This window comes from Lissotriton vulgaris, unplaced genomic scaffold (assembly GCF_964263255.1).
Source record: "Lissotriton vulgaris unplaced genomic scaffold, aLisVul1.2 SCAFFOLD_2761, whole genome shotgun sequence".
NCBI lineage: Eukaryota > Metazoa > Chordata > Amphibia > Caudata > Salamandridae > Lissotriton > Lissotriton vulgaris.
In genome coordinates, this window is record NW_028250062.1 from 1 (window position 1) to 58,441 (window position 58,441).

The 58,441-nt window shown below is 44.0% G+C and overlaps 1 protein-coding gene across 2 annotated transcripts; it reads left to right on the plus strand.

Moving 5' to 3' along the window:
* Positions 1-4,038: 4,038 nt before the first annotated feature.
* LOC147663383 (sterile alpha motif domain-containing protein 9-like) lies at positions 4,039-46,067 on the plus strand. 2 transcript variants are annotated; one of them, XM_086950480.1, is made up of 3 exons: positions 4,063-4,176; positions 17,675-17,722; positions 17,809-29,454. In XM_086950480.1, exons 2-3 carry the CDS (start codon positions 17,719-17,721, stop codon positions 22,593-22,595), a joined length of 4,791 nt encoding a protein of 1,596 aa, XP_086806606.1. In that variant the 5' UTR covers positions 4,063-4,176; positions 17,675-17,718; the 3' UTR covers positions 22,596-29,454. The 2 variants fall into 2 exon arrangements, 1 of the variants encoding a protein (XP_086806606.1); XR_015305344.1 differs by lacking the exons at positions 17,675-17,722; positions 17,809-29,454 and adding an exon at positions 45,638-46,067 and having other exon boundaries at positions 4,039-4,176.
* The last annotated feature ends 12,374 nt before the right edge of the window (positions 46,068-58,441 follow it).

Here is a 58,441-nt window from a genome sequence, read left to right on the forward strand (position 1 = left end):
AAAGGCAGGTTTATAATTAGTCTCTTGCCCAGCCTGTTTTATCGTGCTGTATTTTTCACAAAAAGAAAATGATACTTTATATGTATAAACTGTAATGTTATACTCATGTATGTCCTTTTTGAAAACAATTGGATTGTTTATGATAACTATGCAGCACAGTGTATCTTCATCGGACTGATTCAACTACAAATTGCAGATGCCCCTTCAGAACTCAGATAAAATGGCACCCCTCTGACCCCTATCCCGACCCTACCTGTCATTTGAGCCATACTGAACGACGCCTGTGTATACACCTGCTTTCCTGCCAGATTTGAGCTTGCTCAACTTACAAATCATGATTCAGCACTTAAGCTTGTCATCCCGTTCTTAATATTGTTAGGATTACGGGACTAGACCATTTACGTTTACAGTTACTTAGAGAAACACGCCCTATGCATACTCTTTAGTGCCCCTTTTCTTGATTTCATGCTTTTCATGGCAGATCATATAATAGAATGACCACGCGCAAAATACATACTCCTGAGAGCTATTTTTCGGGGCCTCTTGCTTGCTGCATACCTGCAGAATTTGGAGTAACCTATATCAGTTATTTCCGATTTATTGTGCGACTATTTGTAACATTTTCTAGCATGACACCCAAGATACAGGGCACGCCGCTTGCCTGTTCTTATTTTCGGGTCTTATGCCATGTATTATGCACTAATGTACCCATTACAATATGGCCGCCATATCACTGTATACACACACACAGTATTTAGAGTGGAAGCCCTAGGCTCGAGAATTGACATCTTATGTACTCAACTTGATCTATAATATACACAAGGACAAACAAACGTCCCGTCACTTTGGTTAGGACCAGAGCGTACGCTCGGCGGTCTTTAATAAAGTTCCCAACAACGATTGAGTTCGGCTTAATATAAGCGTTCTTAATACGATGGAAGTGTTAAAACATACACATAGTACATTGTCATTAATTAGAGAGGGGACACGCTAGCTCTATAGACGTCAGACCATTGGGAACAGGGGTACCAATATGTCACTTAAACGTTCCAAGATGGCCGCCCGATTTTCTTAATACATCATCACGTGTATTCTCGGTCCCTAGGCTCCATACTTGATATCCGATTTATTTTTATTATTTTATAATATAAACAAAGACAAATAAACGTCTCAAAGCTCGATTTAGGACCACAGCGCAGGTTCGGCGGCCGTAATGTTTCTCTATCACACGATTAAGTTCATTTTTATACAAGCGGTCGAATTTTTACTTAAATGTGCAAGACAGATAATTAACATATTTTCATTGTTTAGGGAGGGGTAACGCTATCTCCACCGGCGTCAGGCCACTTGAAACAGGGGTGCCAATATGTCCCTTAGACATTCAAAGATGGCCGCCCGAATCACTAAAGATAGCATCGCGTTATACCTCTGTCCCCCGGTACAGCGCTGATTTGCGCTGGCGGGAAACTCACCAGGTGTAGCCCCTTTACTGCAACTATATATGGAGCAGCAATGGCTCACATCATTTGCAACACGACGTCGCCACGGGTGTTCTTCCGGGTTGAGGGCTGTGGATGAGTGCCGGCCGATATACTAAGAACGGTGAGTACTTTAGCCTGCCAACAGTTAGTGCAATATTGCCATCATACTAGACTCCCTTTCTCCCATAGGATCAGACTGGGGATAGAGGTGTTTTGCTTTGTTAGAGTGATAATATTTCAAAATATCCTTTGGTTAAATCCCCTTGGGATGCCTTTTTAAGTATAAAACATCTTTAATAGCAGAACCTACATACCAAATCTAGCTGGGGGCATATGTATCCTGGACCACATACCGAAGACAATAGATATAGAAATGACATTCTCAATAAATTGACCAATATATAGAATTCTCTAGTATTATAACTTTAAGACACCTGGGAAAGTAAACCCTTAGAGTTCAGGACCTATCATTTACTGTTTCCTATTATATTTATAATCTTCTATTGGAAACTAGTTAAGAAGACTACATATCCACAAAAGTGTTTTGAGTCAAACTTCCTTACTGAGAAGTACTCTATCTATCCTTTCTTCTAACAGGCCTACCGGGACACGGTGCCCACTCCCTCTCCCAATGGACGAATAGGACCCCCAGTCCCAAACCAGTTCTTTCTCAGACTCAGGTAACTGCTCTTTGGGGATTTCTACTCAATCCCTTACAGGTGTTCTTTGATACTGTTAATTGTATGTATAGCACTTACAACTTCCCAGAATAGTTGTTACTCTTGTCTCCTTGTGCTCATTTATCCTCTCTTCCCTCAGCAAACGAACTGAGTTCCCTGTATAAGCGAGGTGACATGATCCTCTACACCACCCACATATTCTACAGATACTGCTTCATCTGTTAACCTAGGAAAGCTTATAGTAAGTTGAATTTGTTTTCTTTGAACAGATAAAGTGACAGGGAGTGATTTATCCACCACAGGGCTATTATAATCAAGCTAATAATAATCTCTTGCCTATTGGTTGGTTGTCTAATACGCTGACACTATATGGTGAGGTCTATAATTCATGTCATCCACCTTTTTGCACTCCAGCCTAGAAATCAAATTTTAAATACTCAGCCTCGGAGTAATCCAATAGAGAACAGGATCACACAAGCCCGGAAGGTTGCCCCAGGACCACGCTGCTTCACAAGTTTACTTACACATGCGACGTCCAACCAATTCATAAGGTAATAGTGCTTTGACTATGGGACAATTGCTGCAGTTGAAATGTAGTGACTTACCTTGCTTGGTCCCCATATGCACTACATACTTTCTCTTGATAATACTTTTCAACTTTTGGGTTCATCTCTTCACTTGGGCTGGCTGGTTTTCATTTGCACATTTCCCCTTATATATAGAAACCAACCTATTAATTTCATTTTGGCCTCTCTGTTCTGCACTCCACTTGCCACTTTATTCACGGTCAATCACATGGGCTGCAGGCTGGGCATACAGGGTTGCCACCCCATGAAGCAAGCTGCAAGATGTATGAAGATGTTCCGATGATATAAACTTGTGATGCATGTTATCATACTCCAATTTGGATTATTGTAGAGATTTACAAGTCATCCTGAATCTCCGATCAACACTAGGAATGTAAATAATGTAGATAAACTTAGGCCATCCGGCATTTTGCCACAAAAACGATTGATAAAGGACCAAAAGCCCCAGTTCCAAATCATGTAGGAGCTTCATGTTCTTGTCAGAAATGTCTTATGTTTCTTTTAAAGAGGTTCTTATAAATGTTAAATGTTATTTTAACTGTAAGTCAGAAAAAATTGTTTTGTACATTAAGATTGATTGTATGTGTATGTCTTTTTTTACCGACAGCCCTGAAGAAGTCCCATGTTGGGACGAAACGCGTCGGCTGTTTGTGCTTTTATACTGAATTGAAAAATAAAGATTGAAAGAAGAACTCTAAATATTTCTGAGGAACTTTCTTCTTATGGTTACTTAAATATCGTTTATACCAACTGATTCATTTTTTGTGGTGCACCTTTGCTGTTGTAAATTTAGTGGTGCAGAGTAGATTAGAGTGGCTTAGTGTGGTGGAGAGTAGTGGGGTAAAGTGGTGCAGAGTAGAGTGGAGTGGGGTAATGTGGAGTATACATGGTATGATAGGTAGCGTATTGCCATTAAAGACAACACATCTTCAATTGAAATGACCATTACATTTGCACTCACATATAGTTCTACTGATAAAAGTATACAGCACACAAACGATAATGTGTGGAAATGTCATCACCCAATGTATTAACTTAATGGTCAGGACAGCTCATGTACAGGCAATTACATTTTATTGTGTGCTACAAAACAAAAACCCATCGTACAGCCTTCTTCAAGAAGACCCCCAGTAGCCAGCATGATTGTTACAGAAATCCTCTCACCTTGAAGTCGGAGAAAGAAAAGTAAACACTATGCTCCCTGGAAGACACAGCCTGTCATTTGACCTCTGTCTTTGAATGCACATCAAACGTGACAAGATAAGAACAACATTTAAAGGTTCTTTTTACAGAGAGCGAGACAGTGGAAGAATACAATAAACAAGGTTTGGGCAACAGGAGGGACGAACCCAAGCTGGACAGCCTAATGAAAATAAAGCCAGCAAATAGAAAGCCAGAAAATGTGAGTTACAAACCACAAATCCAATGGTAAGTAACAGGAGGAATGCATTCATAGGTGAACTTCCTGAATGTCCCCAAATGTCTTTAGCAAACCGGACAGTTGTGATGTCTGTTAGGCTGAGGCCTAAAAACAAGCATCAACCATCACCATGACCTGGCTGAATCCCAGCTGTCAAAACCCCATATCTTTCCCTGACTCTAAATACAGTCAGGTAGGTGTGCATTTGGTGAGGTGCAAGCACCACTGATTTGTGGGGACACCCTTGTTCTATCAGAAAACTGTAACAGCAGTCCAGAATAGCTGCTTCTTTCTTCCAGCATCTGCAAAAGCTAGTTCCATTGCATCCATAATTGCAGTGTACCATAGATACTACAGAAAATACCTTACAGTAATTTTATGCGTGGCTAAAATGCAAGTTTTAAAAACATTCTGCATGCTGTTTTATACAGATTCAAAGCATGTGGGTTTTCAAAATGTACTTTTCCTGCGTTTGTCATCTTGCTAAGAAAAACACTTTTGTGTTCTTTAGCCCTTGTCTAGAGACAGCCTTACCTGTGTTTTCTAAAACCTAGCATTAACAATACTAATACAGACGTTAGATAAGCCCATTGCTTTTCATTTTATGGCTATCTTGTCAATTTATTTGCCTGTGCCACTGATCTCCCCGCATTGCACTCCCCGTTCCCTCACTTCCGTTCGTCATCTCCGGGCTAATCCCAGTCTAGTTGTTTCGCAGACAGCCGCTGCACAGCAGGGCTGAGTGGTGGGTGGGAGGAGCTACGGGTTGAAACGGCGAGGTGGGTGGGATGTATGACGGTACACCACGTGCTTTTACAACGCGTACCGTTACAACACAGGTTTTACAAAGCAAGTCGTTACAACGACTTGAGTTGGGGGGCGCTGGATAGTGAATAGTTTAATTTACTATTCCAACTCCAGTCCCCGTGGATAGTAGGGAGGGTGTTGGATAGTAAATTAAACTATTACCTATCCTAGAGCGCCCTCCAGCGAAAGTCGTTGTAATGACTTTCGTTGTTAAACCTGCGTCGTAACGGTACTTCGTTGTAAAAGTTCCGTTGTAAAGGACGATCCCGAGTGGGTGCGAGCGTGCTGTGTCAGAGGGTCACACCAGACTTGTGGTGTGCCGAGTAGGTGATCGCTGCGTGCTTTGAATGCCGACAGTGAAACTTATACCTGTTTATATAATCGCCGAGAATTGAAGGAAATCTTTTTAACTTATTCTAAAAATCGCTTGATAAATTGTACCTGTGCCACTGATCTCCCCGCATTGCACTCCCCGTTCCCTCACTTCCGGTCCTCATCTCCGGGCGAATCCCGGTCTAGTTGTTTCGCAGACAGCCGCTGCACAGCAGGGCTGAGTGGTGGGTGGGAGGAGCTACGGGTTGAAAAGACAAGGCTGGAGCAAGCGCGCAGCGGGCGCGCCTAAGGCAAGCCCGTCTGCGCCCGTCCGCGTCCACCCGGGACCAGGGGCCAAGACCCCTGGCCCTCGCATCCAATACTCCAGGCAAACACTCCTGTCACTAAATCGGGTTACCCTGCAACTAAATCCTTCAACTGCTGTGGCACTGAGGGACTGTTAAAACCCCTGGGGAATATAACTAAAAGGAAGGGCTACTCAAGGGAAATAAAGAAAGCGCGGTTACTACAAAGCTGCAATCTTGCACTTCTTAATACGCATTCACTGCAAAAACACAACCTTGAAGTCTTTTCATTACTTCAGGAGGGTAGCATGGAAAACCTGGGGATTACGGAAACTTGGTTAGAAGAGTCCTCCATCCCTGCTCTAGTCGCATCACTTCCACCAAACTTCATGGCCATTCACAAAAATAGAAGGGGAAATGTGAAGGGAGGAGGGGTAGCCTTCCTCTACAATAGCTCCTTCAAAACTGAAATCATCTGCTCAGAAATCCTGGAGGGCGCAGATGCCCTGGGGGTTAAGTTCTGTTCCGCTACGGACTGTGTGGTCATACTTCTAGTTTACCGCCCCCCACGCACTCCACCTGGTTTCATCGAAGCTCTACTGGAATTAGTCCACGACCTCCGTTCACGCTACGAAGGATTGGTGATAATGGGAGATTTTAACTTCCACTGGGAGAATACCCCCAAGGACTGCCAGGCAAAGCAGTTAGAAGAGGCCATGATAGCACTAGACTTCAATCAAAAGGTGGTGGGCGCGACACACCAGAAAGGTCATACACTGGACCTAATTTGGTCCACGCTTCCAATGCCTAGCCCAGTCACGATCTCCCCCTGCCCATGGTCAGATCACCACCTATTGCAGGGGCAGTTGTCACTCCCAGGGCGATTGGCAAATCCACCACCTGGTTGGAAATCACTTAGAAGCTGGGACAAAATCAGAGCGGATGATCTAGTATCCACGCTAAAAGGTACTCACCTACGTACTCATCACAAAGGCGACTTAGAGTCTGTGAGTCAAAATCTATCACATAAGCTGACAAGAGCCATCGATGTAGTCGCACCCGTACGTAGGATGATAATAGTGGATAGGGGAAAACGGGCCCCATGGTTTAATGAGGCCATGAGGTCACTAAAACGGTCTCTGTGCCAGAGCGAGAGAGCCTGGCGCAAGGAGTATGACTCCAACACACGGGCCGCATACGTAAGGCCTTTCGCCGCTTACAAACAAGCTATTATACTCAGGAAGGCCGAATTCTATGAAGACCGTATTGCCACGGCCCATAACCCCCAGAAAGAAATCTTTAAGGTTCTGTCGGAGCTTAGAAAAACTAAAGAACAGATCTCCTCCTTTACCCAAGAAGATTGTAATAAATTCCAATCCTTCTTCGTAAACAAAATATCTGATCTCGTGATGGAAATCGATCACACTCCTAGTCTCAGTGGTCCCAGTAACCCTCTACCATCACCGCCATCACGGGTTGTTCATCCGTTAACAACATTAGTACCACTCACCAGGGAGTCTCTGGCAGTACTGATAGGCCGAGTGAAGTCTGGTTCGCCAGCGGACCCCTGTCCACCTAGGATCTTCAAGCTAGCATGGCCAGGGATAGAGGATGATGGACTCTCCCTTATCAATAGGTCCCTTGAAATAGGACAAGTCCCGAACGACTTTAAGGAGGCTCGCCTGATCCTGCTGTTAAAGAAACCTGGGGCTGATGACAAGGTCCTGAAAAATTTCAGGCCTATTTCACAATTGCCATTCCTGGCTAAGGTAATCGAACAACATGTTCTTCCCCAACTCTCGAGCCCCTTTGAAAACAATCATCTTCTTGAACCCAATCAGGCCGGCTTCAGGGCTCATCACAGCACCGAACTGGTCATGCTTTCGGTGCTGGATGACCTGAGACTTAGGGCAGACAAAAAAGATCCATGTGCCCTGGTGCTGCTAGACCTCTCCGCGGCATTTGATACGGTCAATCATGACCGACTATTGTCGCGGTTGAGGGACCTCGGCATCCGGGGCACTGCCCATGCCTGGCTGGCTTCTTTTCTGAATAATCGCTCGCAGAGAGTCCAACTGATGGACTTGGTGTCCAAACCAGCAGGTCTTACTTGTGGAGTACCCCAGGGCTCGGCACTCTCACCTCTCTTGTTTAACGCATACCTGCAACTCTTGGTCGCTGCGCTCAACTCGATGGAGTGCCGGGTCTACAACTACGCTGACGATACGCAGATTATCATACAAATCGATAATTCACCCACAGCTCATTTGAGACTTCAAAATATATAAAAATTTACAGTAAATTGGATGACAGCCAATTCGCTTAAGATAAACCCTGATAAAAGAGAGGTGCTGGCAATTACCACAGCAGCCAGCCCCTGGAATGATCTCCTGTGGCCAATATAACTGGGTCCTGCTCCAGAACCAGCGGTGGCGGTAAAAAGTTTGGGCATCCACATTGACGCCAAACTCTCTATGTCGAAACAAGTCTCGTCAGTGGTTGGCACCTGTACGGGCCTATTAAGGCAACTGCGGAAAATATCCCCACTTTTTACCCCGGCCACACTCAGACGGGCAGTATCTGCTATGATTCTGGCGCACCTGGACTATGGCAATTCGCTATATTCCGGCCTCCCCCAACAACAGCTGGCTAGACTTCAAATAGTCATGAATGATGCAACCAGACTAATCCTAAAACAACCAAGAAGGACGCATGCCACACCACTCCTACGGGAGCTTCACTGGCTTCCAATTAAGCAGAGAGTTAAGTTCAAGGGCCTCTGCATTACACATAAAGCCCTACATGGTCAAGCCCCTAAGTACATCAGGGAGCGGTTGATCCCTTATGTCCCAAGCAGGACACTGCGATCAGTAGAGGCCGCCCTCTTGGTGTGTCCACGCTTTAAACTATCCTCATTAGGTGGGCGAGCTTTCTCCAATGCAATTCCGACGGATTGGAACAACTTGCCGATTAGCCTGCGCAAGGAAACACGCCTGCTGCCAGAAAGGAAAATGCTTAAAACTGTACTTTTCGCGGAGGCATGGAGCATGTCCTAGTGGTCCTTTTTATTGCTCTCTCCATATAGTCAAATGTGTACCCTCTGATAAGCGCTTAGAGACCCCTGGGTGATAAGGCGCTCTATAAATTAAATAAATAATTAAAATAAATAAAATTTGCTTGCTTATTTGATGGCTTTCTTACTCTACTTCTGTCTGTCGCCTGAACATAGATTCTTTACCATTTGTTTGATTGGATGACTTGTATTCTTTTCAGAGTACTACAGGCTTAATTTGCTTTCAGCACTCCAAAGATTAGCGAATGTGTTTCTTTCTCTCTCTCCTCAGTTGCTCCCCACCCTACCTACTTATTGTTGTTCATCTGTTGAATTGACTTGCTTTCTACCGCCCGCTCCTGCGTTTATTGATTTATTGACCCCAACTTGAATCTCATGATTCGTTAAAAAACAGAACGGTCTCATGGCTACATAATAACTGTGGCTTTCTAATTACTTATGCAGACCAAATTCTAACCACCAAAAGGGTTGACTGGATAGGTACGTCTAGTAAAACATGTAGGGGTGATTGTGTCATCGTTAATTTTAAACACCCCCAACATGCGGCCACAGCTTTATTAAGGGCTGGATCCTTAATCCCCGGGGAAGACAGAATAAGTGTACGCCCTCTTGTTTTTTTTTATAGCCACCTAATTAAAAAAAACCCTCATAAACCAGGAAATAGAAATCCCCTGCCTAATCACTTTCTGGGGTTCGGGATCCCTGTTCAGAACAGATTCCAGGCACTAAGTTCTTTGAACTCCAATGACTGACTTGCTTCGACAGGGGTTAGTGTCCCGTGTCAGCCGACTATTGCCCAGGCTCCCATCACGTGTGTTTTACCATCTGACCCCGAACCCAATACGGTGGAGAACCAGAGTGAAGAAAGATGTATTGGCCCTGGAGCTTTAGGGGACAGTATGAATGAGGTATCTGAGGTATCTGTAGGTAATACTGTCCCTCTGATTGATCCCAGCGCGAAAATAGCGACCGGCATCTCTATTGTAAGCTGGAATGTTACCGGACTAAAGTCCAAACAGGACACCTTGTGTTGGAAGGATTTTATTAACGCCCATGATATTTTGTGTATCCAGGAAACTTGGTGCCAGGAAGATGTATATTTTGAGGGGTTTGTAACGTTTAACTTACAGGCAGTTAGCTCTGGATCAGGGAGAGCAAAAGGTGGTCTTATAATTTTGGTCTCGATTAGCAAAAATATTAGGACTGTGAAATACTCAAATGTGGGACCTTACGCGCAGTTATTGTGGCTCCAGAATGATCAAGGTCGACAAGTCCTCCTAATTAACTACTATAATAATATTTTTGATGATAGTAGGATATCCGTTGTTAAAAATCTAGCCAGTGCTATTGATGAATTAATGGACCAATGTAATGTCTCTTTTGATTTTATATGGCTAGGAGATTTTAATATTTCTTTATGTGAATTGACCTTTCAGAAAGCATGTGGGGTTGTTAATAAAGCTGGTGATGTGGACCTCCACTTCAGGCATAATAGCTATGGAGAAATACTGTATAAATGTATTAGTAATTATGACCTTGAAATTTTGGACTTTGCCAAAGATGCTAATGGGATGACCATCCCTACTTTTAAAAACTGGAGGACAAGTTCGGTGATAGATCATGTTGTCGTGTCTTCGACTATTACCCCCTTACGTGAAACCCCTAGGATCGAAGTTACATCTTTGAGAGACCATAACTATATTGTTCTAGAATGTGCGCTATGGAGTAAGAGTGTAGCTGTGGGCCATACCATCGCCAACGTAGAACCCCATAGACCCAATGGTGTTAGAGTCAAATGGTTTGGGGATAGAGCAGAAGAAGTAATTGGTTACATTGTTTCTGATTGTTTAACTGACATCTCATCAATCCTTGAAAACAATACTGGGTCAGAATGTGTTTTAACTGCTTTTAAAAATATTAACATATTAATTGATGCAAGGTTTACTAGACCAATTAGAGATAAAAATAGCCATGGACATGGTTGGTTTGACCATACCTGCGCCAGGCTACTAACGGAGCTAAAGTAGGTCTTGGCCATAAAACCTAGGAACACTACTTTAATAATTGAATGAAGAGGAGAATACCAATCAGCATTAAAAAAGAGGAAAAGAGAGTTACAGCAGGAAGCGAGGGAATCGCTAAATCAAGCGGCAGAGATCCACAATAATACTTTATTCTGGGCTACGGTTAATTCTCCCTTCCTGAGAGATGATAACTCCCCGGTATTGAGCTCTAATGTTCCTAGTGATTGCTGGGTAACACATTTTTCCAATATATTTGGTTCAAATAGTGGTTTAGCCACCACCCCATGTAATTGGCCCATATTACCTTTAAACTTTACCGTAGCCGAGGTCGAGACAGGAATTCGTGCAAGCAAGAGGGGAAAGGCCCAAGGACCCGACGGGGTTCCAATTGACGTTTATAAAGCAGTCCCGGAGATCTGGAGCCCCCTCCTTGCAAATGTGTTTAATGCAGCAGTTTGCACTGAAGCTCCGACAACATGGGGGGAATCAATCATTATCCCTATATTTAAAAAAGGCAATCGGACAGAAGCAAAGAATTATCGCCCTATTTCCCTTCTGGACTCCTCTGTAAAGGTTATGAGCAGAGTTATGCTAGCAAGGCTCGAGGAGTGGGTTGAAGATAAGGTAATTTTGTCCGAAAGTCAGTTTGGTTTTAGGAAAGGTAGGGGCACTCTGGACTAGGGGTGAGCGCAAAATCCGTTCCGCTCGCGGATTTTGCGAATTTTCGGTAAATTCGCGATCCGCGAACTCCCGCGAATTTACCGCGAATTCGCAAATCCGCGAGCGGCGGATTCCGGGGGCAAAAGTTGAAGCCTGGCTGGCCTGTTGTAACTATTTTACGATGGCGCCGGCAAGCTGCCAGCGCCATCCTAAAATAGTTACTAAGTTAGCTTCAACAGGAAGCTCTAATAGATAAAATAAAGCAGGTGCTCGCACCTGCTTTATTTTATCTATTAGAGCTTCCTGTTGAAGCTAATTTAGTAACTATTTTAGGATGGCGCTGGCAGCTTGCCGGCGCCATCGTAAAATATTTACAACATGCCCTTCCTGTGACTTCAGTGACTCATTCATCAGCCCAAAAACAATCGTGAGCGTCGTCGAGGCAGGTGTGCCTTCTTCCCAAATCTACCTTTGAAAATCAGCTGTGATAGAGGCCTTTGCATCCTTGACTTTCACGAGCGCAATCCTCGTGCTGTTCCTGTGGCCAGGAGCTGAAGGGACCCCTGCACCCCTCGGGGCGCCTGACTTTGGGCTTGGAAGCCCCCCCAACCACACACTCGCAGTGTGCACCGTCTTCCCGCCATTGACCCACTATGATGGACAGCTCACCCAAGGGAACCCTGCGCCCCTCGGGGCGATTGCATAGTAACACACACATGGCCGCAGAAACTAGTTGAAGCTCAAATGCAGTGACTCATTCATCAGCCCAAAAACAATTGTGAGCGTCGTCGAGGCAGGTGTGCCTTCTTCCCAAATCTACCTTCGAAAATCAGCTGTGATAGAGGCCTTTGCATCCTTGACTTTCACGAGCGCAATCCTCGTGCTGTTCCTGTGGCCAGGAGCTGAAGGGACCCCTGCACCCCTCGGGGTGCCTCGCTTTGGGCTTGGAAGCCCCCCCCCCCCCACACACTCGCAGTGTGCACCGTCTTCCCGCCATTGACCCACTATGATGGACAGCTCACCCAAGGGAACCCTGTGCCCCTCGGGGCGATTGCATAGTAACACACACATGGCCGCTGAAACTAGTTGAAGCTCAAATGCAGTGACTCATTCAGCAGGGCAAATCCGCGGATCCGCAAATCAGCAAATCCGCCGATTTTGCGGATCTACGATCCGCAAATCCGCGGATCATGGATCCGCAAAATCCGCCCATGTCTGGACCAATGTTTGAATCTTGACCTCATAATTGGGAAATATGTTGAAGCCAAAGGTAGCTCTTTATATTTATGTTTTGCCGATTTAAGCAGCGCCTTTGATATGGTTGATCAAGTAATTTTATGGCCCACTCTGCTGCAGATGGGTGCCCCTGAGGGTAATATTTTCTTCCTTGCCAGGCTGTACCAAAAACTGCAAACTTGTGTGCACTTTGGAACCAAGGGAGAATGTACCCCCACATTCAGTGTACGGCGTGGCATAAGACCAGGCTGTGTTCTAGCTCCGTTACTGTTTATTTTATTTATCAATGAGATTGATGTAATTTTAAAAGGTGTTCAAGCAGATGCTCCCAGTCATAAAGGTGTGTCATTGCCGGTGTTATTATATGCTGATGACGCCGTGCTTCTTTCTAGGACCCCCCTGGGATTGCAAAGACTGATGGATAGATTTTCACTGTTTATTAGGGACAGGAAACTACTCATCAATAAGGATAAGACTCATACCATAACATGCGGGGCTAAAAATAGGAAACATACTGATTTTTTTATTGATGGTAATAAGGTGCAATCAGTCAACTCTTTCTGTTATCTTGGAATAACCTTTTCCCATGATAGAAGGTGGTCTAATGAATTTAATAATGTCAGTAATAAAATGGCAAAAAGTGCCCATGGAATTTTCAAATTTGCGGCTAAAATAGGGGATAGACGAACACGAGATATGCTGCAAATATACTAAGCAAGATGTGCCAGTATTGCATTATATGGGGCGGCCATTTGGGGCCATAGTAGTGCCCACAAATTGCAGCTCGAGGATAATTCCTTTTTAAAAAAAACTCTTATGTCTGTCCTCCTCAGCCGCCACTGTATTGACCCATTGGGAACTAAACATTAATTATTTGAGTGATCTCTTAGCCTTAAGACCACTAATGTTATGGCGTTCGATCTGGCTCCAGGATGAAAAGACTCTAAACAGATCTATAATTGACGATAGTCTTTCACTGGACATGTATAGGAAGATCCCGTTGTAGATGTGTTGTAGATTGTTACTCACAAATCTTCAATCTTGATGTTTTGACCAATCCGAAGGCTGCATTGGATATACCGAAATCAGAAATGAAAGCAATCTTCATGGAGAACATGGCAACCAAGAGGACTTCTTCGAGTCGGTCTATGACAACAGTTTCCTTTTACAATAAATATTCTATCACCGAAGGTTTTCCACACTACCTTGTGCTGGTAGCGAGGTCCTCGCACAAATTTGTTCTAACCAGTCTCAGGTTCAGAATTGTGCATGAGTTAGTGGCATTGCCTAACATCAAGCAACACCCCAAAGGACCATGTCAGTGTGATGGTATATCGAAACAGAGCACCCTGCACTTTTTACTTTCATGTAAACTGTACCAGAATTATCGAATTCTATATTTAAAGCCTCTATTTGTCAAATATGGGGTACGTACAGTGGATGCAGCAATGAGTCTTATTTTTAACATGAAATCTGTTGACATTTGTTTTTATACCGCAACGTTCTTAATCAAATCTATCAGTGTACGTAAAAGTATGATATTTTTGCATATTGGTCTGTACTGTATCACACCTTTTTTACAAATATGTTTTAATGTTTTCTGCATATGTATTTTCAATATGTGCTTTTATGGTCAATTCTTTTGTACCGAATAAAGCTTCATGAACTGAACTGAACTGACCTGATTTATTTACTCATTTGTACAGCGCAAGCGAATCATCCCCAGTGAAGCTGGCTCAGAAGGGGTCCGCGCTGGCTTGTTGAGGGCAAGGCGGGCTGCCTTGTTCTGTACCACCTGTAGTCTGGATAGTAGATCTTCCCTTATTCCCACAAGTAATGAATTGCCGTAATCAAGTCGACTCACCATGAGTGACTGGATAAGGGTTTTTCTGGCTGAGAGAGGAATCCATGGGAAGATCTTCCTAAGCATCTTCATTGTGCCGAAGCAGGTGCCTGACAGTGTCTTCAACTGCTCCTCCATTGATAGTTTGTTATCTATCCTAATGCCGGGGTTCTTAGCCCAGTTTTTAGGGGAGTGGGCTTCTCCCAGCTCAGCAGGCCACCATTCGGGAGACCAGATTGCTTCGGCCTTCCTGAACAGCAATATCTCAGTTTTAGAGGAGTTGAGCTGTAAAAAGTTCTTCCTCATCCAGCTCGCTTTGCTAGACATGCAGTTTTTAAATTTTAATTAAGTTGACATAATGTCCTCCTCAATGGGGACAATCAACTGCGTGTCATCAGCATACAAGATGATTTCAAACCCATGGCCTCTGATGATATCAGTCAGGGGGGTCACGTACACATTAAATAGGGTGGGACTCAGGACCAATCCCTGAGGAACTCCTCTGTCCACCACTATAGTTTGTGACGCAAAATAATCCAACTGGATGCTCTGCGTGCGCCTGGATAGATACCTTTGAATCCATTTGAGAGCCATGCCCTTGACGCCAATCCCTCCCAGTCTGTCAAGCAGTATCTTGTGGGAGATGGCGTCAAAGGCTGGCGACAAATCAAGAAGGACTAGGATCACTGGGGTCCCTCTATCCAGTGTCAGCCTTATGGTGTCCGTGACCTCCAGTAGTGCAGTCTCCGTGCTAGGTGAAGCACGGAACCCAGACTGAGAAGGGTCCAGAAGGTTGTTTTGCTCCAGATAGTGGGATAGCTGTTGATTGACTAGTGATTCCATTACCTTCGAGCAGCAAGGGAGGAGCGAGATCGTTCTGTAGTTTTGTAAGTCAGTCGGGTCCGCTAGCACTTTTTTAAGCAGTGGTTTGACAAGTGCATTCTTGCACTTGCTCGGGAATATGGCAGTATCTAACGACATGTTATATACATTAGCAAGTGCATCAGCTAAGACCGGGCTGAGTGTTGACATAATCATCGGTGATGCAGGATTTAATGAAGAGCCTGATTTTACGAGGCTAAGTAAAGAGCCTGCTTGCTCATTTGTGACCTGAGAAAGGGAATCCAGCCCAAAGGAAGACTCCGTTTCATACGGCGAGTCTAAGGGCAGATGGCCTTCCACCCGGTTTCCTTCCGCCAAATCAAAAGATCGATAAATTAAATCGATCTTATGGGTTTAATATTTGGCTAGATCGTCACACAGTTCCTGAGTGGGGGTGGTGACAGATTATTGGCCTTCGGATTAGTAAATTCCTTTAAGATCTTAAATAATTCCTTAGAGGAACTTTTAGCCTCTATAATACGTACGCCCAGATGTGTTCTTCTTGCTGCGTTGCAACTATTAATGTAGGCTCTATGTGCCCTTCGGTAGAGTTGTTCATCTAACTCTGCCTTAGACTCCCTCCATTTCCTCTCCAAAGCCCTACAAGTGGACTTCTCCCTCTGGAGGGTATCCTAATACCAGGGGGCAGTACCTACACTCTCATGAATTGTTACCCTTTTAAAAGGAGCTATAACATCCAGGGCTTCTCGTATCGAACCCCCCAGCCTTGCCCAGGCTGAATCAGAGTCCTCATCCAAGTTGAATGAGGGGGCGCTATAGATTTGGCTAAAGGCGACGGAAGTTACCCTTGACCAAGGTCTACGGAGATCCTTCTGGCCTTGCGCACGTGCGGCTTGGGTAACAGACGACATCAAGAAGCTTAGTGTTGTATGATCAGTCCAGCCTAGAATTTGAGGGGGGTCGACTACTAATTCAGGTATGTTAGAGAAAACAGCATCCAACATGTGGCCTGCACTATGAGTGGGGCCAGTAACTTTTAATGACAGGTCAAGAGATTCCATCGCTGCCACTAAACTGGCAGAATCAATATTAGAGAGAATCTCTAAACAATGGTTAAAATCTCCAAATACTAGGAGCTTGTTGGTGTTCAAGGTGTGTGGAGCCAGTCTGTCTAGTAATGATGTACAAAACTCTTTCTTACTGTCGCCCGGAGGGTGATAAACTAATGCTCCCACCCACTCAATGACTTGATCACACTCTACTCGAAATATCAAGAGCTCTAGATATGGAGAAGAAACTGTATCCAGAGTCTTAATGTAATAAGGGAGTCGTGTGGCGATACCTAATCCCCCACCACGTTTACAAGGCCTGTCCACCCGGGTGACCGCATAGCCTGCCGGAAAGGCCACTGCCAGCGCCAGAGTGGCATCCTTATTCAGCCATGTTTCGGTAAAAAGACATATGTCAGGTTTAGTGTCATCCAACAGGTCCCAGATCTCAGCCACATGCTTAGAGATCGATATGGCATTCAAATATAGCCCTCGCATGAATGGTCTCTGTCTTTTTATACTCTGATCCTCTGTGCTCTGCCGTTGCTCCACCATTCCTTTTTTAAAAATAAAAAATATAATTTTTTAACACTTTTCTAGAAAGCCTTTTAGCTTAAATTTGCATATGAACCACACTTTTGCAGAAGTTTTATATTTTTGTAATTTGCCTCTCCTATATGAGTATCTGCCATCTAAGAATGGTAAATTAAAAGAAAAAATGACTGCTGTGTCATGATGTTTACATGCACATACATTATCGTGCTGAGGTCCGCATTTGCCCTTTTTTTGTTTCTTTTTGCCCATGCTGTTCTACAGAGGCAACAAGCTTTCCTTACCTTTTTCCATAATGTTACTCAACATCGAGCACCAGCAAAGCCAAATGGTCAACTCGTGCCTTTCAAAGGAATGACCTCTTGGCTTTGTCAGCACTTGTGTATTTTAGCAGTTTAGTCATGATTCCATTAGGAAAACCATGTAAACTGTAAATACCAAACATTTTAACACATTACATAATCATATTAATATTTGTTTACATTGCAAAATGGTCCAGCAATGACAGAAACACCGGCTTCCCATGTGAATGTATGTACATGCACAGCCATAGCAAATGATCTCAATGTGTATACTATCTACAATGAAAGAAAAAAAGATAACACTTTAAAATGAAAACAATGTCAACGATTGTCTCAGTTCTCTCATCCACTTAACAGCAAAATATTTACAATTCACAGCACTTTTGGCAATTAACTTAACTTGCAAGATTTATGTTACTTCACCAAAAGATAATATTGAAACATCTAGTGAATATGCAAATACCGCCTTATAGGTACTAAGAATGAATTTTATTTTTCAGGTAACTAATTTGAACATTGGACAATTGTGTAATTTCAAGAGAAAATGGGTATGTATACATAATTTCAAAATGACTTTTATTTGCAAAATGCTGTGATTGTATACTGCTAATCGTATATTTCTCTTTATTTTTAGATTTCATGAAACTTCCCTTGGACCAATGGGACGAAGGTCATGTTAGTACTTGGTTGCAGTCAATTGGAATAAAACAAGCATACATACAGAAGTTACATCAAGAAGAAGTTGATGGTCGTGTTCTGAGAAAAGTAGATGAATCTTTTCTGAGCAGAATTGGCATGAGAAAAGGACCAATCAAGCTGCTTTTTGAAGAAAGAAATAAACTTCTAGAAAATCTGCAAATCAATGTTCAGTCAGATTTCCATAAAGCACCTTCAGAAGTATTTCAAACTGAACCTCATGAGAGCCAGACGAGAAATTGGGAGAAAAAAGACTGTTCTGTTCCAAAGAATGTTTCAAAACCTATTGAATATCAAAACAATGATACCGAGGCTAGTGGATCCAAAAATATCCAAAACAGTTTTGACCTTCCTTTAGCATCACATGTAGATATTCAAAACAGGGATGAACAGTATAGGAAACAACAGGTAGAACCACAAGTGAATGACAGCGTTGGTGATAAAGTGAAAACTGCAACAAAGTCTTTAACGTTTGCCAAATTTCGACCATTTGGAAAAGATGACATTACATTTAAGTATGTGAAAAATACAGTCCTCGCTCTACCGGAAACTGGAATAATAGATTTGATTACCCCTTGCCATGAATACAAATCATTTTTGACTGCTGCTCAATTTGATACCAGAACCAAAAAGTCAAAATTTGCAAATGAGGTTTTTCGTTTTGGTTCTGCATGTATGAATGTTCGTACAAATGGCACAATACATTTTGGTGTAGTGGACAGCAAAGAACATAAGGAATTTAAGCATGGACAAATTATTGGTTTTCCAGTAAATGACAGGAGCAATTATGTTGATGCTTTGGATTTAATTGAAAATTGTTTTGCCACAGAACTGGAAGCTGTGAGGCATTGCATTCACCCTCCTAAATTCATTGAAGTGATTGAGAAAGACATGGAGGATCAACACTTTGTTATTGAGGTTGAGATCGAACCATTAATTAGCATAGTAAAAGGAAAGATTTTTCAAGTACGTCTCATTACTTTTGATGCTTCAAATAAGCTCACTTATGGCAAGCAAACTATCTACAACAGAGTCGGCGCAAATTCTGTACCTATCAAATCTGATGATCACCTTGCATTTTTCAATGGCATGCATGAAAGGGATTCAAGGCGAGAAAAGGCTGAAAAATCCAAGCATGCTGCTGACAATGATCACCCAGAAATTTTGGGCCGAAAATTGACTATCCTTTTAACTGATGGCAAGAAGTCTATGGCTGACTCATTGTGGTACATACTTGTTACAAATAAATGTACTGAGGAAGATTTGCAACATATTAACTTTTTAACACGAATGAACGTTTTCTGTGTTTTTGATTTTGATGCAAATTCCAATATGTCAGGTTTATGTAAAAAATACAAAGAACACCATGCAACAAATCTTCATTCCCTCCAAAGCTACTCTATTGAAGGTGGAGTAAGTGTAAGTGAATTCAAAAAACACATGCTCTTGTTTGACCAAACTAGCTGGATATTTTGCAATGGGAGAAATGATTATCTTGGAGATGACAAACCTTGTGATGAAAACACTTGGATAAAAACTAGGAGGAAATATCTCAAGAAAGCAGTTTCACTAATCTGTGGTGAAATACTTCCAAAGGGTTCTTTTGTTGTGTTATTTCTGTTGTTATCTCGAATCAAAAAGCCAATAATTGACACTTTTCATGAATTTTACACAGAAATGGATAACATCATTTGCATTGCAGAATCCAGAGAAAATTATGAAGAATGGGCATCTTTAGCACAGGCCTCCTGTCCTATTGAGAGACTAGGTGAGATGAGTATTGTTGGAATGAAACTTAGTCATGTAGATGCTACAATTCAAACCATGCTGCCTTCAAATGTTTTAACAAAGCATTTGCCAGTTTTCACAAAAGGATTGTGTCCACTGACAGCTGTGGAGGAAGAAAAGTTATGTTCTCTTGAAATATTATGTGTTGATGAATGCAATAATATAAAACCTGACTTCTGGAGTCCAGAAAAAGTACATGATGTAGAAAGTACTTTCTATCAAGGGGGAAAAGTAAGCTGGAACAACTTTTGGCTTGCCGACAAAAAGATATGTGGAGATGTTATTGAGCGAGAGGCATGCAAAGAAGTCCAGGATATTTTAAATGACGTTTTGCATGGAGGAAAAATTAAGCTTTCAATAGCCAGAATAAAAATATTTCATCAGCCAGGAAGTGGTGGTAGTACTGTTGCACGTCAGGTTCTCTGGAAAAACAGAAAGGAGTTAAGATGTGCAGTAGTAAAGACATCATTCTCATTCACAACAGTAAGTGAACACGCTGTTAAATTCAGAGAATATGAAGAAAAAGATAGCAGGCACTGCCTCCCAGTCCTTCTCCTTGTTGAAGACTGTGACGAAGAGTATCTAGATGATTTACGTCATGACCTAGGTGATGCAATGGCGTACAAAAATGTTAATCCTTTGAAGCCATGCTTCATTATCATGAGCTGTAAAAGGTCTAATGTGCCTGAAAAGCTTTGTAGAGCTTCTCCACTTGAAACAGTTGCAGTCACTCATAAATTAACAGATGAGGAAAAACAACAGTTTGCTAGTAAGCGTACTCAACTTGAACAGCAGTTTAACTGCAAGCCAGAATTTATCTTAACTTTTGTTTTAATGAGTCAAGAATTCAATGAACAGTATGTGAAGAACTTTGTAAAACATTTATTGCAGGGAATTGACCACTCTTCTCTAGTAACGAGTCTGATTCGGTATGTTGCACTTCTGAATTCCTATGTACAAAATTCATACATTTCATTATCACACTGTGAGGCATTTTTGGGAATTGGTGCATACACAGCAGATGAGAAAGACAGAGTAAGAACGTATAATTTTAAAAACAGTTTAAGTGAGCAAGCAAGACTAATTTTCATTGAATTGCGAGAAACTACCACCTGGCTCTCATCAATTCATATTATACACCCCCTTGTTGCTAAGCAAATTCTATATCAACTTTCAGGAAGTAGGCATCAGAGTCAAATTGCTATGGATCTTCTGCAAGAAAAGGTTCTTTTTAATCATCGATTTGGACGGGAAGAATTTATAAAGCTAATCAGAGATTTATTTCTCCGACGATACAGAAAAAGTAAAGGTGACAATGTGGACAGCTTTTTTTCTCCACTTATCGAGCATATTTGTGATACTGAAAAGAACCTTGAAGCAGCCATTACTTTGTTACAAGCAGCTTATGAATGCCTGGGGAGGGATCCATTTGTTGCTCAGCAGCTTGCCAGACTTCATTACACAAATGGAAAGTTTAAAGGTGCTCAGTACTGGGCAGAGGTTGCCAAATCCCATCTGCCGCGAGATTCATTCATATTAGACACAGAAGGTCAAGTGTACAGAAAAAAGTTTCATGCTGCCATAGAAGAAAAAGGAGAGGGGAAGGTTCTTACTGCTGATGAATCCACAGAAATCATAGAGATTGCCCTTAAAGCAATGGAATGTTTCAGGGCTTCAGAAAAGGCTGCAAAGTCAGAGGTGGACTGCATGAATAACAGTGGTTATTTTGGAGAGGTTAATGTTGGATGCAGGCTGTTGTATCTGCTTTCCTCAGTAGAGCCGTTCAACAGAAACAAAGAGAGAGAACGTAGACTAAAAGAGCACAGTGCAACAAGTGAGTTGATAGATTATCTCAATGAAGATCATATTCCAGAAGACATAAGAGAGCCATGGCACAAACTCCATGGCCGTCTGAAGGGATTGCGACAGAACATCTATAATGCCCTTGAATGGATTTCGGAAGATCTCAGTTATTTTCAGACTGATAAAAATGATGATGAAGAACAAAACAATAAAGAGGATGATGCAGTTCATGATCCGAGAAAATGGTTCATCAGGAAATCCGAAGTATGTGCAAGATTCTTCAGTTTAGACTTCCTTTCACAGAAAAAGAATATAGGATTTGAATCTCAAGCTTATCTAACACCCCTTGTCAGACGCATGAACATTTACAAATTTGGTGGTGGGGATTTCACTAGAATTCTTTCAATGCTCTCAGATTCAAAAGACAACAGATCAGTCCAAAAACTTGAACAAATCATCAGCCTGTACCTAGGAGACCCACAAAAAGACAGTCTTGATGACACTGATCTTATTAACTACATATTATGTCATATTACACTTGCTTGTCTATCATCCACATCTTCTAAACTCATACCATTTCCAAAACTAAGAGAACTTAGCAAGAGCTTTTTAAAAAAAAGAAAGATGCCTCTTCCAGCAAGTGCACATTATTTGCTTTCATTACTCTACTGGCCTGACGAAGCAGAAGACAGAGATGCAAGTCCAGAAAAAGACACAATTTTGATAACGGCCCTTCAGACACTGAAACGTCTGTATGAAATAAAAATAAAAAATGTTCCCTCCAGAAGAAAAAGAATATATACACACTTTTTTCTTGGAAATGGAAATGGATTAAACAGGGCTGTACACAAAAGCAAGATTGAAAAGTGGCTTAGCGGCCCGTTATTTGAAAGGCGATTAAAATGGCTAAATGGAGATGTATGGAAAGCAGAAACAGTTACAAAGGTTTTAAAAAGAGTAAAAGGGTGGACAGAAGATAGAAACGTGTTTGTTCATGGCCACTGCCAAAAGAACACTATTCCCATTTTGCCTTTGCATTTTGCTTCAGTGCCTCACGGAAATGAAAACGTAACATTTTATCTGGGATTTTCATTTAATGGACCTGTTGCATTTGACATACAAGTTACAAAGTAAAAATATGTTCCTAAAGTGAACAAAACGCTTAACCTTGCCCTTTATCACTGCTCTCTCTAGGCATGCTCTCTTACCTTATCACCATTGTCAATGAATTCTTTACTTAAAGCATCTTCCCCGAAACTCAAAACTGCCAGATCCTCCCTACCTTGACCCTGATGGCCTTGCCAACTATGGGCCCATTACTCACCTACCATTCATCGGCAAGTTCATTGTAAAAGCAATCTATGTTCAACTCCATGATCATGGTACCCATCCCCTGCATGACTACCAGTCTGGTCTCTGATCAAGCTGCAGCACGAAGACCATTACCTTACACATCACCGATGATGCCCTCTTAACCACAGATGAAAATGACGCTTGCTTCCTGATACTGTTGGACCTTTCAGCTTCCTTCGACACACTTGACCATCTTACTATCATACACACCCTGGATTCTAAAATAGAATTCACTGCTAATGTCCTTCACTGATTCTTCTCCTACCTTTCCAACCAACACTAGCTTGTTCATATGGACTCTCACTGATCCAAAAGATCACTATGACCTGTGGAGTCCCCCAGAGTTCAATACTGTCTCCTGTCATCTTCAACTCATAAGTGGAGCCACTTGGTGCTCTACTCACAGATAACAGCATCAAGATTCACCAATGTGTCGATGATACACAACTCTACTCAAAAGTCTCTTCTGACATCCAGTGCTTCAAACATTGCTTGCACATCATTGAGACTTGGATGTCCAGTGCCTAATTGAAGCCAGTACTTAATTTATAAAAGAACAAATGTCAGGATGCAAAGCTGCGCTCAGAAGGCCACGGCCGGCACTATCAAAGGATGGGGTGCCAAATACCAAGGCTTCATAGTCCTTATTCCACCTCCTGCCTCTTTAATTTATCACCCCATAATTCCTGCCTCTTTATCTCACTCTTGCAGGTTCTTTTTCCATCACTGCTTTCTATCATTGTCACAGTTTTTTTACTTTCTTTTTCTTCATTTTCCATCCTTTGTATTTTTCTCTTTCTTGCACTGGGTCAACGTCTGTTATGGGGAAATGAGTGCCGGTCGCCAAAAATTAGTGCCGGTGGGCCCCACTAGCAACCAGCAGCTCAAATTAGGCACTGCCTGAAACTCAACCCATCCCAAACAGAATTCCTGTTCGTTTCCATGCACAACAAACAAGAACAGTACAAACCTGGCTCATTTACATGAATCTTGATTGTTTCAAACCTCTTCTGAATTCCAAGTCACTTGGATTCACCATGGACACCAATGTCACCCTCAATGAACACATCGCCAATAACACAAACACGGCCTCGCACTAGGTATATATGCTTCATGGGGCTTCATGAGAAGCATGCATTTAACTCTCCCAGAAGAATGCTAACCCTGAATAAAAATATATATTTTTAAACAGCATGTCAGGACATTTCGGTTACTTGTTTTGCACTTGTGCTGCCCTCAGGCCATTTTTAAAGTGATGTGGAGGAAACGTAGATTAAAAAGTGTGATAGGAGAGTGAAATAAGCAAAGAAGAGAAAGAAGGATTAAACATTAGAAAGACTGAAAATGTAAAAGGGAATTAACTCATTAAAATCATTTCTGAACTTAACATGCATGAAGGTTTTCAGCACATCCTTACTCAATCTGTGAGGATTTTTGACCAAAGCTGAACAGGAAGATATCCCTGCCATGGCAAATGTCTGACTGTAAGTTTCATCGTCTCCTACCATTAGTCTGATGAATTTCGGGTAAATCACTGTGAAAGTGTAAGTTCCTCTTATATCAGTTTTTTAGTCATCCAGCTCTCCCTATGATTCTTTTCCTACCAAATATATATGAATTAGTTGGCTCCCATTTTTAATGAGGTTCTCATAACCCTTTGTCACTGCTGCCTGGAGATTGGTTTGGCGTCTATCAAACTGAACAAGCTCTTGAAAAGCTGGCACTTGACAATGAGCTGGTGGGCTTTATGGAAATTGATGTCTTGAGATGCTACTGCGTAGGAGCCAGGACAAAGGCTATATTCAATTTCCTTAAACCTATTATACCATAACCACCTGATCCGGTCACTCCACCAAGCCGGTTTTAGTGGCACTGTGCTTGACTGGTAACAATTTTTCTTGTAGGTTTTAGGCGGATTTCCGATCACCACCTAGATCTATGCCCCAACGATTGTGCAGGGACGTCCCTCAGATCTCACTCGTCTCCTATTCTCATTAATATTTACACGAGATTCCTGGTAACATAAAAATCCATGCTTTGCTCTCTCCGGATGAAACACAGCTCATATTTAGTTTTACAAAACAATACCGAGACGGTGTCCAGCCACAGAGAGACCTCCTCGCTTCATGCATGTCTGTTCCTATTCAGATGGCACATACCGGACAACTTTTCAAACCTGATTGCCAGTAAAACTAAGGTCTTGCTCACTACTACAGAGTACCCGGCATTTACCTTTAGATTGAGTTCAATATCATCTTATGCTATAAAGATGGCCTTTAAAGAGACCAGGCTTTGACCTTAGAAACATGCATGGCTTAACATTTGTGCATTGTTACTACTACCTGGAGGTGCCTAGGCGGATCATGCTTTGTTATAGTAGTCATATCTTTTTCCCGGTGGTCAATCCCCTAATTTATTCACATTTGCACTATGGGAGTAGCATCTGTTTTGCAGCTACTACAACGATAACTGAACCAATGCTGCTAGTTCAAAATTATGTGGCTACACTGATTGAAAGACTCGGTAGAAGAGATTACATCTCATCCACTTTGAGGGCTCCTTATTGGTTACCAGTCAATAGGAGAAGTATTTCTACGTACTCAGTGATTGTTACCAGTGAAATCTTTGAAACATTTACTCCACAGGGGCAGGCCCTTAGGCCTGCTAACCTTCCTCTTTTTGCCATTGCATCCATTAGATCTGCTGAAACAAATAGAAGAACATCATTCCACAGACTGTCAGAAAGCACCAGGGAACGTTGGTGAAATGTGTGCTGTTAAAGTATATTAACGTAACATAACAAGGAGGTTAAACACCTGTACACACTTCCAACCAGTGGGCCGCCTGGGACGATGCACTCTGTCATGTATTTGTTTACAGCTAATCATGTGTAGTTTGGGGAAAGGTGTGGTAACCTGTGTCAAACTTTCTGTTATTGCGTCTGGTGTTCCACAGGCCAGTTTGATATGTGTATATAATCAGATGGTTGTAATGTGATGTGTATCAAAATGTATGCTTCAGGCACTGCCCGCCCTGTTCCATCAATAAAATATGTTGTTGTAAAAAAAAAAGATGCATAGGCAATTCCATTCTCTTATTACTCACCGCCTCCTTGTAGATTTATGGAGACTATGTAACCCTTCTAGTAGAAAATATAATTTTTTTCTCTCCACCTCACGGTTCCCTTTCTAGACTTGATCATAATTTTGTTTCTAAACTGCTCTCTCAAAACCTCATCAGTTCCACTATTGAACCAATAGTGATTTCTGATCATGCATCAATTATTACAGATTTAGACTTGGTCCTAGTACATTCCAAATCTAACAGTTGGAGGTTTAATTACTTACTTTTACTTGAATCCGATTTTTTCTTCTACTTTCATTAATTTTACTGAAGAGTTTTTTTAACATTCATCTAGCCTCTAATATCTCCCCTCAACTACTATGGGATACCTTTAAAGATGCTGCTCGAAAACACATTATTGATTTTGTTTTCCAAGATGACAAAATCACTTCTTAAATAGCACCAATACCTGTTGTCAAATATTAAACATCCTATAACATCAAACTACTCCTCCTCTTCTGCTCCTCATCAAGAAAAATGTATTTATGAAAAATTGCAATTAAATCAAATCTCTACGGATAAAGCCTCTTCTGTTTTACCTTGCCGTAGTGCCCGCTACTATGCTGGTCGCAATAAAATGGGGAAACTTTTAGCCAATCATTTAAAAATATGGAAACAGTGCCTCACACTTGATTCCATAACAACTGATCAGGCACTACTGTTTTCAAGGATAATATTTTAGCTGAGTTTGTAAAGTTCTATAAATCTTTATACTCTCTGCCCCATTCATCTCAGATTGATGCTTATCTCCAAGAAGTTAAAACTCCTAATAGTATTTTTGTTGATTTTTTCTCACCTAGAATGTAATATATCTCTTTCAGGTTCCCTAATCTTTTAAAAAAAGGTAAAACTCCAGGACTGGATGGTTTCACGGTTGATTTTTTCTACATTTTTCTAACATTTTGCTTCCCAGATTGGTACATCTTTTTTTATTTTTCTTTACCTTTGTTTCCACCGGTGGTACCTTTCAGGAGGCTACTATATGTCCCATTCATAAGGATGGCAAGGACCCAGCTCTCTGTAAAAACTACAGATCGATTTCCCTAGTTAACGTGGTTTATAACATTTTCACCAAATTGTTAGCTTTATGTCTTGACCCTTTTCTGCCTTTGAAAATTGGTAAGGAGCAGGCTGGATTTGTTAAAGGCAGACTTGCATCTGATAACACTAAGCTACTCTTTAATGTACTAAATAAAGCTCCCTCTTTATTGTATTCCTTGGCGGCCATCTCATTAGATCCAGAGAAAGCATTTGACCTTATAGATTGTTTTTTTTAACTTAAATCTTTATCTTGGCATGAACTAGGTCTCCATTTAATCTCTCTTGTTTCTCTACTCTATCAATCCCCCATGGCATCTGTTTTTGTTAATAGAAAGATTTCTAGCTACTTTCCCCTGAAAAGGGGGGTTTGCCAAGGTTGTCCATTATCTCCCGTTTTATTTATATTAGCTCTGGAACCCTTTCTGTCTGGCATTCGAAGTAACACAACAATTGATGGTTTCTATAATGGAGATATACACCAGAAACTCTCTGCATATGAGGATAATATACTTCATTTCTTTCTAACCTAGATTCTTCAGTGCCTGCCTTACTTCACAAAATAGCTCAATTTTCTTTGGTCTCTGGTTACAAGATGAACTTGGATATAACTGAATTCCTTCCACTTACAATATTTTGTTTAAAACAGCTGTTTTTAGCCGTGGGTTTTCACTGGAATACAACTGAAATTAATGATGTATGTATTTAGTTTACTTCTTCCATCGAGGACTCAATATGAATACAAAGGAATGTCTCAATAAGGTTGTGAAACCCCTTTAATTATGGAATCCTCTATTTCTTTCCTTGTAGGGTCATTTGAACTCTATTAAAATGATGATTTTGCTTATTATTTTATAGAATGTATCCATGACCCCTGTCCATATCCCGGTTTCCTTTTTTAAACAATTGGGCTCAAAATGATTTACATTTCTTTGGAGCAATAGGCAGTCTACAATTACTTCCACTCACCTTCGGAAACCTAAGCAATAAGGTGGGGTTACTTTCCCAAATTTCCACTTATACCACAAAGCTTTCTGCTTAAAACAAGCATCTTGATGGATTTCTTCATTGCGTTCCAAATTTTCTCCCTTGTGGCAAGACACTGAGTGCCACTTCCTTACCCCTTTTTCTCCCATAAAAGTCTTATCCTTCTCCTCTAATACTTCTATCACAGCTTCTCCATTTTTTAAACATACTTGTAACTTACTCAAAGCTTATTATCAATCTAAAACTGTGACTCGTAACTCTTTCCTACATTCCTCTCTTTGGCATAAGGATTGTATTACTATTAATAATAAATCGTTATAATGGAAATTTTTGCAACAGAAGGGTATAACATGGGTCAAGGATTTATTTACTGAAGATGCTCCTCTTTCCTTTTCTTAATTACAACAAAAGTTTAGTTGTCCTTGTTCCTTTTTGCCTAAGTACATTCTCCTCATCAATATACCTTTGGATTTTCTAAATTTGTTACCAACTTCTTTGTAATCTTCATCTTCGCAACCCTCCCTTTGCTGTATTCTTACGTCTATTCCTAAGGCATCACTTATTTACAAGCTTTTGTATTCTTCTGCACCTTCTAGACCTTTAACAAAAGTAGAAATTCAATGTGATGTTGATTTGGGATGAACCTGGATTATCCCTTTCTGGAACAAGATATGGGATGGAATACACAGAAGTTCCAGAACAGCTTCTACTTCATAATCCTTGTTCTTTTTGTATCACAGACTGTACCTTATCCCCCCATCATAGATAATTATTTTGTAAATGCATCTTCCACATGTTGGTCATGTGACCATCCAAATATAGAGATCTCGCACATCTCTTGTTTCTTTGTTCATCTACTGCTTCTTTCTGGGAAAATGTTTGGTTTCAACTCTTTAATCTTTCATTTCAAGTCTCCCTGACACTTTTTTTGGTTGTTTTCCTGAGGACATCTCCTCAGATCTTGAAAATTCGAAGCTATTAGATCCCATGTTGGCTTTAGCATTTCAAACAATTACACTCAGTTGGAAATGTTCATCAAAGATTTCTTATAATGTTTAGTGGTATAATGTTTTTCATTATCATAAATAAGAATACTGCATTTGATTCATTGTTTTGTCCCTCTGTTAACAGTGAATTATATTGGTTACCTTTTAACTTCATTTTTAAATATTGCTGCTCATAATTATACTAATTGTATCTCGTCGTAAAACTTTAAACCGTCATGAGATGTTTATATCTCTGCAATAGTTTATAAATATTATTGTTCGTCATTTTTTGAATTTTTTGTATTGTTCTTTTTATATTACATACTGTTTTTACACATTGGTCTCCTCCTAAAAGTCCCTCCCTTTGTCTTCCCATCCTCCCCCTTTTCCCTCAAATTCCTCAGAAAATGTTTAAACAGCTTCACTTATACAAAATGTTTGTATACCTAAAACTTATGTATGAATTGTTTCTTAATGGTTGTTAGTGTACTATTTTTATTTCTAAATAAACCTGCTTTACCTTAAAAAAGACTGAATGCAAGTAAGTAAATAAGAATTAGTGTAAAAGGGTGTAAGAAAATATTCGTGAGAATGAATGAGTGAGTGATAGATAGATCGTATTATTGCACCATTAAGTATAATCATTGCAATCATATTGAGTTAACACAAGTATAAAGTGCATAATTTCCAATATTATAAAAAGATATGTGACAATTTGTCATCCTATTTTTCTAAAGATTACAAATTTGGACACCGTTTTATAAATTTTGAAGACATAAAGATTAAAACGATTGACACGGCATTGTGCGTTATAGTTCTGTATGGTTGTCAAATTCCAGCATGGCTTTTACAGCTGTCAAGAATTCCATGAAGCGCACTGCCAGTTGCACTGAGTTGCTTTTCATGCACTCTACCAGAGCTTCTTGGCATGTCTGCGCATTTAAGATACGCCAGATAGGGCGAAGCCAGTAAATTCTCAAGGTGTGCAGTTTATCTCAGATGCACAATATGTGAATGAATGTTTCCTCATCTCCCCCACATGCTCAGCACTGTGTGGCTACGATTTCTTTATATGCTTGGCCATACTCGTATTGGAATCAAGCCAAACCATAGTCTCATTAGTTGGCCATTCATTACTGGTTTCAAAGGAGAAGACAGGTAGTGTGACAGGCCCCCGCTATTATGAAGTTTTGACGCACAACTTCCATGACATAGATTTTTCAAGGTTACTGCGTGATTGTTAGACGACATTATCTTTGCTTGTTTGGTTAGGAATTTTGATGCTGTAAATATCGGTATAGGAGCTGACCATATTTCGCGAGCTTCAAGTACTTTCACGTAGTGTGTTAAAACTTCATGTCAGTCTCTGGGCTTAACCACCTTCCCCTCCCCCAACACACCCCTAGCGCGTAACCAGGAGTTTCCACCGTTCCTATCCCCTGCCCCTTTCCTCGCCTGGGCTGCTGGTGAATGCAGAGTCATACAGCAGCTTTTCGAAGCAGGACAATCCAAATCCTTTGAGCAATATAGGACGGACTTCCATCTACCTAGAACAACACGCCTAAAATATTTTCACATTCATCACTGGCTTCACACCCCTGCTTACACGGAAGGCGCAACACGGCAACTTACCCTGTTTGAAACTTTAGTCCGATTGTTTGATGGCTCCCGAGGGCTGATTTCAAGACCTATAAAGTTCTCCAACACGCACATATAGGGCCTCCCCATACTTACCAATGCAGTTTGGCAGACAGACCTCGAGAAAGACATTCCCCCTGACCAATGGTAACAGCTATTGCGAGATATTCCACGCATTTTTAAGAGCATTATGCAGCAGGAATCGGCATACAATATTATGACACGCTTGTATTATACCCCTCTTTGACTCCAAAAGATGTTCCCGGGCTTCGCACCCCTATGCTGGCGCTGTCAGGCTTCCCAGGGCTCCTTTTTGCATATATGGTGGTTTTACCCATCTTATCACCATCTTCTGGAAAGAGATCCTGAGCCACATTAAGGAGGGGTCGGGCTTCCCTCTGCTGAATTACCCGGGGATAACGATCATAGGGCTCCGCCCGAGGGCACTTAAAGCTATGACACCTCAGGACTGGCGCCTGATCTTCCACATGCTCACAGCAGCGAAACAAGTTATTGCGCTCCATTGGAAGAAGGCCTACACCCCGCCCTCCACGGTAGGGCTTACTCGTCTGTGGCATGTCATGGCAATGGAGCTTCTTTCCCGCAAACTAGCCCACACTGATGCTAAATTTGAGCGTACATGGTAGCCCTTGGTCTCACACCTCTCTAAACTGGTGCAGGCCCGATCAGTTCCACCCCACTTGAGGGCTTCGGTTCCCGGAGGGCTGCGAGAAGGACAATATGGAGAACTTCTTAACCCGGTGGCTGGAGAGCTGGCTCCCGCCATATTCCCTCTCACGCTGTTTTGTGATTGAAAGGGCGCATAGAGCACTTATGCAAAAGCCGCCAGTCGGATCTCGCCCCAGGCCAGTGATAGCCAGGCTACTAAATTATCACAATCGGGACGCTATCCTGCGGCAGGCGCGGGCGAAGGAGTCTCTCATGTGCGAGAACCAGAAAATCCTGATTTTTCCTGACTACACCAGGCTAGTGCAGCAACAGAGACAGTCCTTTACAGCGGTCAAGGCACGCCTGCGTGATCTCAAGCTCCCATATGCCTTGCTGTATCCGGCCCGCCTGCGGGTGGTCTACCAGTCCCGCACACTGTTCTTCGACACCCCAGAGAAGGTGTTCCACTGGACGGACGAGACAGTAAAAGTAAGGGCGCATACTCCGCCGGGCCGAGACTCAGATTCCTCGTCCAGTGGTGTACCAACGCAGAACCCCCGACGGTCTCGGAGCAAGAGCAACTGGAGATCCAGATCTAGGAGACGATCTGCCTCCGGGGGGGCGGTGAATGGGAAGGCGGCTGCCCCCGATCCCCCAACAGCAGTTCCTTGAACGGTGGACCTATATGTGATGGAACGTGTGCGCAATTATACATCAGTGTGGACCACTTGGAAGGGGGTCTGTATGCTGTGTGCTCCTGAGGCTACAAGGAGCGACCATCTGTGACACTTGAACTAGAGTGATAATGTTGATGTGGGGCACATGTGCGGGGGGGTTGTATTAACCCCTTTGTTGCTTCGAACGTTCTGCGCCAGTGCTGAACGTTCGAAGAAACGGGTACGGTCGCGTCGGCCAACGGACGTGCGCAGCACTGGCAAGGTAGTGCTCGCGACGACCGTTTGCCGACGGCAGCACTAAAGGGGTTAAGAGCTGGCGCATTCCCCAAGTTCAAAACAGTTAATTTCTTTGGGGGGGGGGTAGTTGGGTACGGTTGAGGGGATGGGTAGTGTTCTGGGGATCCATTGGGGTGGAGGGTCGTCGACCTCGAGTTGGGGGTGGAGACTGCTACACCGCGACAGGTACTTCATTGTTTTTTGAGGTATGGGGGGGAGGGGGTAAGGGTCATGGTCTCACACCTCTCTAAACTGGTGCAGGCCCGATCAGTTCCACCCCACTTGAGGGCTTCGGTTCCCGGAGGGCTGCGAGAAGGACAATATGGAGAACTTCTTAACCCGGTGGCTGGAGAGCTGGCTCCCGCCATATTCCCTCTCACGCTGTTTTGTGATTGAAAGGGCGCATAGAGCACTTATGCAAAAGCCGCCAGTCGGATCTCGCCCCAGGCCAGTGATAGCCAGGCTACTAAATTATCACAATCGGGACGCTATCCTGCGGCAGGCGCGGGCGAAGGAGTCTCTCATGTGCGAGAACCAGAAAATCCTGATTTTTCCTGACTACACCAGGCTAGTGCAGCAACAGAGACAGTCCTTTACAGCGGTCAAGGCACGCCTGCGTGATCTCAAGCTCCCATATGCCTTGCTGTATCCGGCCCGCCTGCGGGTGGTCTACCAGTCCCGCACACTGTTCTTCGACACCCCAGAGAAGGTGTTCCACTGGACGGACGAGACAGTAAAAGTAAGGGCGCATACTCCGCCGGGCCGAGACTCAGATTCCTCGTCCAGTGGTGTACCAACGCAGAACCCCCGACGGTCTCGGAGCAAGAGCAACTGGAGATCCAGATCTTGGAGACGATCTGCCTCCGGGGGGGCGGTGAATGGGAAGGCGGCTGCCCCCGATCCCCCAACAGCAGTTCCTTGAACGGTGGACCTATATGTGATGGAACGTGTGCGCAATTATACATCAGTGTGGACCACTTGGAAGGGGGTCTGTATGCTGTGTGCTCCTGAGGCTACAAGGAGCGACCATCTGCGACACTTGAACTAGAGTGATAATGTTGATGTGGGGCACATGTGCGGGGGGGTTGTATTAACCCCTTTGTTGCTTCGAACGTTCTGCGCCAGTGCTGAACGTTCGAAGAAACGGGTACGGTCGCGTCGGCCAACGGACGTGCGCAGCACTGGCAAGGTAGTGCTCGCGACGACCGTTTGCCGACGGCAGCACTAAAGGGGTTAAGAGCTGGCGCATTCCCCAAGTTCAAAACAGTTAATTTCTTTGGGGGGGGGGTAGTTGGGTACGGTTGAGGGGATGGGTAGTGTTCTGGGGATCCATTGGGGTGGAGGGTCGTCGACCTCGAGTTGGGGGTGGAGACTGCTACACCGCGACAGGTACTTCATTGTTTTTTGAGGTATGGGGGGGAGGGGGTAAGGGTCATGGGGGAATGTTTGATGTTGAAGTGGGGGGGGATGCACGGTCCTAGGGATGTCACAGTGGTGGTTGAGTGTGTGTATACATGGCGCGCACGGTGGATTGTTGATACGAGAGGTTGTTGATGTCGAGCCCGGATAATGGGGCCGCTGGGCCCAGTGGCACACTTCGTGTCCTCAGTTGGAATGTGAGGGGAGTATTGGACAAGATTACGCGGGGGCGGTCTTGAAGGAGGCCAAGCGAGCGGGGCGGATGTGGTAATGCTACAGGAGACTCATATTTTAGGTAACAAAATCCTTAGCCTCCAACGCTATGGTTATACCTAGGTCTTTCATGCTGGCTTTGCTAGGGGCTCCAGAGGAGTGGCCATTCTTATACATTGTAGGGTTCCATACGTTCATACCGCTCAATGGGTGGATGTGCAGGGTCGATACATATTTGTCCAGGGTACCCTTGGGGAGGAGACGGTTGTGTTTGGTTGTGTCTACGCCCCGCCCCCGTTACAGTGGTCCCTGGTGGAAAAGATAATAGCAGTGTGGGCAGATATCCCAGATGTCCTAGCAGTGGTGGGTGGTGACTGGAATGATGTAGTGGACAGTGCTCGAGATAGGTACAGGCCTGGGGGGGACGGTGGCAGCCGGTGGTACCAAGCTGGGTGATATGATCAGGAACTTGGGCTGGGTGGACACTTGGAGACACATCCATGGTTCAAGGCGTGGATATACCTTCCTTTCTGCAGTCCATAAATCCTTCTCTAGACTGGACTATATATTTGTCCCTACGGCGACTCAGGGCAGGGTAGAGTCCGAGGATATACTGCCGCGTGGGCTGTCGGATCATTCCCCAATGACCGTTACTATTCGCCTGGACCAGCGGCGACAGCCTTTTCGGTGGCGTCTCTCCGTATGGCACCTGCAACTGGTAGACTATCAAATACACATGAGGGAGGCCATTGCTCATTATATGGCGGAGAATGTGGGGACGGTGGCGGACCAGACGACTTTATGGGAGGCCATGAAGCCCACATTGCGGGGCATAGACATCGCTTGGTGTGCGACGGCTAAGAGGAAGCGTAGGGAAGACCTAGATCGGGCCGAGGCTGAGATTAGGGACTTGGAGAGGCGCAGCGGTCTGGAGGGTGGAGGCCAGACTGTGGGGCAGTTGTTGTTTGCTCAGCAGTCTTACGTCTCGTTATTATTATTAGATGAGGCACGACAAATGTGGATGGCGACCCGCAGTCGTATATACCAATGGGGGATAAATCAGGGATGATGCTCCATAGACTGTGTCAGGGCCTGACTCAGGCTCGGACCCTCCCGAGGGTTGTAGATAGATCTGGATTCCTGATCACCAAACCTAGAGCGCTGGCGGAGAGCTTTGCAACATACTATGCTGATCTATATGCCCCAAGTGAGTGCATCTCCGCGGATTTGGTTGACAAATTTATAGCCGATCTGCCGCCGCGAGCAGTCTTGGATGAGGCTCGGGACCGCCTCGATCTTCCGCTGACGGAGGATGAATTGGGAGCTGCTTTGAAGGAGTTAAACACTTGTAAGGCCCCAGCGGCTTTCCCAGCGAATTTTTTAAGAAATTCCACCTACAACTTGGGGCCCGCTATAGAGCGGTGGTGGAGGAGGCTAGGGAGCGCGGTAGCCTACCCCCAGATTGGAGGCATGCTGAGGTTGTGGTATTTCACAAACCTGGTGCCTCCGGAGCAACATGCTTCGTATCGTCCGATCTCTCTATTGAACGTGGAGGCCAAGGTTTTGGCCAAGGCGTTGGCCAATCGGTTGCTGCCGTATATTACTGATCTCGTACACCCAGACCAGGCTGGATTCATGCCCCGTCGGGCGACGCGGCATAACATTAGGCGTGCGCATGTTGCGGTGGCGGCGATGCGCTCCACTGGGAGCGGGCGGCTCTTTTCCTGGCCGACATGGACAGGGCGTTTTAATTCGCTTAGCTGGACATATCTATTCTCGCTCCTGCCCCGACTGAATCTGGGACCCGTGTTCGTGTCCTATGTGCGGCTGCTATACACAGATCTGACGGCCTCAGTTCGCGTTGCGGGGGTGTCGTCCCCGAGTTTTGCTATAGGGAGGGGGACCAGGCCCCCTCTCACCCTACTTATTCACCTTGGCCATGGAGCCGTTAGCTGCGTGGGTCCGAATCGATGCGCAGATGCGGGGGTTTGAGTGGGAGCGCGGTCTGTCAGATAGAATCGCACTCTATGCGGATGATGTCCTGTTTTTCTTAACGGACCTTAATAGGTTGGGACCCCGCCTTATGCGTATCCTACAAATTTTCGGTGAAACGTCGGGCCTGTATGTTACCCCGCGCAAGTCTACCCTTTGGGTGCTGGGGGATGGCCTGGCAGTTGGAGACTGGGCGTCCGCCATTCAGATCGCAGTAGGTGGCATTAAATACCTTGGGGTGTTCCTGTCTGAGATCCCTGCGGTATGCTGGGAGTGCAATGTGGCACCAGTTTGGGAGCGCACCCGGGCTGATATCAAAGTATGGTCCCGCATGCCACTGACGATCTATGGTAGGTCGGCCATTTTAAAAATGGTGGCCCTGCCTAGACTGCTTTATCAGTTGCAAAATCATCCCTATCCTATCTCACCCTCGTGGTTTAAGCAAGTAGGCTCGACTCTGGGACAATTCCTATGGGCGAACGGCGCGATCCGGGTAGCACTTCGCACATGCTTCCGATCGACATATAGTGAGGGTTTGGCGACCTCTGATGTTCGCTCAAATTATCAGGCCTCGCATCTCCTCGTACTGAATGAATGGTGGTATGGAGACAGGGGGACCCGGCCTATGCGCTGGACCGGTCCCTTATGGAGCCCCACACGCTTCATACGTTGCTATTAAGTATGGGCGGAAAATCCGTTCCGCTCGCGGATTTTGCGGATTTTCGGTAAATTCGCAATCCGCGAGATTCGTGAATTTCCCGCAAAATCCGCAAATCCGCGAGCAGCGGATTTTATGGCTTGCTCGCACTGTTCGCGTGAGTTCGCGGCTTCCCAGTTCAACTTCGCGCCCCGCGAATAAGCGCTAAATTGCAGAAATACGATCTTAGCAAAACTGAAACTACTTACCAGGTTCAAAAGTTCAAGCTCATCATTAGTAGCCATTTCCTGTAGTGCTTCCTGAGGGGCCCCTCCAGAGTTCAGTTGCCTACTTGCAACTATTATGTGACCCTGCTCTGACCCTCAGAATAGTTACACATATGCCACAAAGGTCCTGAATTACAGCTAAGGGAGACAAGCAGGAGCCAGGCTGGAAGTTCAAATCCAGTGACACATTAATCAGCCCCTAATTCATTATTGTCAGTTGGGGCAGAGCAGGTGTTGTAACTAATTTTGCAACAATGAAAGCACTTAGCAAGTGCAAAAGATCACTAATCAGGAAGCACTAAGGAAGCAGGTGCCAGCAAAAAAAATATTCTGTGACACATTAATCAGCCCCAAATTAATTCAGGTCACTTGAGGCAGGGAAGGTGTGCTTTGCTTTGCCACAATAATGTACACTGGACAACCAGAGGGTGCTGTGATGAAACAGAGGGTGGCATGGGTGGGCCAGAGGGTGGCATGAGTAGTCAGAGAGTGGCAGTGGTGACAGAGAGTGGCAGTGATGAAGAAGAGTGTCCCAAACAGGCTGGACACGTAGAAACAACAAGTTCGCAAAACTTGCGACCCGACAGGTAAGTTCGCGTTTGCGAAATTGTACAAAACCCTCGCGAACTGGCAGAAACCCACGCGAACACAAAAAAAAAAGCAAATTTGCGAGAATTCGCGGATTTTGCGGATTGCGAGTTCGCAAATTCGCAAAATTCGCCCATGCTTAGTTGCTATATGCAACACAGAGGCGTAAAGCACTGCCGTCATGGACAACGGTAGTATTTGATGTTTTGCGGCAAGTCCTGTGGCGAATGGGGTGGTGGCAGACCTTGACTGAAGAAACTCCTCTCTGGCGAAATGGGCGCCTCCCCGACCTGGCAGCCCTCCAGGGCTTTGCGGGGTGGGATGATATCGGAATCTCTAGACTGGGAGATGTCATGGCAGGGACGTCGCTCAAGTCATTCCAGGACTTGAGTGTAGAATACCATATGCCCCGCACTCAGTTCTTCCGCTATTTACAATTCCGACATGCCATTACCCCATATATAGAGGGATTGACATCTCTCCCCAAATTTAGTCCGCTGGAGGCTCGGGTGTTTATGGGGGACATTGAGACCAAAAAAATATCACGAATATATCAATCCCTGACTATACATCGCTCTTCCGATTTGCAGAAACTAAAGGTGACCTGGGAGGCTGATGTGGGAGAGCTAGAAGAGGAGGACTGGAATGAGGCACTGGCAGGCCCCAGAGGAGCGGCCATCTCTGTCCGCCTGAGGTTGATCCAATTTAAATACTTGTACAGGGTATACTTCACTCGGCGGAGGGTGTGGCAGGTGAGCCTCATTGCATCCCCGATCTGTACCAGGTCTGGCTGTGAGGAGGGTACTTTCTTTCACACAGTGTGGTGTTGTGGCCACTTAGACAGGTTCTGGAATGGCCTGGATGAGGTCCTTGGATGGGTGCTCCACCGCACGCCGCGCCTGGGATTACTGCATGTGTTGGATGGAGTGGGGGGTAACCTCTATAAGAGGCATTTGTTGTTACTGGGTCTCACAGTTGCAAAAAGAGATGTAGCGAAGGCATGAAGGACCCGAGGGCTCCGACGTTGGTGGCGTGGAAGAGGGGGCTTGATTTTTGTATGGCAATGGAGAAGCCTATATTTCTTGCCCGGGGTTGCCCTCGGAAACATAATAAAATCTGGAAACGTTGGGCTGATTTCAGGGGTATCTGGCTTGAGCCTCCGCTGGAACAGGACCCAGTACTGGATGTTTGAGCGTGCTGTGCCAATGACTATGTGTATACAAATTGTTGACATCGTATGGAACCGTGCCGGGGGGGAGGGATCCGAGAGGGTTGGGGGTGGGTGGGGTGTTGGGGGGGGGGGGGGCGGAAGGAGGGTGGTTAACTGCATACAGTTTATACTTATTTTTGGATGTCGAAACACTATGGATTGCAATGCGTTATGTATATTCAATTGGTTGGCAGTTGCCTCTGGGGAACAGAACTCTGCGATTTCAATGTGATCTGTCAATAAAATTTGTTTTAAAAAAAAAAAGAATGAATAATAATGAGTTTAAGGGGGTGTAAGAAAGTATTAGCGAGAATGAAGGAGTGAGAGAATGAGCGCGAGTGTGATTGAGAATGTGATATTATGCGTGCAATCTTTTGATTGGCCCTGGCATACTGAAGGTAATTATTGTCTTATAGACACTCCCAGGGCGAAATATTGGTACTGGCATATGAGCAGCAATTCGTAGCAGAACAAATGGGAAACATCCTTCACAACGCGGGCATTGCATCGCAATGCCTTTACATCGGGGGAATTACAATGCAAGTCGTTACAACGACTTGCGCTGGATGGCGCTCTAACCTAACGAATAGTATGATTTACTATTCCAACATCTTCCCTACTCTATGTAGACTGGAGTTGGAATAGTAAATCATACTATTCCTAAGTCCAGCGCCCTCCAGCGCAAGTCGTTGTAACAACTTGTGTTGTAACAAACCCAATGTAAAGTCCTGCGTTGTAAATGTATGCGTAGTAACGTCATACATTCATGACAAACAGCTGTGACAAAATACTGGCCCATTGGGGGTAATTCATGGCATAAAGGGCTCCAATGGTAATATACTGCTAATGGCATATGAGAGGTAATTCGTGGCATGTAGGGTACCCTTAAAAAAGAAACAGCACACTTGAGGAAATTCGTGGCTTTTGGGCACTAGTGACAAAGTTCTGGTGTTAGCACAATGGAATTTGGGAGGGTGGCAACCATGAAAAAATGCTGGCCCTGACATGCTGAGGTAACTTCTTTACATAAGGTTCACCTATGCTTTAAGGAGAGTATTAATTGCAAAATTTTGAAACAAATGGGGTAAAAAATGTCAGGTTCCATTGGCTTTTTATTTTACTATGCGGATTTATATAGCGCAGACTCGACCCATAGGTATTGGAGTGCTTTAATTGAGCATCAGTTACATTAAACTAGGTCACATTCATATTTTTGTTTTGGGCACAAACAGATTAAAAAATTTGCCCAGAATCACAGGGTGTTGAGCAGATGCTGAGTCTCGAACCTGGTTTCCCAGTTCCAAAGTCAGCAGCTCTCGCCGTAACACCACATCCTCTCCTCATGGATAAGCACACCATAAAAGGATTTGAATATTTTATGAGTGGCATTTCAGCGCCTATATCATTTTAGCAAATGTATGTAAAAATTGTGCACTATTCCACCCCATTATTTTCAACTTTTTCTCTCACAGGGGAAGAAACCTTCTAGAAAAGGTCTGGCTTACTTGTCCAAGGTAAAGTGTCATATGATGTCACTTCCTGTGGGCCTGTTTAAGGTCAAAAGCACTGTGATATCAATCCCGCTACTCCTAGGTGTTTGGTAAATTGACACACATGCTTTTCTTGCTGCATAATTTAGTCAATCCTGCAACATGATTTGAACCCTCCCTATAACCCATATTTACAGTGGTCATGATCATGTGTCATACATCTCACTTGTCTGACAAATACAAACACAAACATATTGCTGCTAGAGCTTACATGAACTCTCCTTGTGAAACCGGAATGTTAAAAAAATTTGATTTGCCAGAAATATATGATCAGCAGCTGGATGTGACCTCATGGAGGATGGTGCGATTTAGTTAGAACTTCTGCCTCACCATTTCGAAGCATCCTGCCTTGACCAGCACTGTTGGCCCACCCCTGCAAGGTGCCACGCATCTCGAGTCAGAATAACACATTTGTTCTTTTTTGTCATATCACCGCAAGGCCTCGAGATTGTAAGGAAAACAGGATTTATTGTAGGCTGAATGCCGACAGTCTCCCAGCGCCTTGCAGTGATACTCTACTGACTGCTTTAGTAAGTGCTTAATTTGAGCTGGTCGTTTCCGGTTCTCAGCACCAACACTTAATTGTCAACAGCGGCATTAAGTTAGTTTGTCACATGGTGATGCTGTTTGTCTAATTTAGAAATGAGCTCAACAACAGTTATTTACTAATTTAATATAGATTAAAAATGACTAATAACTACAGCACAGGTCACTGTCATAGCTGTGGAAGCCTGCAAAAGCATGATTTGTCACATTTGTAGGGAGTGCAATGGTTAGTAGTTGTGTTAATGCTGTCATTGGCTCGCTGGCAGCAGCAATAGGTGGTTCAAGTTGCAATGGCCTCCTGACGAGGGCCCTTGAACTTATGTTTTTACAAATTAAGCACTGCTTTCAGTGTTATTTGGCAGCTCATTGTTGCAGCGGTTGATACAGTTGCTATGGACACCATGATAGAAAGAGGTGTCATACCGGCCCAGCAGCTCCTCACTGCTCCGCAGTAGCAGTGTCTCAATATTGCCCTCCCTGGACAACTAAGCTGACTATCTCAGAGTCTCTACCTGTCATTGATCAAATGACTGGCTTTTTAATATTACATAGGCTCACTGCACAGTAGCAGAACTCTCCCATTGGCACGACACCTGTACTAGATTCCTCGGATTGGAGAAGTGTTGACTGGCCCTGGGACAGTCAAAGTCTGGGGACACCTGGAATCAGACCAGGCCAAGCGAATAAGATGTTGACAACTATGCAGACAAAAAAGCTTTTCCAGTCGTCTCGTCAGTGGCTGAAGTAAAGAGTCCACTCTCACCTTTATTGATAGTCAGATGTGGGCAGCTCATCAGTGCTGAGCTCTGCTTCCCTTGCAGAATTCTTCTCAAAGGTAAATTTTGTTACCATACATTACACTTGTGTACATGCATATTTTAGTGAATTTACCAGTACGGCATTCATTTTTCAGTTAACTGCCTTGCTGCTAGACACCCCTGCACCATTGGGAACAAGCTTGTTCAGGAGGGATTGAGCTGTTAACTATTAGAATGAAGTGAAAAAGAAAAGTACATTGAACCATATTCAGATTGTGTCCAGCCCTTGTTTGGTGGACCTATTGCACATGTTAACTCGCCCACCTTTCTCGAAGGTCACCCTCTTTTTACCTATATGTATTTGCCTATCTGACAAACAAAATACCTCCTTGGGCTTTAATAGGGTGTTGGTCCTGGCCCTTTCTACAGGATTATCCCCATACATTTTGACTTCCTCCTATTTTTCTGACCCTCCTTTGTTGATTTTAGGACTCTGGGCACTTTATCACTGCTAACCAGTGCTAAAGTGCATGTGTTCTCCCCCTAGACATTGTATGCTTGGATTACACCTGTTTGGCATACTTGATGTACTTATAAGTCCCTTGTAAAGTGGTATACCACATACCCAGGGCCTGTAAATTTAATGCTGCTAGTGGGCTTGCAGCACTGATTGTGTCACCCACATAAGTAGCTTTTCAAATCTGGCCTGCCACTCCAGAGCCTGTGTGTGCAGTTTACTGCCACTTTGACTTGACAATTAAAACTACTTCCCAAGCCTTAAACTCCCCTTGCATTACACTTAGATCACCCCTAAGGTAGGCCCTAGGTAGCCCAAAGTGTAGGGTGCTGTGCAAGTAAAAGGTAGGATGTGTACAGTATGGCATGTACCTTTATGTTTGGCATGTCCTGGTAGTGGCAAACAGCCTATTTTGTTTTTCACTGCTGTGAGGCCTACTCCTCTCATAGGTTAGCATTGGGAATTATATACTTTTAAGTGGTAAATCTTGATCAGAAAGGAGTGGTGTTGACATGTTTGGAATGTTTAGAATGGCACTGATAAATCCTACTTAATGGTGTAGTTGGATTTTACATTACTATTTTAGAAATGACACTTTTAGAAGTGGACATTTCACTGTGCTTATAACTCTTTGTGCTTTGCAGCCTGTCTCCAATACACGTCTGGGCTGGGTGACAACTAACCTTTGTGCATACTCTGTAGACAGCCACAACACAGGAAGGGCTGGGTGTTACAGGGGATACATCTGCATTCATCTGCATACTGATAGTCTTCCTGGGCTGGAATCCCTCCAGTACGACCCCCCCCCCTCCATCAAGGAGGACCACGAAGTCCACATCCCTGGGGAGAGGTGCGATCCCCAGGCACCATCTACCTGCCTGCAGATATTGCTTCTGGCCGGTTGGGAACCCCCTGTGAAGCCCCTCCTGTGGGAAGCCACCGTGCCGAAGAGATGGCATGCCCCGAAGACTAGGACAGCCAGCCTCTCACTCATTTCAGCGCCGCCTGACTAGGAAGAGATACAGGCTGTTTCCGCTGCACCGCCCACTTGCGGGCAGCCGATCTGTGCAGGAGTGCGGCGGGGGACTGAGGGAGGTCTCTCCCCTGCACTGCATCCCGGGGTCTTCCTCTGCTTTGGGCTGACTGGTCGTGTGGAAAAATGTGCCTTTTAATGAGCACACCGGTGCAGGGGTCACTCTTATCTTGTCCACGGGTCCATAGACCAACAAAATAGAGATTGGCACTGAAGCTGGAATTCAAATAACAAGTTTCTTAATCACTCATGAGTGGGACCACGTCCACACAGCACCATCAAGTGCTTCCTGAGGTAGTACATTGAAGTCACAGAACACAGGCCTTATATACAGCTTTTTCTGCACTGGTAAGAATTTGGATACAAATAGAACGTACAGGCCTACACAGGAATAGTTACCAACAAACATGGGCAGATGGGAGATCACTTAGGGCCAGATGTAGGAAGAGAAATTGCAATTGCAAACGCTGAAATTCAATGTTTGTAATCGCAAAAGACCCATGTGAAATGTAGAGAGGGAAAAAGGCAAGCGCATAATAAGGAATCGCTAAAAAAAGCGAAACCAATTAGCGATTCCTTATTTTGCGAATTTGAGCCATCGACTCAAAATTAGGGCCTCGCAAACTACGAAATTGCAAAAAAATCACAGACCTGTGTAAGAAAAATCGCAAATAGTGATTTCCCGTAAAATTGCTATTTGTGAATCGCAAATTACCACCAACTCAAAGCAGGTGGTAACCAGATACACTGCATATAAACAGCCCCAGAATGGATCAGTCTCAATTCAATGGCGGCCCTCTATGTCATTGCAAGGTGGAGGAGGATACAAGCTGCAGCACATAGGATGAGGAGGCGACAGGAACGCATATACAGAGTGCCCATCACCCTTTTTCAACTCACAGAAAAAGAAATACATGAGAGGTACAGGCTTCAACCCACTACCATCCTAGACCTCATACATGACCTGCACCCCCTTCCTGGAGCAGCAGACACTCAGGGCGCACACAATTCCACAGCATGTGCAGGTCCTCTGTTTCCTCCACCTACTTGCATCAGGTAGTTATCAGGGGGTGATAGCTGTGGTTGGAGATGTCTCACAAAGTTGCCTGTCACGCTTTTTCAACAACTTCCTGAATGCCATGCTTCAAAGAATGCATCATTACATCCGGTTTCCCACAACGCAAATGGAACTGCATAAGACCAAGATGGATTTTCATCAGATGGCCAAGTTCCCACATGTCATAGGGTGCATTGATGGGACACATATCGCAATCTTCCCCCCCTCTGCTACTGAGTATATATATATCGGAACAGGAAATCATATCATTTGATCAACGTTCAGGTGATTTGTGATGTGTCTCACATCATAACTGATATAGTGGCGAAATTCCCAGGGAGCACGCATGACTCCTAGATCTTCAGTCACAGTGGAATCTATACATGTCTGGCTGGGGGTGAATTGGGAGAAGGATACCTGCTAGGTAAATGCATGTGACACGCCCTGATGTATACCTTGGTTGTATGTGTTGTTGCCTGCGATTGATGTTCTATCCTTTTCCACTTCAGTGACAGTGCCTTTGCGATGCGTGCATTCATACTCACCCCATTCCTCAACCCCTCAACCCCAAGTGAGAAGAGATACAATGCTGCCCATAAGTCCACGCGGAATGTAGTGGAGCAGACATTTGGACTCCTGAAGAGCATGTTCCGCTTCCTCCACAAGAGTGGAGGTGCAAGGCAGTACCGCCCGAGATATGCTGCAAAATCATTGCGACCTGTGCCATGCTACACAACCTGGCCACAAAGAAGGGAACCCCAGTTGAAATCACTGATTCTGACTCAGAGGATATGGGATGTCCACGGCCACTGCACCGCGCAGCAGGTGTTTTAAGAGCGGCAGATGGGAGACACAGATGGGCTGAGATCACACACAACTATTTCTAGTAACTAAGTAATGAGACAAAGCGATTAATTACAATTGTGTAATAGGAATGCACACCACCTCACCATATTGGCCTCTAAGTGTCTTCAGTAGCCCAGCATGGCATTAATACACTGCATATTCATTGTCATCCCCTATCAGTGGGTTACATGGGTTCCCTCACACATCTGCGAATGTCAGCAGCAGCATGTACTCATTTCCTGGGGCCAAGCACTGCAGTACCCCGTTCAAGTTTGCACACTGCCCTCCCTAGAGGACTGTCCTGCTGCTGGCCTTTGCCTTGCACTACGCCTCCTGGGCTCAACAACGGGTGGTGTAATGCGGCTGCTGCTGGTGACCTCCTCACTGTCAACACCATCCGCAGACCCTGTGGCAGCGATGGTGGCTGTCTGGAGCAATTCTACCACAGTGGTGACATACACCAACCCCCTAGTGACATCCTGGCTGCAGTGGGCCATTTCCAACTGTATGGCCACTGTGCGTCTGCGGAGGACAGAGGTGGCATTACATAGGCAGTTCACCGCCTTTGTGTACCCCTCCATGTGCTGTTTTTCCCTGTGCCTTGCCCCACGTTCACTGTCCATATTGCTGCACAACAGCCTTACTGCCTCAGCCATGTCCTGCATGCCCTCTGCAACAGTATTGTTCAGACCATTGATGCTCTCCATAATGTCCTTAAGGTTCTTGTTCATGGACACCATCTGACGTTGTATTGATCACATTGTCTTCCCTTGCAGCCGCTGCAACTTCACCATGGTGCCCTCAAGACCTGCGAAGACACTGGATCCATCACCCTGTGCATCTGAACTGTGTGCCCTTGGTCTGAGTCGGGGACCACTGGTGTGGCTATGCTGCATGGGTGACTGTGTCTCAGGAGACTGTGCTGCCTCTTCATGCATGGTCTGTGGGGCTCCCGTGCTCTCCTCCTCTGACACCTCCATCTCCTGCAGGCTACCCACTGTGTACCTCCTGAGTCTGGGTGGTGGTGGTGGTGTGACATCTGCAGGTGACAGGGTCTCTTCCCCTGGATATGGTGTTCCCTAGGTGCCTCTTTTGTCTCCCTCTCAGCAGTCTGGGGTGCAGGTTCACCTGTGGATACAGAATGTCCATTTACTGACTTGCATTGCAGCATTTGTGTTACATTAAATTACATGAGTTGCTATTCACACTAACAGTCCCCTGCATGCTTATTGACTGATGTGGGGCCCCTGCACTTGTGTTCAGTTCACTCACTGGTATGCTGTATGGGTTTGGGGACTACATATCCCATGATTCATTGCTGGTTGATTGCAAAATGTGGACTGGAGTTGAATTTGTACTTGCTCCTGGAGGTTTGGGGGGTCACACTATGCTGTGCATGCATCTTACCTTTTCTGCTGTTGCCTCTGGCTGAGCTGTCCATGTCTCCTATGCCACTGATGGTCTCAGGCTGGAGGGTTGACTCCACCAATTTATCCAGGGGTGTGGTTGCAGGCACAGTGGATGGTCCGCCACCTGTCTTCTTTGCCTGTTTTAGCCTGTCAGCCACCCTCTCCTTCGCACGGGAGCAGAGGTCATACCAGAGCTTCGTCAACTTGTCAGTAGAGCGCTGAGTGACACCAATGGCATTAATTTTGCCTTGTATTTCTAGCCAGATCTTTCTTTTCTGGGATTCTGGAACATGCAGAGATTTCTTCCCAAACTACTGGTTGTGAGTCTTTACCACCTCTTCAATTAAAACCTCCAACTCCTTCCCGCTAAATTCATGCTCCTGCAGGCTCCTTTCCCTTCTCCGGTGTGTCCATCCTGGGGTTTGGTTTCTGCCTGGTAACTCCTGTGCCGCTCCTGGGTGTGTGCTCCTGCTCTCTGCCTCTCCCACAGCCTCAGGCACAGTGAAACAGCATGGGTGTGGTCCCTTCCTGTGTGTGATGTCATCAGGGTGCACCTGAATGGCAGATCCGCTAATTTACGTTTGTTTAAAATTCCGATTTTGTAAATTCTGATTCGGTAATACCGATTTGGAATGGAGTTTGCGATTATTACCGAATCGCAAACTATTTGCGATGTTTTATCTATATATCGGTTTGTGAGTTTTTAATAGCAATTCGGTAAAAATCGCTATTAAGAACTTGTAAATATCTTTTTACCTACATCTGCCCCTTAGTCAGCAAAGTGGGAGGGGGAACAGAACTGTTTATAACAGCACAAAATGATTGACAGGTGAGTCTGAGACCAGGTGTTCTGGCAGCTACAAACTCTTAGCATGCACATTGCGTTTAGCTGAGTTAGGAAGTCAACTAAAATAGACAGCACAGGCAGGGGAAAAGATGAGCAGCAGAGGATGGAGGAATTACTAAGCCAACAAAATGGATGCCACAATTAAGAAGGCCACCTACCAACCAAGGGCTTTGACTCTCCTCAGTAAGGCAGAGTCTAAATTACTAATAAACCAAAACAAGTGCCAGTACTGAGACTAATAAACTCAACAACTTGACCAACAGACTAGAAACTTAAATTTTTAGTCCTGTGATTGAGTTAATCCATCAAATTTAATTTTTATTTTCAAATTTTTGAACAAAAGAACATACAAGAAAATTGTTAAATATGTGCGACAGAAATGTGAAAATATAACAAGAACAGACGTAGATGAACAGATCACAGTGCTATAAAAATCACTACACACACCCTCTTTCACATTCACTACCTCACTCAAAACTTAGTCCTCTTCACACAAACTTACATACACAAACACAGGAAAACACTTGGAAAATGTAATGGGACCTACGTGATTGTATTAAAACAATTGTTACATTATGAATTGAAGAACTGATAGGCGGCAGCCTTGAAAATGATTAACAATATTGACCTGCCCCTAATATTTGGATTATTCATTATCACAGAAATTTTGCAAAATACAGCTGGCTTGTGACGTAGGTCAAACCAAAACAAGACAAGGTCGACGCGTTTCAAACCGGACCCTTTTGTCTGGTTCTCATCAGGACCAGAAGATAACCTGAAAGAGGATACAAACAACATCCTTAACATCATAAGTAAAATTTCCAAACACCCTACGTTGGCGCCTCGCCAAACAAAAAAAGCCTCCTACCTTGTTCTAAAAATTGGCTTCAGTCAGATCTCGGGGAGCGTGTAATTCTATAAAAATAAATCACAAGCAAAAGTCTAGGTTAGTGACCACACATATCACACCCTTTCTGTCATTCTCTACTTAGATCTAGAGCGTCCGAGCATCCCCCTAGGTGTGGGCTTACCTCCACAGGAACAAAGGGGTGTGGGGGAGCTGGGCTGTTGGTGAACCGGGAGACCCGAGTTGTCTGGGACTCGTAGTTCTGTAAAATGAACACGGAGACCGGGTTAGGTTCAAGTCGGGCATGGCCTGTTGCAAACGATTTAAAAAGAACGGTGGACCCTTACTTCAAAGTGAAGAAGGTGTCTACTAAATATTTGAAGGAGATTCGTGGGGAATGGAAGCCCCCGTCGGGGAATACACACTACGACGTGGGCGGCACTTTGCGGTTTATCCGTTTTTCAGTTTTCTGCAAAAATGACCACGGAGTTAATCTCCCATTAGATAATTGCGGTGGACCAACAATGTGTCAAAACTGCAGTTCTGAAGCTTACCGTTCAGAAGGATATCTTCCTAGCCCGCTGCTCCGTGACCGCCGGCGTTTGGAATCACCGCGGTTCCTGGTTGTGGAACCCGGAAGTGCAGCGTCTACCTAAGATTGGGTGACAGCGTCCACGTGATGCGTCACGCTGTTGAAACCTAAAGCTTTCTTAAAGTGCCCACAACACTGGGAAGTTCAAACAGGTGTCTATTGAAAACATGATGAGTGTAGTTCCCAAAGCGCTGGAATGTGAGGGGGCATCTTGTGCAATAAATTGCTGAGCACTCAAACGGATCCGGTCAGCGATGTGGTTAATAAACCCTCGACATTTCTGACAGTTCATTCAGACCATTTGTGGCAGTATTAAATTTCATAATTAAATGGGCCTCACGCTGGCTGAGTCTTGCCTCAATGTCACCATCTCTCGCATCTGTCTCTATTTTGGCTAGAACAGTCCATTTGAAATCTACCACAGTAGGTGCTGTAATTTGCCAGCTGCGCCTCATGCTTGCAGCAGCTGCTCCGCAATGCTCGCAGCAGCTGCATTTGGTCCGCTGGATGCGAAGAGGAGCTAACAAGGTTTCCTGCATGATTGCACAAGTGTCTGCCTTTCCCCCAAAACTCCCCCCACCATGGAACCTGGGGGCACTTGGTCTTTTGTTGGCATTACGGGGTGCAACCTCGATGGAGGCCCCAGAGCGTGGTGTTGAACCGCCACCAGGATCTTGCCAGGATCACCAATTTAAAGGTAGTGGGAGCACAGGTACTCCTGTGCCCTACATTTGGTGCCTGATTACCACATAAAGTTTAATAAGAGCGTGGGGGCACTGTGCCCAATGTTCTTATGGCTATATATGGTGATTCATTTGATTTTTCTGATCTAAATTGCTCTACATACACTAATGTTATGATGTATGTCATTTTTAGTCTTGCCTAGTTCAGGATAGCGAGTACTAGCTGAGTAATTGCAAAGTGTGCAAAGTATTTATGATTTATATCATTTTGCTCTGGTTTTATGTACAATATAATTTATTTTTATATAATCCCATGTGGTGTGGAGTCTCTTTTGTGGTGTATTAATTGTGTTCCTGTGTGAGTGTGTTGCAGAAATGTTTTACACATAGCCTCTGATGATAAACTTGTTTTATCTGTGCCAAGCTACCAGAGGGTGAGCACAGGTTATCTTTATTTTGTAACTGACTTGCCCCGATTAGAGTGGGGGGTTCTGCCTAACTTAGGTGCATACCCCAGCCAAAGAGAAACCCCATTTTTTTTTTTCGTCATTGATTTTCGAATAACAAAACAAATCAATAGTAATACACTGCTTGAAAGCACATCTCCAAGATGATAACAATCATGCTAAAGCACAGAAACTTAGTCAAAAGAAATATACAAAAATATGAATGGAAAAGAACGTGGTCAGCCATGCCAAGAAGTCAGAAACCCAATTTCTAGCATGGGGTCAAATGCTTTTAAAGCATATATCGCACTCTAAAACTTTCATTCTCTACCTTAATGGACCTCTTAAATGACTAATTTAATCTACATTTTTAAGTTAAAGGGATGATAGTAGGGGCATAATGAGCCCATCATTTTGAGAGCTACAGCAGGGGTGGGTCCTTTTATGGGCCACTTCTGTCTGCAACTCAGCAGACAAAATCATAATTGACACTATGAAAGAATAAAGCGTCAATAGAAGAGAAAGCGGGAGCAAGGAAATACAAAAAAACGGGTAAACTAAGAAGGGAATTATGGAATATTGAATAGAAGGAAGTGTGAAGGATGGAGGTATGAGTGGATGGATAAATGTCTTAGTAGACTGAGGAATGAGTGAATGGATAGGTAGATAGACAGATAAAAGGATGGGCCGATGGATTGGTGGTAAAGGCATAGATGGATGAATGAGTGGGTGAAAGGATGAGCAAATGGATGGCAGAGTGGATGGGCGAGTGAATGGATGGTCCAGTGGATAGATGGAGGGATGGATGAATGGCAGAGTCAATAGATGGATGGATGACAGAGTGGATAGATGAATTGTAGGGTAGATGGAAAGATGGCAGAGTGGATGGATGGATCCCAGGCCCAGCTCTCTCATGCTGCTACATCGCTCTGCTTCCTCCCCATTTTCTGAGTCTTTTCTCCTGACTTTGTCTCATTTTTCACAGCTTTCTCCCCCTCCATTTTTATGCATGATTTCTCCTGATTTTGCCTTGTTTTTAACTGCTTCTCCTTCCTCTCCCCATTTTTTTGTATGCTTTCTCCTGCTTTTGCTCTAATTATCACTGCTTTCCCCTTCCTTTCCACTATTTTATTTTTCTGAGTGTTTTCCCTCATTTACTGCTTCTCCTTGTTTTATTTCCTCATTTGCCACCCATTTTCCCACCTCCTGACTTGCCCTGCCCATCGCCTCCAAGCGCTTTCTCCTTCCACTCCCACGTTTTTCTGAGTGCTTTCTCCTGATTTTCCCTTGTTTTTTACTGCTTTCTCCTTCCTCTTTTCCGTTTTTCGGAGTGCTTTCTCCTGCTTTTGCCACATTTATCACTGCTTTCCCCTAACTTTCCCCCCCACTTTTCTGAGTGCTTTCGTTTGCTATACCCTCATTTTCCACTGCTTGTCCTTGTTTTTTTTCTCATTTTCCGCTCCTGCCTACCACTTGTTTTACTGCCCCCTACCTAGCCCTGCCCACCGCATCCAAGTGCTTTCTCCTTCCTCGCCCCCGTTTTTCTACTTCTTTCCCCTCATTTTTCACTGCTTCTCCTTGTTTTTTCCTCATCTGCCTCTACTGCCTGTCTTTCCTAGCCCTGCCCACTGCCTCCCAGCACCCCTTACTCCTCTCAGGACCTATGTTGTATTCTCATTTGGCATTACTTGCTTCTTTCCCCTTTAAGTTCTTTTTTCCATTTAGATTCCTAGTGTCCTGATGTTCTGTGCAATGCTTCTTGTGGGCAGTTACTTGCTAGCCTTGGTGGGAGCACCAACTACTCTCTGTTACTCGCAATAAATACCTTTATACATTTATATGCCTTTGGTACCAGCTTACTTCATTTACTACAGATGGTGACGCTGGCTAACAGAGTAATGAAGAGGACAGAGTGAGGTTTTACCTCTGTTGGTGGAAAAGAATCTTGTGTGCAGAAGAAATTGGAAGACAGCAAAAGACATTTTAAAGAGGTCTTAAAAAAAAATTTTTAAAAAAAGGAGAAAACCGATTAATATTCAAGAAAAAAAAAGAAGAAAGAGAAAAGGGAAAACGGGGAGAAGAATATGGACAGTGAAGTCTAATTCGAAGCAAAAGAAGAAAATCACAGTGAAACAATGAAGTGTGAGTTACTAGACTTTGTTGTGCGAATCGTGGTTAAAAGAAAGGCCCAAAAAAAGAGAGTACAACTCTAGGAAAAGCTGTGTGCATCTTTTAAAGTTTGTCTACCGTACGCGAGTGAAAGCGAGCTGAGTGCGACTTTTGAAAGTACCTTGGGAGCTCATGAAGTCAGCGCGTGTTGCCGTTTAGCGCTCGTGAAGTCACCGCATGCTATCGTCTGTCAATCCATTGTGCAAGGGTCTGAGGGAAGGCTATGACGCTGATGGAATGACGTGGAGCAGCGTACGCCGTGCGGAGTGACGAAGAGCGCTACTGCAATAAGGAAACGTGGCGTGCGTAGTGATGTAGCACGTAGGAGCCATTTAAAAAAAAAAACTAAGTGTATCCTAGCAACCCTTCGCGAAGGAGACGGAGGAGGACGGAGAACTTCTGATACAACCCGTTTTTTTTAAGAGAATCCGGAAAGAAAAGAAGGTAGTGGTCACATTCTTCAGAGAGAAATATAGGTGACTTAAAAGAAGTGAAGTAAAAGAAAGGAGGAAACTAAGTCAAGAAACAAGTCTATAGTACTGTGTCGAGAAACGTGTCCACCATACTGTACTAAGTCAAAGGGACAAAGAAATTGAAACGTGGAATATAAGTGTGGAAGAGAAAAGCTTAAAAAAGAAATAAGGAAGGGATTGATTAAATTATATTTTTTTTTACAGAGGTGGGTGAAAAGTCATACCTTACTTATACTTACTAATGGAAGGGCATAATGTTGTGATGCCACCATTGTTCCTGCAACAGAGTGGCGATCCTCCAATAGAATGGGAGGAATGGATTGAAATTTTCAAAAATTACATAGAGGCATTGGATGGGAAAGATTTTAGCGCTACCAGGAAGAAAGCGTTGTTGTTGAGCACTCTGGGTAAGGAGGCCCAGCATGCCTTCAAGTTTTTACCTCCAGGCACAAATGCAGATGGGAGAGTTTTAACTAATGTTTACCTTGAGGCAAAAGCTAGACTTAGGAAACAATATTCAAAGGAGGTGAATATTGTCATGGCCAGGCACAAATTCTATACGCAACCGCAGAGGGTAGATGAAAACATAGATCAGTTTGTTACAAGGTTAAGGGAGTTGTCGATAAAGTGCAATTTTGGGACGATAAGGGATGAGATGATAAGGGACCAACTTATTGTCCAGTGTAGGAACAAGAAGATGCAAGAAAAATTGTTGGCGGCTAAAAATCCATCCTTGCAAAATGCAATAGAAATAGCTAAAGTTGTAGAGGAATCTAGTGCCTGCATGAAGGAAATGGAGAAAAAAGAAAGTGTCAAGGAAAATGTGAGTGCTGTGGGCGTGTCTCAGGACGAAAAAGAGGAGGACGTAGCTGTCGTTTCTAGGAGGAGTAGTGAAAGAAACGAAAGAGGAGCAAAAAAGTACAGTGGGAACGTACAGAATGGTGGTGAGCAGTATACGGGGCAAGAGAAAGTTTGTACGAGGTGTGGGAGCACATACCATACAGCAGAATATAAAAGATGTTTTGCATTGGACAAGGAGTGCAAGAAGTGGGGGAAAAGAGGCCATTTTTATAAGATGTGCAAAACGATCAGTAAATCAAAGGTTGCTGTTGTACAAAATAAAGGTGTGTGTGTGGTGAACAGTTGTAAAGTAAAGAGTGTTAACAAAATATTGTGTGTAAGTGATAAGGAGATGGAACGTGAGAAGGGTAGAAAGGAAAGACCTAAGGCAATGTTTGTCATAAAGGGGAAGGGAACCGAATTGATGGTTGATTCGGGATCATTTTGGACGATTATTCCAGCTTGCCTATTTAGGAAAAACTGGCCTGATGTAGTTCTCAAACCTAAGGACATCAACCCAGGGGGATACCAGGGTGAGAGGATAGATATCATTGGGTACATGTTGACAGACATTGTTTTTCAAGGAAGGAGTGTGGATGGAAAAGTGTATGTTGCAAAATCTGGACCGCCAATACTTGGGTGGGGCCATCAGTACGATCTGAATATCATTATAAATCCTAGGGCAAAAAATCAAGTGATGGTTGTGGATGAGGTGACAACAGATTCGATTGTGGATGGGATGTCGAGTTTGTTCAAGGAGGAGATCGGCGCTTTGAAGGGGTACGTACATAAGATTATGCTCAAGGAGAATGCTTTTCCCATGCAGCATAAGGTAAGGAAGGTGCCCATTATAGCAAGGAATGAAGTGAAGAAAATGTTGACTGAGATGTTGGAGCAGGGTATTATAGAACAGATAGAGACATCCAATTGGATTTCGCCTGTTGTAATTTCGACCAAATCCGATGGGAAGTATAGGTTCTGTGTGGATTTGCGCACTCTGAACCTGAACATCGTTGTGGATAATTATCCCTTGCCAAATATAAATGAACTGATCTTGTTGTTGAAAGGAGGGAAGTATTTTACGAAACTAGACCTACGTAGCGCATACCACCAGATAAGACTGCATGATGATTCGAAACCTTTGACTGCGTTTATCACTCCGGAGGGTATTTATCAGTTCACGCGCATGCCTTTCGGGTTGGCGTCTGCCGCTGGGGTGTTTCAACGTATGATGGGATCAGTACTGGTTGGAATAAAGAACGTAGTGTACTTCCAGGATGATGTTTTGTTGTTTGGCGAAAGTTTAGAACAGCATAATGTGATTTGAGTGAGGTTTTAAATAAAATGGAGAAAGCAGGTTTGACATTAAAGAAAGAAAAGTGCAGATTTGCAGTGGAGGAGGTAGAATATTTGGGTTATACCTTGTCAGCTGATGGAGTGAGACCAAAAAGAGATTTGTTGGAATCTATTAGGAAGGCCCCTGCACCTGAGGATAAGGACCAGTTGAGGTCTTTCTTGCGCTTAATAGAGTACTATGCGAAGTTTGTGAAAAATTTTGCAGATAAGACGGAGAAGATAAGGGCATTGTTAAGGAAAGGTTGTAAATTTGTGTGGGACAAGGAACTGTAGGGTGTGTTTGACAACATAAAGAAGGAGATTTGTGAGGTAAAAATCCTAACACCTTTTGATACAAAGTTGCAATCTGTATTAACTGTTGACGCTAGTGGTGTTGGGGTAGGTGCTGTTTTGGCACAGGAGCATCCCTCCGGTGTAAAGACAGTGGCATTCGCGTCTAGATCGCTTACCAGTTCGGAGAGAAATTACTCGATAATAGAGAGGGAGGCACTTGCGGCTGCATGGGGTTGCGAGTACTTTAGAATGTACTTGTGGGGATTTAAATTCAGATTACTCACGGACCATAAACCTTTGCTGAGAATCTTGTCACCTGGTGGTGCAGGTAAGGGGTCCGCAAGGTTGGCGGCACGCATGCAAGATTTCCTCTACCAGATTTTTTATATACCTGGGTGGAAGAATTGTCAGGCAGATGGCCTGTCGAGACTTCCTTTACCGTGGCAGGATGTGGACAGGCCAGGCGTTGAATTGGCACAATGTGAGGGTGCAGTAGCGGCTATTGATGAAGTTGTTGGTTTGTGTTATGGTGCGATAGGGAAGACGCAGTGGAATGAAAATATGGAAAAGGATGAGGTTTTACGTAGCGTGAAGGAACTGATTGTAAAAGGAGCTAGGCGAGAAAGCACTCTTGCAATTGGTGTTAGACCTTATTTGAAGGTTTTAGATCAGTTGTCAATTTATAATAAAGAGGAAAACTTGGTGATGAAGAATGATAAGTATATTCCACCGTGTGATTTAAGATTTCCTTTATTCAAGTTGGCGCATGAGGGACATCTTGGGCAGTTCCTTACTAAAAAAAGGGTGAGGGAGCATTTCTGGTGGCCGGGAATGGATCAACAGATATCTGAGTGGGTAGAGAGGTGTGTGGATTATTTAGAAAGGGAGAAGAGATTGAAGGTGGGTAGCCAGGGTAATCATGGTGAGATAGAGGATCCTGGGTTACCTTGGCACACTGTCTGTTTGGATTTCATTGGACCCTTTTGTGGATTTGGTGTGGATTTGAAATTCGCACTCGTCATGGTTGATGTTTACACAAAATGGTTGGTTGTGAAGTTTTGTTGTGAAATCACCACAAAATCCACCATTAAAATGATGTCTGAGATTTTCAGAGAAGAAGGGTACCCAGTGAAAATAATTACTGACAATGGTACACAATTAACTTCTGGCGAAATGGTGTCTTTCTTAAAGGCATGTCGGATCATTCATTCAAGAACTTCTCTCTACAACCCACAAGGGAATGGTGTTGTGGAGAGGGCGAATAGCATGGTGAAGGGCGTAATGCAGATGGCTGTTTCCTCTGGCGGTGATGTTAGAAGTATGGTCAACGATCTAGTGTGGGCTTATCGCACCACTGAGAACAGTGTTTCAGGGGAAATCACCTTCAAATTGATGAGGGGAAGGGCTGCTGGTACCAAGCTTCTACCTACATGGATGAAAGAAGGTCCGAGTATGGAGGAGATAGAAAATCGTGGAAAGGAAAGAATGAATGGTGAAGAGGTTGTTTCTAACAAGATCAAGGTTAATGACCTGGTGAAGGTGAAACCTGGTCGCATTAGCAGTGGTTTGACAAAATTCAGGGGTCCATTCAAGGTCAAATCTGTACACAATCGTTTTGTTACATTGTACAATGGTGAACACTGGAATATGAGAAGGGTTGCACTGTACAAAAAATGTACAGGAAATGAGGATGATGAAACTTGTGTTCAAGATGATACCCAGGTTGGTCTTAAGGAACATGTGGTTGACTCTCGTGTCACCTTACAGAGACGCAGACGACCACCAAGTTACTTAAAAGATTATTTCTGTGATGATGCTTAATCTAAGATGTGTTTCATTCCTTTCTGTTTTGCTTCTTTTATTTACTTTTCATGTCATTCTTTTCTTGTTCCACTTCAATGCATGAAGGGAAGAGGATATGTTGTATTCTCATTTGGCATTACTTGCTTCTTTCCCCTTTAAGTTCTTTGTTCCATTTAGATTCCTAGTGTCCTGATGTTCTGTGCAATGCTTCTTGTGGGCAGTTACTTGCTAGCCTTGGTGGGAGCACCAACTACTCTCTGTTACTCGCAATAAATACCTTTATATATTTATATGCCTTTGGTACCAGCTTACTTCATTTACTACAACCTACTTAATGGAGGCCGCAGCGCAACCCCATTGAGCAGGTCCCAGGTCCAGATCTCCCATGCTGCTGCACCACGTAGCTTCCTCACAGTTTTCTGAGTGCTTTCTCCTGCTTTTGCCTCATTTTTACTGCTTTCTCCTTCATTTCCCCTGTTTTCCTGAGAGCTTTCTCCTACTTTTGCCTAATTTTTTACTGCTCTCTCCTTTTCTCCTCATTTTTCTGAGTGCTTTTGTCTGCTTCCTACCCTTTTTTTACTGCTTTCTCCTTCCTCTCCCCCATTTTTCTGAGTGATTACTCCTGCTTTTGCCCCATTTGTCACTGCTTTCCCTTTCCCCCTTTTGTCTGTGTGATTTCTCCTCATTTTTCACTGCTTCTCCTTTGTTTTTTGATCTTGCCGCTCCTGCATGCTGCCCGTTTTCCTGCCTAGCCCCGCCCCACCCAGTGCTTTCTCCTTCCTCTTCCCTGCTTTAGCATTCATTTTTTTCTGCTTTCTCTGTCCTTTCCCCCATGTTTCTGAGTGTTTTCTCTTGCTTTTGCCTTGTTTTTACTGCTTTCTCCTTCCTCTCCTCCGTTTTTCTGAGTCCTTTACCCTGCTTTTTCCTCATTTTTTACTGCTTTCTCTGTCCTTTCCCCCATGTTTCTGGGTGTTTTCTCTTGCTTTTGCCTTGTTTTTGCTGCTTTCTCCTCCCTCCTCTGTTTATCTGAGTGCTTTCTCCTTCTTTTCCCTCATATTTTACTGCTACTCCTTGTTTTTTTCTTCATTGGCAGCTCCCGCCTGTTTTTCCGACTCCCGCCTGGTCCCGCCCACTTCCTCCCAGTGCCCCTCCCTTCTCCCAAGACCTACTTAATGGAGGCTGCAGCGCGACCCTCTTGTGCAGGCCCCAGACCCAGCTCTCCCGTACTGCTGCACCGCTCTGCCTACTCCATGTTTTTCTGAGTGCTTTCTTCTGCTTTTGTCTCATCTTTTACTGCTTTCTCCTTTCTTTCCCCAATTTTTCTGAGTGATTTCTCCTGCTTTTGCCTCATGTTTCATTACTTTCTCAGTGAAGCGGCTTGCAACTCCAGCGCCTTGAGACCCTCACAGGTGATTTGCCACGCTTTATTAATCTAATGGATGGTTGAATGGCAGAGTAGATGGGTTGAAGAAAAGCAGAAAAATTGAATGATGCATGAAAAAAAGAATGGATTTAAGAATGTAATTATGGATATAAGCTGGTGTATTGATCATATCTCAAATAACGTGTGTAAGGCTCAGTCCCAGGCTAAGGGACTGGGAGCATTTTATAATGTTCAGGTAGAAGATATTTGTCTCATCTTCTATCTGTTTATCAGGTCAAAATTCCTGCGAATCTACTGTATGCAGAAAGCTCATAGATATATCAAGATGGCGCTTTTTGAATAAAGTCAAGGGGTAGATTTTGAGAAGACTAATATCCTGTAACACCTTAGCATCAGTGGCAGCCCTAAGGCTAGAATTCGGACAAGGTCTGGCAGGTATTGTTTGGTGGGCTTCCTGC